Here is a 50669-nt window from a genome sequence, read left to right as displayed (position 1 = left end):
TGTTTTCCAGACACTCGCCATTATCATTGCTTTCTTAGTCTCTGCCGTCTTTCATGAGGTATATACTTTCTGCATTACCCTGTCTCTAGACACATGAACACACCCTAGTTAAAGAAATGCTAATATTTAAAGTAATATTCTACTTAATGATATGGTGTTTAAAAATTTTCTTTTTGATAGCTATGCATCGCAGTCCCTTGCCGTCTCTTCAAGTTATGGGCTTTTATAGGGATTATGTTTCAGGTAAGAAAATTCTTTCGCAGTCGATTTCTTACATAGAATCAGCAATAGTATGTCACGTTAGTCCCATTTTCTGACTAATCATTGTGGTGTTTGAGTAGGTGCCTTTGGTCTTTATCACAAACTATCTACAAGAAAGGTTCGGCTCAACGGTATGCTCTCACAACCCGAGAAGATAGAACAACTTACTCTTTGTTTTATAGCCTAGCCATTTAAATCACAATGTTGAAACTTGAATCGAGTTTATCTGTTTTGGAATGGGATCATAATTAGGTGGGGAACATGATCTTCTGGTTCATCTTCTGCATATTCGGACAACCGATGTGTGTGCTTCTTTATTACCACGATCTGATGAACCGCAAAGGATCAATGTCATGAAACAACTGTTGGAAATTGACTTTCTCCAAACATATGTGGTTGTGATGCTAAAACAAGAATAGTGTTTTAACCATTGAAGAAGAAAAAAAAAAGTTAAAAAATTAGAGTTGTTGTATCTGCAAAATTTTGGTAGAGACGAACCGTTTTTGAGTTTTGAATCTCGTTGTCAAGTCTCTCTTTTGATCTTGCTATGCTCTTGTCTTTAAACCACAATCAAGCAAAGTAGATTGAGATATTGAATTTTGTTTTGGTGTAAAGAAAATTTCAATCAAAAACTGTTGTAATAATTGGTGCAAAAAAAATTAATAAATGGTTTTTTTTTTCTTGCCTTTTGGAAATAAAATAGTAGTTTTGTTAGGTTTTTACTGTTGGACCAAATCTAGTACGGTAAAAACTTTTTGGTAATAAGAAAATGACAAATGTGATTAATGTGCATCGGGATTGTATAAAATCTTATAAAGTCAATTGGTGGTCCCGTTAGTGAATGGGCCATTTCGTTTTTTTTATCTTTTTTGCGTATTTATTTATTTATAAATCGTATGTATCTCAAAGGAGACAAGACTCTAAATTACAAGTTGTAGTCGAGGCCAGAACATCATCATTGACAATATCAGTAAATTCATTACATATGCAGTGGAATAGTATTGTAGAGACATTACACATGTGCAACAACAAAAACACACAATAACAACTCAACCTTTTTCAGTAATTTAGTTATAATAATGTAGACTAAAAGTGACTAACCATAAGAAAAAATTGGTGACTAGTGATTACTGTTCATGTTTTGTTTTCTGAAATAGATGAAAGAACCTCATGCTCTGTGTTTATTCAAGAGATATGAGACGTAAATCTAATCATTAATCATTAGATGAAAGAACCTCATGCTCACAATTGTAATCCATACTTTGTCAACAGTTTTAAATATATGATTACATTTTTTTAGTATACATGATTAACATAAACATGTTAATGAATTACTTTTGAAGCGTCTGGTCATATCATATGTATTAACGAACAAATTAATTAATTTCTGATCGATGTTGGGTAACTCCCGTTCGATCGAATTATGTTCAGAAGCTTTCTTCTACCTTTTCAAACAGTATTACACTAGTGGTACCTTTAAATAAAATTTAATTTAAAAAAAAAAACGTGACAATACATAAAATCTTGGGATATGAAAGACAAATTAGATGTACTCATGTCTCATGTTAGGTGGAGCAACGAAATAATCAACTTTCTCATGTACTGTATATATCTACATATATACATTTTTAGAGACATTATTGAAATAAATTCTAAGTTTATACCTATTTACAAGCATGTTATTTGTATTAATTATTAATTTGTTTTTCATTTAGTTAATTAATATTAAGTTTCTATTTTTAAAAACAAGGTTTCTCATCCTAAATAAATTTCCAAAAAAATCAGAACCTCTCTATTTAACATTAAATATTAAGTATATAGTTAATTTAATTAATATTAAGTTTCTAATTTTACAAAATAGTATTTTCTCCATACACAAATTTCCTAAACAATCGGCCTAATCAATAAACAAATTGATTTTCGATCTTGGAGGAGGAACCGTGGCCGAGATTTTTGATCTCAACGCCTTGATCTCAACATATTTAAAACTAATTTTTACTTTCACGGTTTCGTATGATGAATTTTTGCGGAGTAAAAATCTTTGAACATGTTGCCTGACCCACCTAACATGGCAGATTTGGACTATAAAACCTACACTAAAACTATTAGTTTATCTCATATATACTATACATTTGTAATTATAGTTTTGAAAATTAACTTAGAAATTATTTAGTATATGAACTACAAAATATTACACATACTATAACACATTCTTAATATTCCAAAAAGAAATAAAATTAAATACACATAAAAATATACACTAACATACTATATAGGCATATACTTTTGTTTAATTCTAGAGAACAAAACAAATCTAGAATTTTATATTATATCTAATAACAAATTTAATGTAATTAAGTTATAAACTTTATAAGAATAAGAAGAAGAAAAAAATTATACACAAAATTCTAAATTAATTAGACAAAAGTTAATTAATTGAGATTTTGAAAACTAAATAAATTAAAAATTATTATTTAAAATACAATAATTTATAATTTAGTTCCACCGTGTACTGCGAGTGAAATCCCAGTATATATATTTTTAATAGAAACTGATCATGGCCAATTCTTATTAATTAGCTTTCCATATATAGATAACCTTGTCTAAAGGTCAAAAGTAATACAAACAATTTGAACAAGAAATTATAGTAAAACTCATGATAGTCGTCGAGTTATAAAAAGAAACAGAGTTATACTGGTTAGTCCTTTCCTTTAAAGATGGACAAAAAGATGATTAAGAAAGGAATCACGTGAAGATCACGTGGGGAGATTGGTCAAACGTAGAGGACGAAGAGAAAAATTCAGTTGGAAGAAATTAAAAGCTCCTCTCCACCGACTCGGGGAGACAGCTGCCTCTGACTCAGCGCCTCATTTTTGACTTGGGACTTCATTAATATTCTGAACCACTCTTCTTCTTTTTTTAACCCAAAAGTAGTACTGTTTAGGTATTTATAGTGGACTATTTTTTTGACATAACAAGTGGAGTAATATTTACATATAAAATAACTACTGACGTTAAGCAAATAAAATAAGATAATGATAGTTAGTATTAATATTAGCCGTTAAATATGTATTTCATATAAAATTTCTAATAAATTCTAGTATCTAACATGTTTACCACCTTAATTTTTCAAATCCAAGAAAGATATGAAAATTTTAAATCAACTGAAGTATGGCTTTTTAAAAAAAAAATATAGATAAGAATTGAAAATAATTTCAGATATACATAATTATAAATTAAGTTTACAATAAAATATATCTCTAAGTATAATATTATATATCTTACAAAAATACTAAGTTTCCAGGAAAAAAAAACATCACTTTTTATTAATTGCATTTCTCTTATTAATCATTCTAAATAATTTCCAAAATATAAAGAAACTTTATTCAAAACAATTTATTGTTCACATATATGATTTGGTCTTCTTCTTAAAAAGATTAGTCAAAAACAATTACTAGGTAATATAACTAATTTTCGCAAAATAGTGCGATAGTATTTTCGTAAAATATTTTACAAATAACAACTAATTTCTTTACAACTCCATCCATTTACAATAATCTTACTCCCAAAAGAAACTGTTAGGTATTTGTAAGTTACAAGTCCACACTTCGACTATATATACACTCTTGGACAAAAAAAACTCCTAAACATATTTATTTGTATGTTACATAGTAACAAAGAATACAACAACATAGTATGTAACTCAAAATACAAAAAGATTCTTTCCTTCTCGTAAAAGAAAGAAACAAAAACAAAAAACACAAAAGGCATTCGTCAGCTTTATTACAAAACACCATCACTTCTTCTTCTTTCTTTGTCTGAGTCCCAAGAATGGAAGACTTCAGATCCAGATCGTACGGTGACGGAAGAACATCAGACCTTCAAGTACAATACTCAGGCCACGGCCGGAGATCTGACGGACCAGATTCATTCAGTGGTAACGGTGGGATGCAAGATCTTAGGTCTTACAGCACTTCCTACACAGAGTACCCGACCAGGATACCCGAAGATCCAACGACGAATCCGAAGAAAGGAAGATCGTCATCATCTTCATCGTCTTCTTGGGGTGGTTTTGTGGATCCAGATTTACAGAGGAAGAAGAGAGTTGTGAGTTACAGAGCTTATACTGTTGAAGGTAAGCTTAAAGGCTCTTTCAGAAAAAGCTTCAAATGGATCAAAGATAAATGCAACAAATTACTTAATTAAGTTCAAGCCAATGTGCATGCTTAATGAGATTATTTAAACTTTCCGGTTTTTGTTTATTTATTTATTTATATATTTGATGATTTCGATCCACTGTCAATCTTTTTATCATTTTTTTGTGTGTTTTAGTTTGTGATGATAGTAGTAATTGTGTAACAACAATAATTAATAGATTCATATCGAGGATAAGTTTGTGATTCTTATTCGATTTTTGACGTATTCTAAATTATTTGTTTGGTGATGGCAAGTTAATTTCAATGTTTTCCCCATAATTCAGAATGGTGTTCACTCATTTCTTTTTTTCTTTTTTTTTTTTTTTTTTTTTTGTGTTACAAAAAAGNTAAATATTAAAATACAACTCCAAGATTGGTTGCCCAAACAGGAAGAAACGAGTTTACAAGGGTAGATTCTGAAGGTAGAAATCGTGAAGATCAAACTAAGCAATCGGCTCTGACATTATCGTCTCGTGGAATCCTGGTGAGGGTGAAGGAGGTATAGGAACTTCGAAGCAGTGAGAAATCCTCCAGCAGATTAGAAAAAGCCGGCCAGTCTTCCGGCGTCTGCACCATCGCCGTTAGCTCTACGCTATCCGTCTCAAAAGCCTGACAATCGACTCCAGCCACCAGTAAAGACTCCATAGCCCAGATCAGCGCTTGTAATTCTGCATGTAGAGGTGATATACTCCGACGGTGACTCCGTGCTCCCAACAGGATCGTTGTAAGCTCTCCATTGCAGCACCACCAGCCCAAACCCTGGTAGGGATCTGTACCTTTCCAAGAACCATCAAATTGGCATCGGGGAGAGGAACCCCTGTCCTCCGAAAAAGACGGAGGATCCAGATAATTCACTGAGTAAGACTTGGCCTCCTCCCACAATAATTTATCCGTAGCCGCTTGATTCAAAATCTCAAGAGATTCTACCTCAATACCCTGGAAAACCTTTTTATTCCTATCTTTCCAAACTGACCAAATAATCCAAGGTAGTTGAATGCCGATATCCGAGACCCCGGATTGCGAAGACGCCCGCCAAAAAATAAAGTCTAAATTCGCATAAATCGATGTGTATGGAAAACCCCCTGGTCCATCCGTATAGGCGACAACTCCCAAATACATCGAGACCTAGGGCACTCAAAGAGCGCATGGTTTATAGTTTCCACTGCAGAATCGCATCTCTTACACACGGTGTCACAACGAACACCCCGATGTGCAAGACGCTCCAACACAGGTAGAGTACCCGAACCAATCTGTCAAAAAAAGTGTTGGATCTTGGACGGTACATCAAGTTTCCACGATTGGGCCCGCAAAGCCGTACACGTCGGCCCATACTCTACATCCATAATTAATTCCCGAGCTAACCGGTAACCTGATTTGACCGAATATTTCCCAGATTTAATATAATGCCATATTAATCTATCCGGTTGATGAGTTCTACTAACCGGCATACTCTGGATTAGTTGTATATCCCCCGGATGAAAAAACTCCTCCAAAGTAGGTAGATGCCAATTCTTAGTCTCCGGGTTAATTAAATGATTAACCATTAAACGCGGAAGCCACAACCTCCCTCGACCATTCGCTGGTCTAGGGCGAATATCCGGTATCCATGGATCACGCCAAACCGAAATGGAATTGCCAGAGCCTACCGCCCATCGCGCCCCCTGCTCCACCAATCCCTTGATGGAATAAATACTTCTCCAAGCAAAGGACGGATTATATGGTTTTTTTGCCATAAGAGGATGTTTGTTCCTGAAATATCGACTTTTCATCACCTTAGCCATTAAAGACGTTGGGTATTGAATTAGACGCCAAAACTGTTTGGCCAACATAGCCTCATTAAATTGTTCCAGAGCTCGGAAGCCAAGTCCCCCTTCAGCTTTATCTTTACATAGTTTGTCCCACGCAACCCAATGCATACCACGAGCTTTGTCATTGGACTTCCACCAGAAAGTGGAAATTGCACTTGTTAATTTAGATGTTAGTTCCTGAGGTAGCTTATAACACGACATAACATGGGTAGGTAATGCCAAAGCCACTGATTTAATCATAATTTCCTTGCCACCCTTCGACAAACACTTTGCAGACCAGCCATTAACACGATCATCTAGCCGATCCTTAACGTAGCTAAACACCTTAGTTTTCGATCCTTGAAGATTCTCAGGAATACCCAAGTAAGAACCCATGCCACCCTCCTTAGAAATCCCAATAACTAACTTTAACTGGGATCGAATATCCGGAGTAACCTTTTTGCCAAACATAATAGATGATTTAGCCAGATTGACCTCTTGACCTGAAGCTCTGCCATAGGTACCGATTATATCCATAACCGTCCTACATTCCTGGGCAGTTGCTTTGCAAAAGAACAGGCTATCATCCGCAAACAGCAAATGCGAGACAGTAGGACTACCACGGGCGATGGTAATACCCGTCAATTTTTTCTCCCTTTCAGCCTTCTTAATATTAGCTATCAAGACCTCTGTGCAAAGAATAAATAAATATGGAGATAGAGGGTCCCCTTGTCGTAACCCCCTCTGAGGTCTAATAAAACCTCTGGGCTGACCATTCAGAAGAACTTGGTACGACACTGACGATACACACCACATAATCCACGAAATCCATCTCCTATCGAATCCTAACTTGACCAAAACCGCCTCCAGAAAATCCCACTCTACCCGATCATATGCCTTACTCATATCCGTTTTAAATGCCAAAAATTCCGAATTACACCTACTATTAGTATTTAATCCGTGAAACATCTCTTGAGCCACCAGGATGTTATCAGTAATTAACCGTCCAGAAACAAAAGCTGATTGAGTTTCTGAAACCAAACGAGGCAATAGACGTTTCAGACGGAAACACAACACTTTTGAAATAATCTTATAGCTCACATTACATAAGCTTATAGGTCTAAACTTCGCCATCCGCTAAGGCCGATCCACTTTAGGAATAAGACAAATATTGGTCTCATTTAGAAGCGGATCAAAACTGCCAGTGCGAAAGAACTCTTTAATTAGAGCCACTAAATCCCCTTTGAGAGAAGACCAAAATCTTTGGAAAAACAAAGCTGTCATCCCATCAGGACCTGGAGTTTTCTCCGGATGCATAGCAAACAGAGCTTGTCTGACTTCCCTTTCCGAGATATCCCTGATAAGATCTCTGTTCATACCTGCCGTAACAATCGGATCAATTGCTTGTAGCATCTCAGAAATACCTCCACCGTCGGATTTCTTGAACAGATCCTCAAAATATGTTGTAGCTATATGTTCCATACCCGACGCTGATTCATCCCAAACGTTATTGGCACCAAATAAACCAATTATCCTATTCCGAACCCGCCTTTGTTTAGTGGATGCGTGAAAATATGAAGTGTTTTTATCCCCAACCCTTAGCCAAAATTTTATGCTCTTTTGTTGCCAATAAATCTCCTCATCCAGGTATGCTTCTTTCAATTTCCTCTCAATTCCCCGAATATCTTCCAGCGAAACCGAGTCATCCATCTTCGCATCATGCAGAGCAGTCTTCAAAGAAGAAATAATTGATGGGCCAGTACTGACATTATTTTTCCTCCACCAGGAAATCGAATTCCTACAATTCCTTATTTTATCAACAAAACCCGGAATCCTAAAATTTCGTGCCCGATTCCAACCAGACTCAACCGCTCCAGCCAAGCCCTCCTTACCCAACCATTGCTTATCAAACCGAAATTGTCTCTGTCTCCTCCGGACCGCCGTCAAAAAAGTTGCTAAAATTGGACTATGATCAGAACCAATCATCTCCAAATACTCTACTTTCGAATTGGGATAGAGGGCGTGCCAGTCTTCATTACCTAAAGCCCGGTCAAGTCGGCAACGAATCACTTGATTATTACACCGATTCCCACGCCAGGATAATTGATCCCCATAACATGGAAATTCAAGCATCCCAATATCCTTAATCATTGAGATAAAAGGTTTGAAGGAATTAGCTGACCGCAGGGCACCACCCTGTTTCTCATGGTTACCAATTAATTCATTAAAGTCTCCAATAATAAACCAAGGATCAATACGAAAAGATCCAATGTCCGTTAATTTATCCCACACTTTTCCGCGATGTTGGGGAACCGGGTCACCATAAACAAAAGAAAAATATACCAATTGATGATCAAGAACAGCTTTTGTATCAATTACAGATTCACTCATTAAATATGCATTGGGTTGCGTGGGACAAACTATGTAAAGATAAAGCTGAAGGGGGACTTGGCTTCCGAGCTCTGGAACAATTTAATGAGGCTATGTTGGCCAAACAGTTTTGGCGTCTAATTCAATACCCAACGTCTTTAATGGCTAAGGTGATGAAAAGTCGATATTTCAGGAACAAACATCCTCTTATGGCAAAAAAACCATATAATCCGTCCTTTGCTTGGAGAAGTATTTATTCCATCAAGGGATTGGTGGAGCAGGGGGCGCGATGGGCGGTAGGCTCTGGCAATTCCATTTCGGTTTGGCGTGATCCATGGATACCGGATATTCGCCCTAGACCGGCGAATGGTCGAGGGAGGTTGTGGCTTCCGAGTTTAATGGTTAATCATTTAATTAACCCGGAGACTAAGAATTGGCATCTACCTACTTTGGAGGAGTTTTTTGATCCGGGGGATATACAACTAATCCAGAGTATGCCGGTTAGTAGAACTCATCAACCGAATAGATTAATATGGCATTATACTAAATCTGGGAAATATTCGGTCAAATCAGGTTACCGGTTAGCTCGGGAATTAATTATGGATGTAGAGTATGGGCCGACGTGTACGGCTTTGCGGGCCCAATCGTGGAAACTTGATGTACCGTCCAAGATCCAACACTTTTTTTGGCAGATTGGTTCGGGTACTCTACCTGTGTTGGAGCGTCTTGCACATCGGGGTGTTCGTTGTGACACCGTGTGTAAGAGATGCGATTCTGCAGTGGAAACTATAAACCATGCGCTCTTTGAGTGCCCTAGGTCTCGATGTATTTGGGAGTTGTCGCCTATACGGATGGACCAGGGGGGTTTTCCATACACATCGATTTATGCGAATTTAGACTTTATTTTTTGGCGGGCGTCTTCGCAATCCGGGGTCTCGGATATCGGCATTCAACTACCTTGGATTATTTGGTCAGTTTGGAAAGATAGGAATAAAAAGGTTTTCCAGGGTATTGAGGTAGAATCTCTTGAGATTTTGAATCAAGCGGCTACGGATAAATTATTGTGGGAGGAGGCCAAGTCTTACTCAGTGAATTATCTGGATCCTCCGTCTTTTTCGGAGGACAGGGGTTCCTCTCCCCGATGCCAATTTGATGGTTCTTGGAAAGGTACAGATCCCTACCAGGGTTTGGGCTGGTGGTGCTGCAATGGAGAGCTTACAACGATCCTGTTGGGAGCACGGAGTCACCGTCGGAGTATATCACCTCTACATGCAGAATTACAAGCGCTGATCTGGGCTATGGAGTCTTTACTGGTGGCTGGAGTCGATTGTCAGGCTTTTGAGACGGATAGCGTAGAGCTAACGGCGATGGTGCAGACGCCGGAAGACTGGCCGGCTTTTTCTAATCTGCTGGAGGATTTCTCACTGCTTCGAAGTTCCTATACCTCCTTCACCCTCACCAGGATTCCACGAGACGCTAATGTCAGAGCCGATTGCCTAGCTCGATCTTCACGATCTCTACCTTCAGAATCTACCTTTGTAAACTCGTTTCCTCCTGTTTGGGCAACCAATCTTGAAGTTCTATTTTAATATTTATAGTTTGGTTGGAAAAAAAAATATATATATATATATATATAAGAATATCCTTTATATGGAGGGAATTGCACTTATGGAAATTCAAAAAAGAACTGATCTTACTAAACTAAACAAGAAAAAATATATCATACTAAAAGGTTTTTCCATATTATACAGTATACAACCAAAATCTAACAAAAGAATATGTTCAAATTCAACAATTAGTTAAAATTGGTTGTATTTATACTAAAAAATTATAACTAAACAATACATTTAAAATGAAATTAATCGATATTATAATAGTTATTTTCTATTAAATATATATTTTGTTAAAATGAAAAGTGATTTCAATCCAATTTTTGCTAAGAAATTAAACTAAACTAAATAGTACTCAAAACTAAACTAAACTAAACAAAAATATCATACCAAAATGTTACTTCATATAGGTGTCTAATCCAAAAGCATATGTATTTGATAGCGTCCATCTAGATTTTCCTTTGTTATCTGATTTATTTCGATCATTTGGTTCTAGTTTTCACTTCTTGGCGTCTGAACGAGGTCTAAGCCTCAGAGATAAGTGACCATTCAGTTTTAGATCCTTGGTAAGGATAGATCAAACAACTAACGAGAAAGATAACAAACCATCTTGATGTACTTGAGTTGATTAAGAGGATCACATTTCTCTCAATTTCTTGAAGAAATGAAACACAAGTTGCATTGTGTAAACTTAGTTGATTTTTTTTGGAGTATGTAGAAATCTGTTCAAGAATCCAACTCATAGGTTCATTAAGAAAGATGATGCAAGACTATCACTGCTTTTACCAAGTAGTAGACTCTTATGGCTGGCAGCTAACTTTTCAACCTAGGAAGGTTTTTTCTTTTAGGAAAAGAAGATAGTTGTAAAGAGAGTTTCTGACCTGAGGGACAGCACAGTCAACGTGATGGATCCAATAGCCGCAGCAGAAGAGAAGCATTCCCAGTCTCTTGAGTCATTCTTTTTAAACCAGTGGTTGAGTTATAGATATGAGACAAGGAAGAATGTATTGATAAGAATCCCGGTGAAAAGGCATTAGATAGAAAGGCACATTCAAAATGAGAACATGAACCGGTTCCACGCCACTTTCCGCAGATATATTCATTAGTATCTTCTTCCCTGCACCGAAGCCAATTGAGTGCAGAACATTGTTTCTTACTATTCTTGGACTTCTTGAGATCCTGCAAAGAGAGAAGAATGGTAGCTATCTGAAATCCAGCCAACTCTTTGGCAACATAAACTATATTAAGAGCTTACATGCATGTATTCTGACTGATCAACTTTCGACGGTTCACCAACAAATGAAGTATCACTACATTGAGATCAAAATGTTTTTGAATGTCAACCAAATAACAGCCACTCATTTTGATGTGAAACTGCACTCATTTACCAGTAGACAGACATCAATGAAAAATTCGAAGGACTGCTGATTATCGATGTGCATACCTCATTGTTGGACCTACCAGTCTGGAACATCTGCTTGAAACTCTTTTCCAATTCGAATTCCTATTACAAGTGATATTGTAACTCTCCATTCCCGTTCCATTGTAATTCTCCCATTAAATCTTGGCTATGATGACTTGTTTTTCAAACAGGATGGGCAAAGGTAATCATCTATTTCTCCCATTAAATCTCCATTCCCGTACCTGAGTTCATATATTTTTGATCTCCTAAATGTCTGAAAGCAAAATATGGAAAAGAGAGTCCATGATTACCAAAACGAATCTCGTTTGATTAGTAATTTAGTCCAACACATTGTTTTCTACCAGGTTGATCTCCTAATTCTTATTCTAAGCTCACTCATCGCCAATGTCATTTAGAAAAACAAGTTAGGATCTAAAAATTTTTAGCAAACGGAAAATACAGCCTAGAAAACAACCATTGAGGTAAAAGGATTGCTTCGAAGAACGGTAAAGTGTTTGTGAACGAAATACATAAATGACATAACCAGGAAAGGAATTTGTAACTGAACCAAATTTTATAATTGAAATTGTGACTCCTGTATCTGTATGTTAGAAGATAAGTAGGGAACTTACGATTAGTTTCTCTAAGATTGTCACAGTTAATAACTTACTATTGGGTCCCATTCATCACTTTTGGAAGTCAAAAAATGAAAATCTTTAAAAAAGAGTTTTACATATTTATTACTGAGTCTGCAACTAGTTTTAAAAGAAATCATATAATCTAACTACAATCAAGAGGGGTATTCTCAAGGAAAAATATACTACTGCATATGATGAAATCACAGATAAAACAGAAAAGCCAAAACGAAAAGCTTACGGGATATCTGCGATTTGGTTTTGATTCCATTCTAGTAAGCTGCTTTCCCTTTTGTATTTATAGCTATCATCAACTCTAGCTTCCTCCTTTTATGCTCCAACAACCTCACTGATTCTATTTTCTCCAGCTGCTCTCGTTGAGCTTCGAAGTTATCGAATTGTGTTTGCATATTAAAAGGCGGGAAACGAAGTGGGAGAGTTAGATATGATGCTGCATAATGTGATCTGTTATCATCCTCCAGATATCAGACACCATTTGCAACAACAATTTCTTCAAGTAGCATGGATGCATGCTTTTCTGAGTTCACAAATCTCTTTCCCTCAATCCCCACAACTAGTGCATGATGGGTACTCTCATTTGGAAGCATTCCCCTTTGAACCATCAAACCAGTCAACTCACATGCTTTCTCAATATCCATGGATGAGCGTATTATACAAAACCACATCTGGCTTTAACCCCGCATCAAGCAACTTATTAAACAAAACAATAGTTTTTTCCATTCTCTGCGCTCTGCAATAGCCATGAAGTAATGCACTGCATGTTACAACATCAGGTTGCGCTCTAAGATCAGCCATGTAGAACCACAAAAGAAACGCTTCCTGAACATCCCCCCTCTTTGAGAACCCATCAATCACATCAGTGAATGCAAATGCACTAGGAACGAAGCCCCGTCGGATAAGCTCACTGATAATTTCATTTGCTTCATCTACATATCCTCTAATTACCATGCTATGTATCACAATATTGTAGGTTGCAACATCTGGAGAGCTACCAGCAGATCTCATTCCACCAATAAGCTCAAAAACTTTATTCAGCTGATGTGTCTTCCCATAACCATACATCAGATTGTTACACGTTACAACATCCGGTTTCAAACCCTCAAGTGTCACATTCCGAAACACAGACTCTGCATCAACTATGCTTCTGAATTTGCTGTAAGCACCAATAAGTAGTGTATATGTTTTCAAGGATGGCCGGTTCCCATTTTTCAACAGCGCCCCGAAATATTGAAAAGCTTTATCTGTTCTGCCTAGATTACAATACCCATCAATCATATTTGTATAACAAACACAATCAGGAAGAAGTCTCAACTCGAAAATCATGGGATAAAAGAGGTTACATTTGTTTGAAGTTAGTCAACAATAATTTTAATTGCATAATAATTATAAATTAGTACCAATATAATAAGGTAAATATATTTGTGAAACTATTTTTTCTTATAAACAATAATGATTTTACTTTAAATACGTTTTTCTGTTTGCAATATATATCAAAACCCAAAAAAAATATTACTAATAGAACGTGTGTAGTTTGATAAGAACCATTTTATTTTCATTATAATATACAATCATTTTAAAAATAAATAATAAAAGGGGGGAAAATGCTGGAATAATATCAATCATATATATTTTTAACATAGATTTGTCATTAAATCAATAAAAGATGAATAATAGTGTATTGTATTTGGTTTAATTTTTCATGAAATGGAGTTTGCATGGAAAAAAAAGTTGCGTTGGCGTATCAATCGAATCGAAAAACAAAAAGAACAAGATGTGAGATAAAAAAGAGTCAAAAACATTTAAGAAGTAATCTAGTCTTTTTTTGGAAAAATAAAATGGATTTTATGCTTTTAATTTGGATTGGTTAAATCCTCATGAAACTCTTCACTAATTTCTCTTAATGTTTTGGAAGAAGACGAGATAAGCTAATGGTGGTTGATAACTAACGAGACAAACTCTCACTAATTCACAACGCATGATGGGTGTACCGTGTTAAACCAGCACGTTGTCTCGAGAAGTTATATCCATAATGGCACAAAACCATCGAATACAAAAGTCAATTATTCAAGATCACTGTTTATTCCATAGGTTTAGTTCGTAGTAATCGACTTTTCATCTTACACCAATTATTCAAGATCTCAAAATAACATATATTGGTTTTGGTTTAGGTTTAAACCCGGTTCACTTTACAGTAGCACCGTTTGGCGTTTGGCTCTCTACTCTTGCATAATTCTTTAAGAGCAAATCTAAGTTTTTCCAGGACGAACCAGTCCCTTTGAGCAAAGCTGTTTTTGCCATTTTTGAGTATTCTTTCACATTCTTTCTTGCGGTTTTTCCCATTTCTCCTTCTATTAGTTCTTTTACCTGTGAAATTGATAAAAATCAAAATTAAATTCTAACATATAATTTTTTTAAAATTAAAATGAAAATGTGGTTGGTTATTATTAATTTTTAGTCTTTCAACAATTTTTTAGATTGGAATAAAATAAAAATAAAGTAAAAAAACTTTATTGTTTGTATCTCAATACCTTTCTACTTAGTTCCTCTCTTGTCACAAATCCTTGCACACTACGGTCCTGAGTTTCAACTCTTACTCCAACCTTTATCTCCTCTACAACCATCTTCGCATTGAGTGGTTGCTCTGCCATCATCGGCCAAACCAGCAAGGGGACCCCAACGCATATGCTCTCTTGCGCCGAGTTCCAACCACAATGGCTCAAGAATCCTTTCACACTATCATGTGACAATATCTCCCATTGGTCCACCCAATCTCTCACTATCATCCCACTCTCTCTTAACCTATCGTTAAATCCTTGTCCAATAATCTCTTCCACGTCTTGTCTTGTGACCCACAGAAAGTTGACCTGAAATGAATCAAAATACGACATGTGAATTTATACAACACCATACCTTGCAATAATGCCAAACTAGCTTGTATAGTTTCGCATTCAAGACCATCGATTTAGTCATTTAGGTCGACCAAAAACCTAACGGTAGAATCAAAACACCTCACCAGTACCTTTTTTTGTAGTCACACTATAAATTAAAGTCATGAAAGAAACTAGGCTGACGAGTAGCGACAAACAAATTAAGCCTAGATTATTACTCAGAGTCAGAGCCAGTCATGATGATAGTGGAAATGGCTCCCCATAGAATTTTGTTTTTTTTCAGAAGAAATAATCAATGTAGGATTTTTTTTTTCTTTTTCTTTTCTGACAGAGAAAACTAAATTTTCGACTAAAAAAACTTACATAGAACAAAGTTTTGGACCAAAAACTCCAATTTTTTTACGTTTTTTTTTTGTTTTTTTTTTACGTTTTCATAATCCTCTTCTTTTCTCCGTTATTACTATTGAACCCTAAACTTGTAAGAAATAAATAAACATTGACTAAACATAGAACACACTTTTTTAGAGTTAATATCCCTAATTATATATCATGGCCGACGGTAATCATGCCTAACTAAAGTATAACACCTGACTTAATTGTATGAAAACCTCCTTGAACGGTTAATCAAAAGCTTCTATATAGATGAACGGTTCGAGGCAGAATATTAATGTACCTTGGAATCTTCCAAGCCTAAAGCAAGTTCCTTGAGCTGCTTGTTCGATATCTTTGCCTGCGTTCCAAACGCCACGTACAACACCGGACGTCCTTCCTCTCGCTTCCGATCCAACCATTGGATCCAAGCCGGTTTAGCACTCCCCGGTTTAGGAGGATCTTTCAAACACAATGGCCCAACACACCATGAGTTTGGTGTATCAGAGTTGTTGTTGTTGTAATCGACAAATGCTGCCTCCAGCTCGTAGAAACTATTGACTAAAGACCCATGGCTTGTGGTGCTCGAGATCACTTGGTCCATGAATAGTTCGTAAGCTGGACCTGATTGGTTCGGATCGGTGAAGACGTGGTCGAAATCACACTTCTTAACCTGGATCCATGGGAAGTCCGGTACAGTGACTTGTTCGGTATCAGATTTTATTTCCGGTTCCGTAAAGAGTTTGTGATGTAAAGTAGAGTTGAGGACGGCAGAGGCGTAATAGTTAATGCCGTAAAAAAACAATCTAGGAATCTTGAACTTAGCCGCAGATTCTGATGTCCACCAGAGGAATCCATCGGAGACTATGAACGAAACTTGTGGAAGATTCTTGAGTGTTTCTTCGAATAGAGGTTGGAGAAGCTTCGTGGCGCGCGTGAACGGCACGAAGAGTGACATGGAAGGGAGCTTGTCGGTGCTCTCGACGCCGGGAGGGATTCCGGTGATGTTTTCCGGGAAAGGGAGAGAGATTACTTTGATCTCCGATGTGTCGGAGAGGAAGTCTGAGACGAATGGTTGGTTCTTGGGAGTGGTAAAGACGGTGACGGTGACGGAGGTGGTTTGTTCTTTGCCGCAGTGACTGAGGAGGAGACGACCGAACTGGAGGAGAGGGATGGTGTGGCCTTTTGACATGTAAGGGAAGAGAACCACGTGATGATGTGTTGAAACTGCCATGTTTGTGTCGTACTACTATATATCTTGCAAGCCTCTCTATATATAGAAAATGATATGGGTACCATCTTAAGTATTACTACTATATTTTGTGCATAAAATAACTTTATCTCTATGTCACAAGACTCATTTCCTCACCATTTTCGCATGCAAGAATCCGAGCTCGCCATTATTAAAGTTTTGCAACCAATAATTCTGACCATTTATGCAAACACTTTCTAAAAGTGATATTCGTCAAAATTAAAAATGATATTACCAGTGTGTAATAAATTAGTGGTGAAAATAATCGGTAATTCTGTAATGGAAGTTGGACTGTACCCTTTTAATTTACATCGAGATTGCAAGGAGTGTTGAATGTTGTTTCCTCGAGATTACATCAAGATTGACAGGTTACCAACAAGAGAGAGATTAGCTCGTTGGGGGATGCAAATTGACCCAACTTACTGTCTCTGTGGATCTGCTCTGGAATCAAGGGACCACCTTTTTCTCCGCTGTGAAGTAAGTGAGCTCCTCTGGAGGAAAGTCACCTTTCGCCTGGGATATAGTGCATTCACCTTCCATACGTGTAGGGATGTTAAGAATGAGTTTTAACCCGATGGGTACCCGGGACCCATGAAAAATAAGAAACCCAAAGATCTGATTATTATGTTAAAATTTTATGGGTTTTAAATGGTTCGGGTACCCATTTTAGAGAGTCCTATTCGGGTTTATCTTATTGGGTTATGGGTACCCACAAGACTTTAAAAAAAAAATTAATTAGATTCGTTAATGTTAAAAAAAAAGTTTGAGGCACTGCTCTTCACACGCGCGTCTTTCTCTCTTTCGCCACGCGCTTCTCTTCTTCCTCTTTCACGGGTTCTCTCTCTCTCTTTTGCCGCAGCGAGATCTCTCTCTCTTTCTTCTCTCTTGTTCTTTCTATGAAGCATCCACCTGTCTCCGCGATTTGATGGACAAGAAGAAACTGCCACACCGAAACCTATTCAATTTACTCTGATCATCCCACCAACTTACTCACTCACTCCTCTCATCTAGATAACAAACAAAGTTTTAAGCTTTTACTCTTCTCTTTCGTTTCCTCTTCTGTTACTCTGTCTCTACTCTCTCTCTCTCTCTCTTCTTTTTGGGGTAATCGGATGGCGCGAAATCAGCGATGGGTGGTTCTGCTTATTGTTGTGGTCTCGTTGTGTCTTGTTTCAGCACTTGAAGCTAGTGACGGAGATTCTGATCCTCTTTACAAGTAATAAAGTCTTCTTCTTTTTTTTTTTTTCTCTTAGATCGATTTTGTTTCCAATTCAGAACCCTCTTCTCTCTGCTTTCATATCGTTGGAGATGTAAAGACTAAAGATGCAATCTTTTTATATCTTAATTAGCTTTCTGTTATCGCTAACCGGACGAAGCTATTTACATTCATTGATTGCTGCATTGATACGGTCTTTCAGTATTCACGATCAATCTGTCAAAATCATGGTTACTGCACCTATTCTCGCGGTTGCAACAACTCATATTCTCTACCTCAATTTCTACAACCTCGACGAAGGTATGATCTTTTCTTAGGGATTATGAAACTAAACGTTGGTTTCTTCAAATGCATCTTACTCTATAATGTTAACAGGGCTTCACAGGCATATATATATGATGATGATAATCATATTTGGTACCAAAAAGCTAAAGACACAAAAATTCATAATGCAAAATGCAAAATACATCATATAAGACAAAAAAAAATCGGGTACCCACGGGTTTACCCACAAAACTAAAAACCCGTTCGGGTTTACCCACAAGACCTAATACCCATTCGGGTTTTATGAGATTGGGCTTTTTCTGGGTGGGCTTTTTTCGGGTTCGGGCCGGGCTGAGTTTTTTTACCCACCACAACATCCCTACATATGTGGGTCGCTTCCTCCGGTTGGCTCGACTTCAACGACAACACCACACCTAAATGTCTTCGACGCCTCGCCGCTCAAGACACCCTCTATTGCCTTTGGATGGAGCGCAACAACAGACACCATAATAACATCTCTACAGACGCTCATGTTCTCTTTAAGGGGATCGACCGCCAAATCAGAGATGCGATTCTGGCCAAGAAGCACCGAAAACAGTTCAGGAATCTACTTCAAATATGGCTCCGACATGCTTAACCTCTTTACTCAACATAAAGAGTAGTTTAGAGTTCTCCTTGTGTTTATTTTTTTGGCAAGCTGTGCTCTCTGTTTAAATTGTCTGTATTAAGTTACAGAACTATCTTTCTAATGAAAATTCACATGATTTTCAAAAAAAAAAAAAAAAAAATGTTGTTTCCTTTGTTTTTTTTTTTTGGAATCCTTAATTTGTATATATTATTAACTAAAACAAAGCTTAGAATATTGGCCATGCATGCGTACGCTATTTTTAATACAATTAATTAGAAGAAGAAAAGAAAAGATGAGGATCACAAAGATTTTGGACAAACTGTCACCAATGAGGCGGGAAAGAGCGAAGACAACACGACGGAGAGAGCCATCATATCGCGAAACTATAGTGGAAGGAAGAAGTGCCATAGAGAGTGACGATGTAAAAAACGGCGGCAGTGGCACTCGATCGCAAGCTGGAGGATGTTCTTGCTTTCTCAGGAACCGTACGGAAGATCAATTCGTCGCTTGAGCTCATGTCGATGGGTTCAAAGATTATAGTTTCTAATTTAGTTTGGGTTATGGGCTGAGTCCTATAAATGCTATACTATAACTAAAATTATAGGTCTTCTTATTTAATGTTTTTTTTTTGTCTATTTAAGTTTTTATTTTTTTACGTTTGTGAAACTTTTTATAAAGAGAAACTATCTTTTAAGTATGTTCTCATTTTTATTCTTTTGATCAAAACTCGATGAACGACCTATCAAATGTATATTGTGTCTTTTTTAGTTTTTGATTTGAAAATGTTTGATTTTCTCCATATGTAGAATGTAGCAATATACTTGTGTATCATTCGAGTGGCGAAACTGTAATAAACATCCGTTCGACATTTTACACTATTAGTCAGGATCGGTCCACCCATAAACGTAATGTTTGGTTGCGTAAAACAAAAACAAAAAACAAAAATTCTGTTAATAAAATAATAATTAAATAAAAATGCATCAAATCCATTAATAAAAATAAAAATAAAATAAAAAATGGTTTAATATCATAAAGAAGTTCGAACTTAAAAGGCAATAGAAGCAACTTTTCATGTGCCTCAGTGCCTTAACCAGTACACAACAAACGTTTTCACCAAAAGTGATGTCCCAAAAAAATTTCTATGCATGAACCACTACACTTCAAATGTCACGACAGTTTATAATGTACATTTCGATGCTTAAAAACCTAGCTTCACCAGGTTTAAGTCGGGGTTAAGCCTTGCTATTAGCTTAACACAATTGCGAAAAAAAAAGAATAATAATGTGTACAAATATTTTGCCACCAGATCATTAATGCAAAGAAAGTTCCTCACATGCATCTTTACCTAGATGACACAAATGAACCGTAAAATATTTCAATCAACATTTGATTTATACACAAACACCATTATTGGGCTTTATAGTTCAACTCTAGGCCTAGTTACTATTCTTCATCACAACTATCACCATCTCAAGAAAACTCTATATTTCTCTTGAGTAAAAATATTATGATTATAGCTCAGCTTCTGTTACATTCTAGAGTAGACAACAAGAAGATGTCAATAATTCCGATCAACGATCGTCGTCGGAGATTATCCTCCGGCGACTTTGGGAACTCATGAACACCTTTCTTGATTTCCCCATCACCTTCTCTCTTTCTTTCTCACCACTTTCCTTCATCACTTTCTCGATCTTCATCTACCGTTGAGACGCAGCTCAACTGGACGGAGACTCCAACAGCTCACGTTTTAGCTTCCTGGAGTGAGTCAAGACGACAAGTTCATGAGTAGATTCAAGCTTCCTAACAACGCCTTGACGGATCAGGTCACGGCGTGGATGGAAGATGGGTATCTCATCGTGTTCGTCACGAAAGATGGTTCTTCTTCGCCATCACAGCTGCCGGAGATTGAGGAGAATCGTAACGTGAGAGTCGTGGAGATCACCGGCGATGATGATTAATAAAGTTTTAAGTTTATAAACTCTATGTACTTAATGATTAATTAAGTTTTAGCCGTAAAGATTCTATGTACTTAATGATCAATTTGCGAAAAATTATCTTTTCTACGATTATTACTTACTTGCGTCTAGATCTAAAATCTTTACTATGGGATAACCATTCAATACATATAGTATATCTTGGTATAAATATATGATTCTAAAGTAAACCATTCGCTAGAAAGCTCACTATCACATTTGATAATATAATACCTTACTCTAATGTTTCGTAGCTCCTTCACCTAACTCCTCTTTGATTTGCTATCTCCTACTAGATTTCAAATTAGACATCTACTTAATGATTCTAGACTCTAGTAGCCGTCACTTCTTAAAACATTAGCATCTAAATATCCGATCAACACTAACAAAACCAGAAGATGCTACTGAGATTTCCCAACAGGAAAATGATTTGGATTCATATATATATATATATATTGATATCCTTGAGCTATATTAGGAAAGCCAACATAATTTGTTTGAATGCAAATGTTGGTAGAATATTCTAAGCCCTTCAAATTAGTGAATGGATCATTGGTAAATGTCGATTTGTTTCCTTTCTCAAGTGCTAATATGTAGAAAATGTGGACTACGTACTACTACTTGAGTGGAATTGTCGATTAGAATGTATTATTTTCCAAAACAAATAGTATAATTCTTTTTTTTTTTTAAATAATGTTAAATTATATTCAAAAGTAAAAATACTGTTTTACAACTATTGCATCATACTATTGAGAGTTTGAAGTTTAATATGGATAAAATTAAGTATCAAATCGAGTGCCTAGCCATTGTAGGAGGCTAGAGTCGTAGCGCATATCTCCCTTGAGTCCAATGGCCAGAGATTTAGAGTAGTCGAAGCGCCCATGTCTATAAGTTTTGGGCAATTCTCTCTGTTTGAGAACTGGTAGTTCCATACACTCTCAACGATGATAACACGTACCAATATCTTTTAAGCCGTGCTATATAATTCTAACATTTCAGGTGATTTTAAAACCCTTACACACACTATATAGAATCCAGGCTTTCCTTTTTTAGTTGTTATCTCTAGCTAAAAGAAAAATTTTTAGTTAGGCAAAGATTTGGATTAAATTTAAATCTGATGTCTCTTCCTTTTAGGCGTAGTGAGTTTTTTAATATCAAAGGGCTCTTTAGATATTGGAGGGCTTGTAGCTCCAGCATTTACTTCACAAATCTTATTTATGTATAGAAAAAGGTATAATCTATGTTTTATAAGAAGACACACATCGTTACACAAGGGAAGTCTGTGCCTTACCCGATACCTTGTGCATAACAAATTTCTCTGAACAACGACTTACTTGATGTTTTGATTTATCAAGGTTCAAGTATCAGTGAGTGGAACAGCTTCAAGAAAGCTTACTTGAGAAACTGTTCGGGAGAACTTTGTGGATCATCTGATAAGTTTCAGCAAGCGACGCCCAGTAATATGGAATGCAGCAAATGAAAACAATCATTCCACCAACGTGTCTAAAGGGGCTATCGGATGTTTTGAAGTGCAGGGAATGTGAGGTTTATAAATGATCCGTTGTATGATTTGAGGAATGGCTCATTCCCAACAGCTAAAGACCTGAAACACACATCCACCAGAGATAAGCTTCACTGAGACATATGCATACAATTTCTCTAAACCTGTTTTGCATTTTTTTTGACAATGTTCTTATAAGAGTAACATTTTGTGGTATAACACATCCGCAAGAGATAAGTTTCACCACTTTGTAAAAGATTGCAGCTGCCAATGTTAATCTTAGAGAAGCTAATAATGAATATTTCTTTCATAAATTATCAACTTACTATTAGCTTCTCTAAGATTGTCACAGTTAATAACTTACTATGAAGTCCTTATCATCACTTTTGGAAGTCAAAAAATGAAAATCTTTAAAAAAGAGTTTTACATATTCATTACTGAGTTTGCAACTAGTTTCAAAAGAAATTATCAAATCTGACTACAATCAGGAGGGGTATTCTCAAGGAAAAATATACTGCAAATGATGAAATCACAGATATAACAGAAAAGCCTAAAAGAAAAGCTTACGGGATATCTGCGATTTGGTTTTGATTCCATTCTAGTAAGCTGCTTTCCCTTTTCGTATCTATTGCTATCATCAACTCTAGCTTCCTCCTTTTCTGCTTCAACAACCTCACTGATTCTATTTTCTCCAGCTGCTCTCGATGAGCTGCCAATGTATCAAATTGTGTTTGCATTTTAATAGGCGGGAAACGAAGTGGAAGAGTTAGATATGAAGCTGCAGAATGTGATCTCTTATCATCCTCCAGATATCAGACACCATTTGCAACAACAATTTCTTCAAGTAGCATGGATGCATGCTTTTCTGAGTTCACAAATCTCTTTCCCTCAAGCCCCACAACTAGTGCATGATGGGTACTCTCATTTGGAAGCATTCCCCTTTGAACCATCAAACCAATCAACTCACATGCTTTCTCAATATCTCCTACACTGCAATATCCATGGATGAGCGTATTATACAAAACCACATCTGGCTTTAGCCCCGCATCAAGCAACTTATTAAACAAAACAATAGCTTTTTCCATTCTCTGCGCTCTGCAATAGCCATGAAGTAATGCACTGCATGTTACAACATCAGGTTGCACTCTAAGATCAGCCATGTAGAACCACAAAAGAAACGCTTCCTGAACATCCCCCCTCTTTGAGAACCCATCAATCACATCAGTGAATGCAAATGCACTAGGAACGAAGCCCCGTCGGATAAGCTCACTGATAATTTCATTTGCTTCATCTACATATCCTCTAATTACCATGCTATGTATCACAATATTGTAGGTTGCAACATCTGGAGAAATACCAGCAGATCTCATTCCATCAATAAGCTCAAAAACTTTATTCAGCTGATATGTCTTCCCATAACCATACATCAGACTGTTATACGTTACAACATCAGGTTTCAAACCCTCAAGTTTCACATTCCGAAACACAGACTCTGCATCAACTATGCTTCCAAATTTGCTGCAAGCACCAATAAGTAGTGTATATGTTTTTAAGGATGGCCGGATCCCACTTTTCAACAGCGCCCCAAAATATTGAAAAGCTTTATCTGTTCTGCCTAGATTACAATACCCATCAATCATATTTGTATAACAGACACAATCAGGAAGAAGTCCCAACTCGAAAATCTCCTGAAATATGGTAGATGCTCTTAGCATGTCTCCCTTGGTACATATATTTGACAGAAAGCTACTGTACACAAAAATGTTTGGTCTAAGACGAAAATAGTGAATGAGCTTGATGGCTTCCTCTGGTTTTCCTACCTTACAGAACCCATCAATAACAGAACTGACGGATACAGAATCCTGAGAGATACCAAAGTGTTTGAGTTTAAACAATACTGCAGTTGCTTCTTTTAGAAACCCTGCCTTACATAAGTTATTAACGAAAACTGTAAATGCCACAATATCGGGTCTGATGCCATAGTGTTTCATCCCCATAAGTAATTCCCAACCTTTATCAAAATAGCCATCAGAGCAATATCTGCTTATGAATAGGCTAATCACAGCAGCATTTAGACGCCTCCCTCGACTAAGCATGTGCTCAACAAATTCCCTAGCTAACTCCAAGCCATGAACTCGTAGAATTCCCTCAAGCAACGAAATACAAACCCCTCGTGAAGTAAAGATACCAAACTGGTCCATTTTGTAAGTTAGTTTCAGGGCCATGTCTATTTGTCTCTCTCTAACGCAACAATCAATCAGTATGCAAAACACAGTCTCCAGAACCCGACGATCAATACGAGTTTCAAATAGATCATTCATAAGTAAACACAAGGACCTCTCTTCTCCACTACATTTCTTCACCAGACACAGAAGCATATCCACAGCTCTGTAATTCATATTTCCAGATACCAAAATATGAACCATTCGGCTGATAGACCTGCTCGAGTGCTCAACGCCAATCCACAACTCTGACCACCTAAAGAAGTATAAAGCAATAGACGCATCCAAAGTCTCCTCAAACAGATCATCCAAAATTCTAACGACACTATACTGATCAAGCTCAGTACTAAACCCAGTCTCATGTTTCTGTATCCAACTGTGTTTCATAAGCACATTTCTAATAGTTTCAACACAGTCGTCACTAGGGACATCAACGTTCCTCAGAATTGTATCAAAATAAAAATGCTTACTTGAACTAATTCTTGCATCGGAGATACCTGAATCACTCTGAAACCTTGGCGGGTTATTATCAGCCAATGAGGTAAGAGAAAAGCTCCTAGACCAGAAATATCGAAAGGGCTTAGCTCTCGTAAACCAATGAGAGTTCAGGTTAAGTATTGAGCTTGAAACCCACATAAACAGGGATATTGGTCGCAAGTAAAATCTGAACAAGAAACAAAAGCAAAAAGTGTTAATTTTGTGGGGGACAAAAATACTAAAGAGGTGTGCAAAGTTCGAATAGAAAGAAACTAACTGCGAAAACTTACAATAGGGCTTGTCTTAATTTTGATTCGGACAAATTTATAACGGCGACGAGGAGGAATGGGCGTAGGCGAGTCAGAGAGGTTGGGAGAGACGAAACGAAACGAGAGCGAGTATGATATAAAATTCCGGGTTTTTCTCTTCCAGAAATCAAACCGGTTTTCTAATCAAATAACCAAAACCGGTTTTCTAATCTAAACCCCATCATTCACAACAGAAGTGTGTGATGTGGCGATTTGTGATTCCGGTTTTCTTTCTTCCAGGAATCGAACCGGTGGAAACCAATTACAAATAAGGCCTTGGTTTTGAGAGTAGTTTTTGGATTCAGTTTTTTTGATTTATCTATTTTGTAACCATTCATGATTTTGGGAAAACAAATTTTCAAATGAACAATAGACAATCTAGGTCTTGAATGTTTACAAGTTTTTAAGTGGGTTTTGAATTCCAGTTTTTGGTTTTTAGATTCTAGATTTCGGTTTATGGATTTTAGATTTTGTGTTAATACTTTTACATGAGAATTTTAGATTTTAGACTAAATTCATGGAAAAGCTACTTGGGAATAGGTGTTGTGGATATTCTGCCAAGATAGCTTTTTATCCAAAGCTGGCTGCATTATCAACGGCAAAAATTGTCTCCACTGGTGTTGTTGGACTTACCTCCTATCTAGCGGTCATGCACTTCAAAATCTTCATCCTCATAGGAGAACGGAAATCATTCTCCGCCTATGCAGATCTACTCAAAGCCAAATTAGAAGCCTCGGTGGATGCCAAAAATGATGAGATCTCTTCTCTTAAAAAAAAAGAAAAAGATGTTGAAATCATTATGCTCATCACTTCGGTGGCTGACATAATTTTCTGAATTTAACTAAAATTAATTAAAATAAATAATTATAAGGTTTAAGTTTAAAACAAATTTCTTAAGAACAATAATGTTTACAAGTTTTTAAGTGGGTTTTGAATTCTAGTTTTTGGTTTTTTTATTCTAGATTTCGGCTTATAGATTTTAAATTTTGTGTTAATAATTAAAAAAAAATCAAGTCGAGATTAAAAATGAAAAGCTAGTAAAATAAAGATTTTGGTTTTTTCTTTGAAAATTCTCAAAAACCAACAAAATCTGAATTCCTTAAATTTTAGGAAAACTAATTTTTGTATAATCTTGATTAGCTTTAAAGTGCATCTTTGAAAAATCTAAAACCAAAAGCAGCTTTAAAATCCACAGCCATTCAAGGTTCTAATTTCTAAATGTCTCATATGCTAATGATAATGGACATAGGCTGTACAAGAAACAAATTGTCGATAGAATGATTTTCGTTTAATGTGGATTGATCAATTAGGTTGAACATAAAAATCAATGAAATTGAAATCAGATTTGACAATGAGTGAAATCATTTTTTACTATTTTAATAATATCAATAAAAAATAGATAAAAATAAACTGATTTAATTAAGATTGTATTAAACAAAAATTGTTGTATGATATCTCGCGGGTTATATACTAAATGGCTAGAATTAACAAAATAATACATTAACAAAATTAGTATTAAAATAGTATATTAAAAAAAAAGTTTTTGAACTAGTGTCTCAACAATTAGTCTAGGTAAGATTTGAACTACTGGCTTTGCATGTTGCATCATTCTTTGCCAAATAGAACTCTAAGATGAAAAGGTTGGAAGATGACCATTCTGATTTGAGAAAGAGTGTGGATGAGTTGAGAAAGAAGGTGAGTGGTCTAGAAGAAGATAAACATAAATCTTGGTTCGGTGGAAATAGATGCAGCTAGGTGATCTGTTTGTCCCAATTTGTGAGTCTTAATTCTTTTCTTTTATTCTTACATGATCAATTTAAATAACACTAGAATTTATCATCTATAAAATTTTGTCACATTCTTTTCTCCAACTTACAGACAATATTGGATTTCAATGTACAATAACAATGTGCTCACACACAGTTATTATCATTACAACTTACGGAACTTTTGGACCCATATGTATTACACAATATTGGATTTCTTAACATTTTTCATTAATTATTTGTCAGCATCTGAAAAAACATAAGCAAAAATCGTGTAAACAAAAACAAAAATCATGTAATCATTGTGTGAGCTAATACAATTTGGAAACTAGTCTACTCGTCAATCATATTATAATCCGTATGGTTTACATATATATATATATATATATGTAAGTAGCGTTTAACATATTTACTGTGACTTCACACAAATGGGCTTTTATAAAAGGGCCTTAAAGCTTTCCTCAAAAACCCATCTAGACAGGAGAAATACCCCCGACATATATATATCTCGGCGACGGCAAACTCTTTCTCTCTCTCTATCTTTCCTTCGACAATGGACTCTCTGGTCGCGAGTTACGCTTCGTCGGACGAAGACGAAGAACCTCAACCCCGTAGAGGAGATTTCACCTCGAATTCTTCAGTACCTCCTCCTTCTTCTTCTTCTTCTCTATTTTCAGTTATTCCTCAACCTAAAGAAGTCAGATCTTCCGAAGATGGTGATTTCGGTTCATCTTCATCTCGCGTAAAATCATCTCCGTTCCTCTCCTCTCTCCCACCTCCTAAATCCTCAATTTTACGGCAACAATATCCGGCTCCGTCGTCAATCACGAAACGCGTCGTTCAGATCAGGCTTCCGGTAAACCCTAGACCGAGCAATCTCGATGACGAAGACGATGAAGAAGAAGAAGAGAAAGCGAGGAAGAAGCGTAAGCAGATGGAATCTGCATCCTTATCTCACGATTCATCAGTGAGATCGTTCTTATCCGCCATGCCTGCACCTAAGAGCTCGCAAACACTCGGCGCTCTTCCTTCATTGGGATCAGGATCAGGTCGAAGATCGAATCTCGAAACGGAAACACCTGCAATTGCAATCGCTCAAACGGCGGAATCAGGTAGCATTGATCAAAACCAGAGTTATGAATCGGTAAGCCATAGTGATAGCGAAGCGGAACAAATCGCTGGAGTAGATAACTATTATGCTGGTGGTGGTTATGGTGGGTACGAAACGAATCCTAGTGCTAGTGTGGGATATGATGGTAGTAGCTATGGAGGTAATACTTGGAACGGTGGTGGGTATGAGGCGACAACGGGATTGCCCGAGGCGGTTGTAGCTATGGATAGTGGTGCTAGGAGAGGAAGGAGAGGGAGGAATCAGATGCCAGAGATGGTTGAGGTTAAGCAAGATGAGCTTATGAAGAATAGGCCAAGAGTTGATCAGGTTAAATCTACTGGAATCGCTTTTGGACCCGCGTATCAGGTTTGTTTACCTTTCTTACTCTTGCTTTGGATTTGTTTTTGGCTGCAAGAACTTAGTAGTTGTCTCTAGGGTCTGTAGTTTCCTCTGGTTCTTTAAATCTGAAGCCTTTTCTCATAGGAGCATATTGAGTGATAGATAAGCCTGAAATTGAATAGGTAAAAGTAAAGAGTAGGATTTGTTAATTTTAGCTTCTGCTTGTGGCTGCCATTGTTAAATTTGTTCTGTCTTGCTTCAAAATTTCTATGGAACAGCTTGTAAGTTGTCTCTAGGGTCTCTTATAACTCTTGTTGTGTGAATTTAAACCCTTTGCTTCTAGGAGAATCCCATTAGAGAGAGCATATTAGGTAATCAAATAATTTTATGAAATCCTCAATATTTGACCCCCAGGAGAAAATAGAATATGATTTGCAGATTGACTCTTGTTTGGGGCTGCCATTGTCTGTGGTTATTAGTAATTGAGCTACTAGCAAATTTATTGTATGTCTCTCACAGAGAAGACTTAAATTCTTCGTATGTCCTTCTAAATGTTGTCTTTGTTGACATTTGTCTTGCAGCCAGCGACATCTTCATCTAAAGGGAAAGTGTCAAAGCTTCACAAGAGGAAGCATCAAATCACTGCATTGTTCATGGACATGAAGCACAAAGAGACTGAGTTGACTGAGAGACGTTCTAGAGGATTGCTCACAAAAGCCGAGACACAAGCTAAATACGGATGGTGATTTTGCCACTATTGTTTCTCCCATTTTGTGATATTGGCTGCTACAGATTTTCTGTAACTCACAGTGTGTAATTTTCCTTTCTTTTACTATCTTCTAAGATCCACGGTTTGAATGTAATACTCATTTTCCTTAATCTCAGCAGAATGCTTCGACTCACAAGCCAATTTTGTTGCATTCAAGATTAGTTCCAGATTAAACAAGAACCTGTTTCCAAAATACAAGCGTTCTATTCACTACCCCTGTGTTGGGAGCTAACAAAAAAGATCTGAACCTAATTAATCTTTTATAAGAAACTTGACATCCTCAAATTTTGCCAGTGGTACAAAACTCAGTGGCGCTTCACAAAAAAATTCTGATTTTACCTTTCTAGTTTCTACGGTGTCTAATCCAAAAGCATATCCATTTGATTGCGTCCATCAAGATTTTCCTTTGTTACGTGATTTATTTCGACCCTTCGATCCTATCTTTCGCTTTTTGGCATCTGAACGAGGTCTAAGCTGCAGAGGGAAGTGACCATTCAGTATTAGATCCTTGATGAGAACATAAGACTATAACAAGGATTATTAGATCAAATAAGCAATGAGAAAGATAACAAACCATCTTGATGTACTTGAGTTGTTTAAGGACCTCACTCGTCTCCAGTTCCTGAAGAAATGAAACAAAAGATGCAGTGTAAACTTCGATGATGTTTTAGAGTATGTAGAAATCTGTTCAAGAATCCAAATGACAAGTCGAGAAAGATGAAGCAAGACTGTTCGAGAATTTCTCACTGCTTTTAACAAGTACTAGACTCTTATGGCTGCTAACTGTCAAACTCAGAAGGATTTTTCTTTGAGGAAAAGAAAATAGTTGTAAAGAGAGTTTCTGACCTGAGAGACGGCACAGTCAGCACGTGATGGATCCCAGAAGACGCAGCAGAAGCATTCCCAGTCTTTGGTTTGTACCTCTGAACGAGGGGCCCTGCGTATATCCAGTCAAATTAAGCATATTAAGTAATTCATTTTACACCAGTGGTTGAATTATAGATATGAGACAAGGAAGAAGGTATTGATGAGAATCCCCGATGAGAAGGCAATAAATAGCAAGGTCCATTCAAGACGAGAGCATAAGCCAAAAACTGGAACATACAAAATTGTTTTACCTACCTACGCCACTTTCCGCAAATATTTCCATTACTATTTTCCTCCCTGCACTGAAGCCAATTTACTGCAGAACATTGTTTCTTACTATTCTTGGCCTTCTTGAGATCCTGCAAAGAAAGAAGAATGGCAGCTATCTGAAATCCAGCCAACTCTATGACAACTTAATGGTATGCTTATTTGCTGTACTGAGAGCTTACATGCATGTATTCTGACTCATCAATCTCCAAGGGTTCACCAACAAAAGAAGTATCACTGCATTGAGATCAAAACGTATTTGAATGTCAGTCAAATAAAAGCCCCTCATTTTGGTGAAAAGAACAACACTCATTTACCAGTAGACAGACATCTTTGTTACTACAATAGGACTTAAAAATTCAAAGGACTGTTGATTATCGAAGTACATACCTCATTGTTGGACCTGACCAGTCTGGAACATCTGCTTGAAACTCTTTTCCTATTCGAATTCCTATTACAAATGGTACTGTAACTCTCCATTTCCGTTCCCGTGAAATTCTTCCCTTAATCTTGGTCTTTGATCGCTTATTTTTCAAACAGGATGGACAAAGCCAGTCATCTATCTTTGCAACTTCTTTCCTTCGAACACCACAGCAGCGTGTATGATATGCTTCTTCACATTCATCACAAATTAGCATTTTTTCAACAGTTCCTGGCTCATCACAATGTTTACACTGCCTGAAAGGACTGCTGCTACTGTCTGTATCTGTCTCAGACACCCCAGCATCAGAGGAATAGCAATCATCTTCCCCAGTTTGACTGGAACTTGAATCAAGTTCAGAACTGGATTTCAATGAAGAACAGTTGACATTTGTTCCATCAGAAGCACATCTCACTTTGGTAACTTGGCTATCGTCTACAAGTTCTAGAGAACTGGCAATAGAAAGTTGATTACCATTTTTATTGGTTTCGCTTGGGTTAGGTCTAGCAAAAGGTCCTCTGAATTTGAACTTTTTCCGGGTATAAACTAGAAAGCCATTAACCCGGACACCAATAGATTTCTCTCTCCGCTTCCTCCGGCTATACATAAGCAAGACATCAGATGTATCTCCATTTCTCTTGGTTTTCCTAATATGACTTTCAGTCAAAATACCATTAGATTTCACTAACTGCGTGCTCTGGCTGTAAACAGGTTGATGACCACTTTGCTTGATTTCTCCAGGGTTAAGTCCAGTAAACGCACTATCAGCTTTAGCAATCTGTCCCCTTTGGCTCCACGCAGAAGAGTCAGCTTGATCACAGCTTATCTTGGTTCCTCCAGTGACATGTGAGCTAAAACTACAACTATTAAATTTCACTCTACCTTTTTTTCTGCTATACACAAGACAATTATCTGATCGATTGCCTCTTCTCCTGGTTTCTCCACAGCTATGCTCAGAGACAAAAGCATCATCACGCCCATCACCCCTTATCGTAGTTTCTCCAGTAGAAGTACAACTGGATTTCCCTTTCCTTTTTTTCCGGCTATAGACAAGACAGTTATTGAAGCGATCTTTCCTTTTTGTGCTCTCTTCAGGGTTATGTAAAGAGACAAGGATAGAGTCATCAAGAGAACCATCCTGTTTCCTGTTTTTCCCTAGGTTAGGTTCCGCAGATCCCCCAGGTTTTAAGCTCCTCTTCCTTCGACGATACACAAGAGAAGTCAGGGCCTTTTCCGATACCTTGTGCCTAACAGATGTCTCTGGACAACTAACTTGATGTTTTGGATGTTTTGATTCATCAAGATTCATTGCATCAGTGACTGGAACAGCTTTAAGAAAGCTTACTTGAGACTGTCCGGGAACTTTGTGGATCATCTGATAAGTTTCAGCAAGCGACGCCCAATCATATGCAGCAAATGGGTCTTGATACTCGGATACGTTCAGTAGACTAGTTTCAACAGAAGAGCTGAACGAACTTTCCACCAACATGTTTTCGTGATAAACCCAAAAAGTAGCTGAAAGCACATTACTTTATCTAACTACCAATGAATCTGTTGGTCAACTTCTTCATGTAGTCCCTCTGGAATGGTAGAGTTCATATGCCTCTGATCTCCTAAACGTCGTAAACAAAACATGGAACAGAGTCAATATGAGAAGAAAACCAAATCCAATGATTACCATAACGAAGAAACGGCAAGTTCTCATTCCAGTGACTTATCAGGCACCCAAAAGGGATGCTCTCCTAATTCTCATTTTAATAGTTTTGGGGTACTACATTCTAAGCCTACGCATATTTTTCTCATCATCTCTAATCTCACTAAGTTGGTCCTTCTAGTGACAAATTCCATTCAGAAAAACCTAATAATCCTCACTAAGTTCGTAGTACAGGATGTTCTTGGATCCTATTTAAATCCAAATCCAGCACCCAAGTTTAGAAAACCACAAAGATTCAGATCTAACGTGACTCAAATCTGGAAACCCGCGTACCCTTCAAACTAGATTCAAGCTAGACATATCTATAATCCAGGTTGCATAAAACCATTTTGAAGCAAGTAAAATTTCTCTTCCTAAGCTAAAATCCAATTCTCAATATCAACAATCTCTGAAACAAATTTCAATCTCAACAATCTCTGAAACATATCCTGAGAAATTCACAACAAAAACAGACTCAAATCTGGAAACCCGTGTACCCTTCAACCTAGATTCAAGCTAGACATATCTACAGCATCTTAAATCCAGGTTGCATAAAAACCATTGTCAAGCAAGTAAAATTTCTCTTCCTAAGCTAAAATCCAATTCCCAATCTCAACAATCTCTGAAACAAATTTCAATCTTTCAGTCATACGTATCCTGAGAAATACACAACAAAACAGACTCTCGTTCTTATGAAAACCCTAGAACACAATCAAACCATCGGAGCCTAAACACCAAAAATCCAATTCCACTAAATCCACAAACGTTTCACATACCTCACAAATCATAGCCATCAAATCCAGAAGAGAACAACAAACAATACAATGAGCAGCAGAGATACACATACACTCACACAAGTATCGTACAATAAGAAGAACACAATGAACAAATTCGCAATTTACCAGATGACTACGAAGAGAGCAACACCCTCACCTTCGTTGGGCTTTACTTGTGGCGTTTCTTCTGAGCTTTAGCCTCACTCCCAACACTAACCCAAGTTTCGCTCTTTCTCTCTCTCTCTCTCTCTCTCTCTCTTTCTCTCTCTCTGACTCGCTGCTAAAACAACTTTTTTTTTGGTTTTCTTGTGGAAATATTCTGTTGAAATATATATATAAACTTCAAAAATCTAGTTTTATAATTAAAATGGTCAGATTTTTTTTCTTGTGTAAAAAGGGTCTGTTATATTTTTAGTTTCTTGCATTCTTATCCCTGAATCTGATTTTTAAAACCCAAAATTTAAAGCAATAACAATGAAGAAACACAAACATTTATACATATACATAGGTGTTGAACAGTACAACAAAGTTACATGTGTCCTTGGACTTGTTACTTCCAAATATGATCAGTACATATGATTGTCCAAGAAGCTCAAAATTGTTCTGCTAGGGAATGAACATACACTAGTGAGTCCTCTTGGACCTAAAACAAGAAGACTTGCCTAAGTGTTTCCTGGATTTTTTATGTTCTTAAGTCTCGATGGCATGATCTTTCAGGTCCGAGCAAAGCTTCTACGGTATTGCTTCGGAGCTAGTTCTCCTCCTCCTGTTTCTTTGTCTTCTAAGCTCATATCGTTGTTCAATCTCGTCAAGGGCCAAACCTCAGACAATGACAAATATGTGACATTTTAGAAGTTGCAGAAAGATTGCGCCTACTAACGGGAGTAACAGCAATGGTCAGACATAAGATGAGAGCAGTACATATTCATGCTTCCATTGGAAATATTGACAGTTACCTACTGTTGCTTTGTTCTTTACCTCTGATTTCGAGGTAACATCATATTGAATAGTATACATGCCCTTTTAGTTTGAGTGTGAAGCAGTCTCATTTGCAGAATCTTGAAGTTGCTTAATCTAGTCATGTTTTCGTTGATTGTTCTAGCCCCGGAATGTTCCGTTCCCTTCAGAGAATGCCTTATAATAGTGAGGTTGTTGAGAGAAGAAACCTTGTTAAGATATCTTAGAACCCACCTTCCCACTCCTCGATGTCAGATGTTGTTGCACCGTTTAACTGACCTGACAATGGAACTTAAGGAAATGATTACCGACAATAGAGCTTATGAAGAACTGATACTGAATGAGGATGGTATAGCCTAACTCGTTTTAACTTTGGATGCTGGATACCTATAACAATTGGAAACAAGTGCGTTTCTCAGGGATACCTTCTTTAGTTCAAAATCCAACTTTTATGAAGCAATGTCCCTCATGGTTCTGCAAACATCTGATGTACTTACTGCTACATAATGCCAGCCGTTAAAAAAATTTAGACCCACTAATCAGATATTTTATTATAAACTAAATAAGAGATTACGTAATAGGAAGCAGATGTTAGACCTCAACAGCATCACTTGGGAGTCTGAAAATCGAACTTCTTCATCTTCTCTTCTGGTGCTTCTCCATCTGGGTCTCTCTTACTACTTCTGAACATAATTTCAAGTTTGTATCTGATACTTAGACCTAAGTCTTTGACTTTACATATCTGCTCATGTAGAGACAGTCCTTTCTTAATACCTCCTAATACAATCATAAGATATAACAGTTAGACACTTAGACCAACAGTGTTGCAAAAAGTTTGAACTGGAATCATTATCTAATGAGAAGGTGGTCTTGTGCGTATGAAACAACTTATCATTATCAGTCTTGCGAAATGTAAATGGAAGACAAATCATATGGTTCTTCATATCATTGGAAAACTACTACCAACTTTGTTAATAAAGAAACAACACTGTCATGCAGTTTTATGCGTAAACTACTACCCTATGCAAAATATCAAAAGTAGTTTCTTCTACTCTGTCCTTCAAGTAGATCAATTATTTCTTCCTCTTCTTTTTTTTAAAAGCAAATTACAATATTTTCTCCCCTAAACAGATAAAGGGATTAAAATCAAAAAGGTACTCACATAGTGTAGTCCGCAGCTCTCCACTGTCTTGGCCTGGATACAATTTCTTCATTGTTGTTTGGTTTCAACTGCGGGGACCCTATTTCCAAATGCATGAGCTCCATTTTGGAGTTCTAATCACGGCCTACGGAATCCTATAGAAAGCTTTTACACCATCAGAAGAGCAGCTCAAACTGCCATCTTCATCGCCAGCATTTCCCAGGCCACCAATGTTATTTCCTCCTTCTTTCGCTTCAGGATCATAGGTACCCTTCTCAGAGTAATCCGAAAGCTAATCCACATCGTCATTGAGTAGCATTTCAGAACCAGTTCAGAAACTAGCTTCACCTTTGAAAATAGAAAAGAAGAGAGTAAAAAGTCTCAGAAGTAGAAGAGTGAACAGATTTCTGATATATAAAAGAAGAAACATCTCTTAACTCATTTGAAGGCACCTGCGTCTTTGATGTTTCTGTCTAATCATTTACCATTCTAAAAACCTCGTCACGGTGTTCCGGAAACTGTGTGGCAATTCCAATTATTGCGACTCGATCTTCAAAGCTCATAGGAAGGTCTGAACTACAAATGTTAACATCGTGATGTAAAAAGAGAAATAACTGTGAATTATCAAAAAGAAACAGAAAACATTTTTCAACTTCTTTTTATAAACTCCAGCAATACCTAAAATTAATGGCAACACGGTCTAGACAGTAGACGGTGCTCTCGAACAGCACTTTCTTCAGGGTTATAGGTCTGTGGCTTCCATGGGTGCCTAAAGCTGATACCTTCACTTTCAACTATATTAACACCATCCATCAATAGTAATACATTGGGAAGCAACTAATCCCATCATCTAAGAAATTTCTTTCATCAACATACAACACTCCTCTATCGGCTTCAGCCAAAAGACCAGGTTGGATAAGAGTTGTGCCCCTTTTCACAGTCTCTTCAACATCAACAGACCCGATACGTATGTCCTCTGTGACTCCTAGAGGAATCTGTCTAATACGAATGACAGAAAAACCTAAGTAACACAAAAACTATCTCAGAAAGGTTCTAATAGATCATAAAACTAAATGTACCTGAATGAAAGGAGATTTGAAAATCTCAGTCTTAAATGTACCTGAATGAGAGTTTTAAGTATCCTTTGGACTGCAATAGTTATCATGACTCATTCGATAACATAGAAGTTAAGCATCCATCTATTGATCTATAGTAGCCAGAAGCATATCAAAAGTCCTCATTTTTTAAAAGTACTGATACTCAACAAGTCAATCCAATTCAATTCATGATGAATATATATAGCAAACACACAGACATTTCCATTCACACTGTTCAAAGATCATATAAAACTGTTGTTGTTGAATAGTGTATTTTTATGAAATCCTCGCTTTTCTAATCCGAATCGGTAAGAAACTCAAAATTGATACAGAACTGAGATAGCTTACTTGCGCGGATTATGCTTGGTCGGTTCTGTCACTGACGGCGGCGACCGACGAAGCTGCTCTCAATCAACGGTCAGATTTGGGTTCGTCATCGCGTCGGGTCGCGTCCAACTGTAACTTTTCGTTGCACTCTTTTAAGTCTTAACGCTTTTACACTTTAATCCCTGTATTTAACAACCTTTATATATCAAACCTGAACCTATCTCCATGTTCAGTTCACAATAAAAAATAAAATTAAAAAAATGTTACACTTTGATGCTAAAATGGGTAAACCCATCCTATTTGGTATTTAAGATCCATCTCATATTAATTAGTAAACCCAATTATACACAATTTAAATCTGAAATCTATTTAACTTCGTTCATTTAAACATATCATGATCCGTTCACTCTCTTATTTAGTGGGAGTTATTGGTTTGAGAATTAAATATACTTTAAATGTTATGTAAAAGATATTGTTATTAGATCAAAATTTTGTTAAACTCTATTAAAGTCTAGTGTTATTAGTTTGTGATTTGTAAAAAGTAAATCTTAACAAATTTGAGTTATTGGATTCAGACTTTTATAAAGGCATTAAAATTTTTGTGTTATTCAATTAAAACAAAAAAAATCATAATTATTAAATTCAATTATTTTGTTATTGGTTCATGATTTTATACAATTTCTTTACAAAATAAAGTCATGAAAAATATCACAAAAATATAGAAATTGTTTGGAACATTTTACAAGATTTTAGAAAACTAATCAACAAAACTATAGAATACTCTCTAGCAATCATTAAAATCTTTCACTTTTGATGATTTTGTTAAAATCTTCAAAATTCTTTCAATAACACCCTGTTAAGTTATATACTAGATTACTAGAGTTCTTAAATAGATTATTAATTGTTAAATTATCTATAAAACTAGTTTTAGTGTTGTTTTAAAATATCTTTGTATTCTGTTATGATGACTCGTTTACACTCATTTATGTTATAGATTTAATTATGTATTATGTTATGATGACTCGTTTACTGTCATTTATGATGACTTTTTTATGGACAATTAATAATCTATTTAAAATCACAATACTTTGTTTTGTTTTGTGTTTAAAATTGTATAATTGTATTTTGATTGTAATTTTATGATTTAACCAGACTTTAAGTAAAGAGAAAAAAAATCAAAATTTTTATCAAGTTAATGTATTATATAATAATGTAAATACAAGATCAAATAAAAGTGGAAGGAGATCATATATTTATGTTTGAATTAGGTATAGAGGTATATGGAAATTAGATAAAATTTGAAAATATTTTTTTCCAAGGAATTCCCATGTAATTATGTATAACTAAAATGATAGATTGTCAATTGTACTTCAAAAATATTAATATAGATGACTTTATAGCTGAAAGTATGAAGTTGCTTTGGTTTTTCATTTAAAAAAAAAATCTATGCCTATTAATATCATGAGAAAATTGAATTGCAAGATTGTTTTGGTGAATGAAATAAAAAGGAGAAAAAAAATTGATACCAACGAAAATGAAGTCTTGAGTTTATTCACAATTATATTGAAAACAACTCATGTTCATTGCAAGTACAAATTTCTTATTGATGGACAAAGAAAATGTATATATATTTATTATCATAATATAGTAGCCTATTCAATGTATTAGATGCATACTCATAATTTTACACATTATGATATACAATTATGTTAGCTACCAATCTCTAGTACAACACTAAAAAATTCTAGCATTATTCATTGATTAAATGTATTTGTATCACTCACCAAGAATAAATACTTCCTTATCTGATGTTTTATAAAATATGATCAACATGATCTCTCATGTATGCGACAACCACTATTGTTATTTATTTAAAAATACAGATAAGAAAAAATGTGGACTTGTCACATAAGTAAAAAGTAATTATTTTTAATATATAAATAATAATTTAACCCTCGTTTTTAAAAATAAATTTCATATGCTAATAAAAATAGTTATATTTTAGATAAGGCATGGTCGATGCGGATCTAGTTAGTTTTCTGATTCAATAAGAAAAATAGTGTTGAGATTTTTTTCTTTTTTTTAATGACAAATAGTGTTGAATTTGTTGGTCAAGCACTAAAAACATATTCAGATCTATTTTGGAACAATAACAGTATTCCTACTAGGCAATAAAATTGTGTAAAAAAAAAAATTGGTCAATTAATTATTAGAGAAAAAAATCTGATTATAGGGTATTTCAATCAAGTGGTAATTAATGTTCTATGATAGATGGCAATATTAACATGTACCCTTTTATTTAATCAACATAATATTAATAACTAATACCTATTTTTAGGTAAAGCAAGAAAAGTTCAATTATAAAAATACATACTAGCATTTAGCTTCTTCTTCTTCAATCATCATCTTCGCGCCTGGAATCTCACGCAACTGACAAAAATTAAAATCTCCCTTAAATCTTCAAAATGGAGGTTTTGTGATTTAAGTTGTGTGTGATTCAACTGGGAATCGATAGATTAGCGAAAAAGGATATAATTAAGCAATATGGCTCCGTCGGAGATCGAGCCAGCTTTACATGAACCGTCTGGATCATTGGTTTTGAGTAGAGCAGACGAGTCAGATCTTCGTTTCGCTAATCTCAGGGGAGTTCGGTGGCGTGTGAATCTCGGAGTTCTTCCGTCTTTTGATTCTTCAATCGATGAGTTTCGCAGAGCAGCAGCTAATTCTCGACGAAGGTATATTATAGTGATTCATCTGTTCATAAAGCCCTAAAGATTGATTGTTAATGATTCATGGTTCTCAAACGAGTGCAATGTTGTTGTTTCATGTAGATATGCTCTTCTCCGGAGAACACTTTTGATCAATCCACATGTACTCAAGGATAAACATAGTTCCCTTAATTTTATCACTGACGACCCCTTGTCACAAAATCCAAGTAAGCTTAGTTCCTTTTGCTCATGGCATATACATTGTCATTGGACTGGTCTGATATATGTTGTTCTTAATCATTGTTCAAGTATGCAGTCCAATAACCAAAAAGTGGTATTATTAGGTTTGCATGTGTGTGTATAACCCTATTGGCTTAGTTTAAGGCAGTAGTTTTGTATCTAATATGTTCAACGTTACTTCCTTAACGATGGTTTTGTGTAATCATGTTTAGATTATTTTCTACGTAGATAGCACATGGGGACAATTCTTTCGTATCTCGGAGTTGGCAAAAACACTTGATCAAGACTTATCAAGGTTATATCAAGAACATTATTGGTGTTATTTTCAAACGCCTGTTTGCCAAGGAATGCTGAGACGCATTCTATTGTTGTGGTGCCTGAAGCATCCCGAGTATGGGTATAGGCAAGGTATGTTTGGCTGTAAGCTGCTGTTTCTCTATTTTTGTCGTGCTTTTCGTTGCTTGCTTGGTAGACTACAAAAGTGAAGGCAAAAACAAAGAAGAAACTAGAAACTATAGCAATCTACCAATTAAAACTGGGATTTGTTGAAATATGCTAATTCTCTTATTATATAACAAATACTTCCTTCTAAGAGGTTTATAGCTTATGTATGTATCATCTACTTGGTTGCATATCTTTGCAGGAATGCATGAGCTTTTGGCACCTCTCCTTTATGTACTTCATGTTGATATCATGCGTCTTTCTGAAGTGCGTAAAGACTATGAAGATAATTTTACCGATAGATTTGATAGTTTATCTTCCGAGGAAAGAGATATCACATACACTTTTGATTTTAATAAGTTCATGGATTCCATGGACGATGAAATTGGATCCCAGGGGTATTCAAAGAAAATTAAAAGTCTCGATGAACTTGATCCTGAAGTCCAGTCCATTGTGATGTTGAGTGACTCTTATGGGGCCGAAAGTGAACTTGGCATTGTCTTGTCTGAAAAATTTATGGAACATGATGCTTACTGTATGTTTGATGCTCTCATGAGTGGGACTGATGGTTGTGTCGCCATGGCTAGCTTTTTTAGTTACCCTCCAGCCAGCGGATCTCACACCGGGTTAACTCCAGTTCTTGAAGCTTGTACTGCATTTTATCGTCTTCTAGCTCTTGTTGATTCATCTCTGCACACCCATCTAGTTGAACTTGGAGTTGAACCTCAGTACTTTGGTCTTCGTTGGTTGAGAGTTTTGTTTGGAAGAGAATTTTTGCTTGAGGATCTCTTGTTAGTGTGGGACGAGATATTTTCAGCAGGGAGTAGTGCAGAAACGGACACAACTGATGAGGATAGTAGAAACCACAGCTTTGGGATCGTTGATTGTCCTCGGGGTACCTTAATCTTGGGAATGGCTGTTTCAATGATATTATATTTAAGATCAACCTTGCTTTCTTCTGAAAATGCAACATGTTGTCTACAGAGACTATTAAATTTTCCAGAGATTACTGACCTGAATAAGATAATACAGAAGGCTAAGCTGTTACAAGTTTTGGTTTTGGATACTGATGTACGATCAGCTCTGTCAATAAATTGTGACTTCGACCAGAGAAGTTATGTACATGCAAGAACTAAAAGTTTTCCATCCGGCTCCACTTCACCTAGTTCTCCTTTGATTTTCGCACCTGAAAGCTATTCGGAGAAGAAATGGAGAGTTCTACACAAAGCCAAAGAAGAAGAAAGGCAAAACGTTTTGGAGAAACAGAGTCCTCCTACACAAAAGAAAAGGATGTGGTTGAAAGTGACAAAAATTTTCCGAGCGGTGACTAATCTATCACTTCATAAGGCAGGTAATGGGGAAAAGGAAGCAAACTCATCTTCTCCAGNGCGATCAGCTCTGTCAAGAAATGGTGTCTTCGACCAGAGCAGTTATGTACCTTCAAGAACTAAAAGTTGTCCATCCGGCTCCACTTCACCTAGTTCTCCTTTGATTCAAGCACCTGAAAGCTATTGGGAGAAGAAATGGAGAGTTCTACACAAAGGCAAAGAAGAAGAAATGCAAAACGTTTTGGAGAAACAGAGTCCTCCTACACAGAAGAAAAGGATGTGGCTAAAAGTGACAAACCTTTTCCGAGCAGTGACTGATCTATCACATCATAAGGCAGAGAATGGGGAAAAGGAAGCAAACTTATCTTCTCCAGTGACACGAAGTTTGCTTGAAGATTTGTCTCAACAACTCCTTCCCGAACTAAAGGAAGCTAATAGTATTGATTGTCTTGTGACTATGAACAAGGAAGATAACTCTCCTCAAGAAACTGAAGAAGACATTATGGATTTTCATTCTGCTAATGAAGAGAGTATTATAAGTGGAAACTCACCCAGTGAGGAGAATGCATCCATTTCTTCAGACCCTATCAGTCCTGTCCTAGGTTCGAGCTACCTTGAAAACGGTTCAGATTTAAATTACTGCGGAAATGATTTACATTGTAGTACTGGTTCAAATCTGTTTCTTGATGATGAAAACTATGAAGATCCTCAAACAAGTGGAAACTCACCTGTTTCCATATCTCCATGTCCGAATAATGAGTATCCAGTAACTCATTCTGATGAAGACGATCCCACAGATAGAAATGTGGGTGTTACTAAGGAGCACAGGCTTTTACATGGAATAGTCCAGTGGTTTCAAAAGTTTAAACGCTCTTTGTCCAGTGAGGAGACGATTGATATAAATGCTTCTGATGCCACAAAAACCAACAATGTTGAAATAGAAAAGAACCAAATCAGTTGCTACTCTGAGTTACACCCCCAAGCTTCATCTTCTGGCCAAAATAGAGACTCAGATCAGAATCTGTTGAAGACTCTGAAGAACCTTGGCCAGTCCATGCTCAAACACATTCAGGTAATTTCTCAGTTCTATATCATCGTGTGTTCCAATGGTTACCAGCATATTCAAAAAGATAAGTACGTACAAAGACAGTAAAATAGGGTATTTTGCGTATGGTTTTGAAAGTGCCAATAACAAGTCTGGTCGTTTCTTGACTCCAATAGTCGAGGATTATTGTAACAAAGATATTTAGCCAATCCATGACAACTCTTTTCAACCTTACAAGCATAAATGTTCTGATGATTTTACCCTCTTTTATATTCAGGTAATCGAGTTGGTTTTTCAACAACAACCTGGTATGGTTCAGGCAGGAATGGTAGGGAACTTAGCTAAACCCAATTTGATCGGAAAGGGACAAGTTACAGCTACAACAGCTCATGGAGCTTCGGAAAATCAGTAACCTGTTGTCAGAGATGTGAGGTCTGAGTTCTCTAGCTCAGTTCTTTTAGCCAGCTCTGTACGTATGTATATACATTTTGAAAATGTACAGTATATTGATTTAAAGAGTAAATAACAAAGATGAGGGTATCTCGATCTTTTTCATCCAAGTATGGTTAGTTCCAAATGGCTAGAGGAGTGTTTTAAGTTTCACCGACCCTGATGTTGGTGCTAAGACGAGTAATCAATTTCTTCATATGTATTTTAATGGACTGATATGATATCCTGAGTTTTTATACATAATAAACAAATCTTCTTTTCTGAAACTTGATGAAGAATAAAAAAAGTGGTTTTGCATCATATGAAAAGATTATTAGTTCAGGCCGCGGAGATTGAAAACTTATCTCCTTACACGGATAAAGCGCAGGCTCATCAGTGTGAGCTATATAAAAGCAATCAGAAGGGATTATATATATGTACGTGGGCGAATATAGTAATATGTAAGCGAGATAAGATTGTCTGACGAAAGACCAGCGACTACATGTCCTGCAAATGTATGAGCAGGAACATGAAATATCTAGATAACAATAAAAGACTCGTAATACTTGATCAAATTAAAAAAACATAACATGTAAACTCATTTTAATTTGTTTCTAGTTGAAAAAAAAAATATAATAATAATAATCTTGTGAATAAACTTATGGTAAATAAACTAACTGAACTCTATATTTTGACTATATATCTTTTCAATTACATTATCATTTAGTAGAAATGAAGATAAGTCAATGTTTTATTGCATCAAATTAAATTCTGTCAACGCAGATTAGATAGTTTACCAAAAAGAGAACATGCTCCAACGGGTATAAAATGGAGGCATATAGACCTAGTAATCAACCAACACCTCTGTAGCAAATCAGAATCTCTCAAGGCGCTCTTTATCTTGGTAATGAATCTCTCTAACCACTCTTTACCTCATGTTTGTATCTTGTTAGCATGTAATCAGAATCTCTCTTTACCTCATGTTTGTATCTTGTTAACATGTAATCAGAATCTCTCTAGCCACTTTTTATCTTGTTAAACTTATTTGCAAATCAGAATTAGGTAATCCAAATTAGCAAATCAGAATCTCTCTCTGGTTTTAATCTTGATGTTAGTTCTAGATTGAGCCATGATGTAAAAAATTTCAATACATATTTGGATGTGTACTTTGTATAGATTTGGTTACCGTTTAAAGCTTTGTTTTTACAATTCCTGTGTCCCATGGGATCACGGAATGACACATCATTTCACAAGATAATTTTAACCAATCAAATTACGATTTGCGTAATTTTTTGTATTTATTTTCCCGCGGTTTCTAACGGTATTACCAGTCAAAACCTTTATTTTTATTTTTATAATATGATATGTATATTGTTTTGGAAAGAACTTATTATTTTATTATTTTGTTGTCTTTATTTATCTATGCGTATAGTAAAGAGTTATGACGTCCGGAGCCGCATGGGAACCTGTACACCACCGAGTATTTGTGGACTTGTGCGTCGTGCAAAAGATATCGGGGAATCCACCTAGAATGCAGCAAATATTGGAAGTTTTTCAAGAAACGACGGGAACCAGGTTCACCGTAGACGAGCTTATCAATCATTGGGATACAATGGTCAAGCAGTGGAAGATATGGTGTAAACTTGTTCAAAGCAGAGATATGAAATGGGATTCCCTGACAAACACGTTTGGTGCCAGTGATCAAGAATGGGCCAACTATTTACAGGTACAAACAAAGTTTATTTTTGTGTGTTTCTATTCACAACTAAATGTAATAAAACTTGATTGGATTTGTCACAGGTGAATCCTGAGGCTGAGCAGTATCGGTGTAATCCCCCATTGTTCCTCAAGAAACTAGATGTTATCTTTGAAGGTACTAACTTAGATGGTGAAGGTAACAGCAACAGGAGCCAAGGATGCGAGCATCTTGATAAAGTAAATGATGCCGGAGTAGAAGCTATCCTAACCGCTTCTAATATCTTGGATCGTCGTCGTCATCGTCGCACTAAGTGGACATCATCCGCACATGCGATTTTTGTCAACTTGTGTTACCAAGAGTATTTAAAAGGAAGAAGACCAGTAAAATATGCCGGAGTTTATCCAAAGGAAACTTGGAACATGATGCAGGAGACGATCAATCGGAGCGCTAAAGGAGTAGGCTACACAGTTGTCCAGATCAAGAGGCATTGGGACGTTACCAGAAGAACTTGGAAGCAATGGTGTCAAACTATTGACTCTCCCATCATGAAGTGGGATGCCAATACACGTACGTTTGGTGCAACGCACGAGGACTGGAATACCTACTTGAAGGTAAAATAAAACGTTACTTTAGATTTTTTTATTTATTTATATATATATCAATTGGTAACTAAATTTGCATGCAGCTTGGGAATATCAATATATATTGGTTATTTTTTCTTCTTTTCTTGTCGACTTATAGGGAACTAAAAATGATATAGCTAAAGCGTTCAGACGGAAGAATATTCCTCACGCTGATAAACTGGCAACCATCTTCAAAGGAGATGTTGAACCGAAGAAAGTCAAATCAGCTCGGAGAGTGATCGATCATCAGTCAGAATCATCACAGATACATCAAGAACCAGTTCCATCATCAACAGTAGTCATCTACACAAACGAGCCAGTCATCACAGGACGTGAAGATAGAGCTGAGGGTGATGATGAAAATGATGAGCCTACTGAACTGCTGTCTAGGTCAGACTCAGAGGATGAAGATGTTGAATCTGTGAATCCGGGAAGTCAGAGTTTTAATACCGAGCCGATGGAGGAGAAGAGTCCGGTGACTGCATCGGTCAAGAAGAAGGAGTATACCATGGAAGAGTGCATGGAGTGTTTGGATGCAATGGAAGAGGTTGAGAAAGGCAGTGATCTGTACATGTCGGCGTTAAATTTGTTTCTGACGGAAGAGTACAGACAGATCTTCTTGCTGTTGGGCAATCCAAGTTTGAGAATGTCTTGGCTGCTTCGACGTTAAATTGGTGGCTAAGATCCTCCTATTTTCCCAAATTAACTTCTGATTATGCATATGCTTATCTACCTTTATTTATCTTTTTCTTTTTCAGAAAACTTGTTTATTTCATGTTTTGTCGTTTTCGTTTCAAGTTTGTTTCATTCATGTAATGCAAAGCAAATCAGTTTTCTTTCTGAACAGAATCGAGAATTCTCTGTCTCATTCATGAGCTCATGGCCAACAATTATATACAGTCTTCTAGCTTGGAGGATACATACATAATCAATCAATATTAACTACAGAAGATACATAAATATACGCAGAGAAATATGCAGAAGCATATAAGGAAAATGGAGATGATTGACGAGAGATTGACGGAGACTTGATGACAATGAAGCATACGTACGGTGGGCTACCGTGGAGTCCAGTGGGCTTAATATCGCAATACTTTCTTTCTTTTCTTAACTATTTTATGCAAAACTCTCTATTATATATGTTTATGTGTGTAAAATTACTTAATATATTGGAGAGTAACCTAGATAGAACTCAACAGTGTGCGGTTTATTAACTTATGACTTTAAGAGAGATCAATGGCTATAGTACATCTTGTTCTAAGAGCATGACCAAAGCTCTGTTCAACCACCATATTAACGTCACGTCACCATGCTCGTGGCAGCATATTAAAACTGGGTTAGTAATTTTGTGTTATTTCTAAATAAACCCTTCATCTTTTAAAATGTCTCAGTCACGGACCTAAATTTAATATATATCAATTTGTATTTTTTTAATCCAATTTCAACTCGTAGAAACCCCCCCCCTACCCCCCCAAATATAGAGCTCGTGAATCACTTCGCAAAATCGATTCCGTTACATATAAATTTCTGATTAGATTATTTGTTTGGAAACTGAGTCTCCTTCTCAATCAATGAACTGCTATTTCGACTATCTATGTCGATATTAAGATTTTGTATGATCAGCAGCAGCAGCTCCAGGAACACGATGAAGATAGTCGTCGTGAAGATCTTGTGGCGACCATTACAAATGTGGGTAACTGTAATTTTTGATGCTTGTCTTGCAAGTCTTTTACAGAACTGCTATCGTTTTCAACTGATTCATGTTGAGAGACTGATTTTAACTTTGCCAAATGTAAACAGTGAATAATCAGAGAGTGATTGTTGAAACCCATAAGCACACAAAGCCGTTGTTAACTTTTCAAACCAACACCGAGGTGCTTGCTTCAGCCCATATAGAGACTTGCGCAATCTACAAACTTTCTTCTCATCATTTGTAAAATAACCAGGTGGTGGCTTCATGTAAACTTCTTCATTTAGATCCCCATGGAGAAATGCATTATGCACATCCATTTGATGCACAGACCAATTGTTTCCTGCAGCAACTTCTAAGAACATACGCACAGTCTGCATTCTTGCAACAGGAGCAAACGTGTCGAAGCAATGAAGGGACAAACCTGTAAAGCACGGACAAATGGCAGTAGAGAGCATGAAGGGAGGAACAATTCAAAAGCTTTTAGCAGAGGAAGAAACAAGCGTTGTTCACAAAGCACTGCGACCATTTTTGATAGAGACGCATGCTCATCAGACGAATCATCAGTAACACTACTATCTTCAGCTTTTGAATCTTCTGTAGCTTCTGTTCTATGTGAACAAAATGTTTTACCAGCAGAGGTGTTTAAACTATTGGCTGAAGTCAACAAATCCACAGATGTATGTGCAGTAAGTCGTCTCCGTTTGGTATTCCTCCTATTGTAATGAAACTGGACACCTCTAACATCCGTTGGCAAGGAATTTGTAGATACAACGGCTGCTGCTATATTTTCTGCTATTTTAGTAGTTATATCGTTCACCTTGATAGACGATGTTTCCCTGAAACGAATGATCTCTATTAGAGCCAAGACAAGAAAAATATGCATCTTTATATCCCAGAAAACATATTAAATATTTGAAACCCTCAATGTATAGATTTCAAATGCAAGAAGATAGTAAATGGCTAGAATAGAAGATGAATTCTGATACGCCCAACCCAATTGAAATTCTGTAATTAAATTTCGTCACACCTGGCTGCAGTAATTTCCAACCAAACTGTTATGCATGATAAAGGAGCAACATCCGGAAAGCATGATGCTATGAGGGCCAATATAGACCATGATAACTCCTTAGCTTTCGATAAAAGGTATCCCCCAGGATTCTTTAGCTTCTCAGAGTAAGCCAAAACACGAAAGAGTTCACCAGAGACATAAGCTCCATCCTCTGTCGAGGAACATGTAAAACCTCTGCCTATGTCATCTGAGTACGATATGGTAGCTTTCTTTTTTGAGTTGGCATATCTCAAAACCGTCAGTATGTGAGCTTTTAAGCGTTGATCACCAAACTCCTTTGATGCCTGACAGATTAAAATATGACATATAATCGTAATATAAAGCTTGTAACACAAAACATTACGTTACTGTTTGTGTTTTCTGAAACCAGTGAAGAGCCATACCACATTGAGCACCGTATCAAATGGGTATCCTCCAAGCTGCGCTTCAGATAAAAATCCAACCTGATGTTTACAGACATCAGATTATATAGCTCAAGGGTAAGAAACGAAAAGGTAAAAAGAATTATCATGAAGCATACCCAATCATTGTCCCTTGCTAGTATGGCAAGATACTTGGTGCTCAGAGGAATCTTATGCATCTGACAAAAAAGGGTAACTAAACTCCAATGCAAGCTAGCAGATGTCTGCTGAGACCGCAGTTCAGACCCATCACCATCACCTGTTAACAGCCAGTAACCACTTGTTTTTCTATCTGCTCCAACCGCTGGAAGACTAGCTTGTTCCAGGTGATGAAGAACAAGCATTAGCGGAAGACCCGGTTGAGTGCCAGAAATACTGTTTGGATTATATTTTTGCTTCGACACGCTTGAGATATCAGGATAAGCATATTCATTAGCAAGGGCCCTAGCTAGGGACCCCATTAGATCCAAACTGTAAAGCAAATCAGTGTATATTTATTTCATGTTTTGTCGTTTTCGTTTCAAGTTTGTTTCATTCATGTAATGCAAAGCAAATCAGTTTTCTTTCTGAACAGAATCGAGAATTCTCTGTCTCATTCATGAGCTCATGGCCAACAATTATATACAGTCTTCTAGCTTGGAGGATACATACATAATCAATCAATATTAACTACAGAAGATACATAAATATACGCAGAGAAATATGCAGAAGCATATAAGGAAGATGGAGATGATTGACGAGAGATTGACGGAGACTTGATGACAATGAAGCATACGTACGGTGGGCTACCGTGGAGTCCAGTGGGCTTAATATCGCAATACTTTCTTTCTTTTCTTAACTATTTTATGCAAAACTCTCTATTATATATGTTTATGTGTGTAAAATTACTTAATATATTGGAGAGTAACCTAGATAGAACTCAACAGTGTGCGGTTTATTATATTAACTTATGACTTTAAGAGAGATCAATGGCTATAGTACATCTTGTTCTAAGAGCATGACCAAAGCTCTGTTCAACCACCATATTAACGTCACGTCACCATGCTCGTGGCAGCATATTAAAACTGGGTTAGTAATTTTGTGTTATTTCTAAATAAACCCTTCATCTTTTAAAATGTCTCAGTCACGGACCTAAATTTAATATATATCAATTTGTATTTTTTTAATCCAATTTCAACTCGTAGAAACCCCCCCCCTACCCCCCCAAATATAGAGCTCGTGAATCACTTCGCAAAATCGATTCCGTTACATATAAATTTCTGATTAGATTATTTGTTTGGAAACTGAGTCTCCTTCTCAATCAATGAACTGCTATTTCGACTATCTATGTCGATATTAAGATTTTGTATGATCAGCAGCAGCAGCTCCAGGAACACGATGAAGATAGTCGTCGTGAAGATCTTGTGGCGACCATTACAAATGTGGGTAACTGTAATTTTTGATGCTTGTCTTGCAAGTCTTTTACAGAACTGCTATCGTTTTCAACTGATTCATGTTGAGAGACTGATTTTAACTTTGCCAAATGTAAACAGTGAATAATCAGAGAGTGATTGTTGAAACCCATAAGCACACAAAGCCGTTGTTAACTTTTCAAACCAACACCGAGGTGCTTGCTTCAGCCCATATAGAGACTTGCGCAATCTACAAACTTTCTTCTCATCATTTGTAAAATAACCAGGTGGTGGCTTCATGTAAACTTCTTCATTTAGATCCCCATGGAGAAATGCATTATGCACATCCATTTGATGCACAGACCAATTGTTTCCTGCAGCAACTTCTAAGAACATACGCACAGTCTGCATTCTTGCAACAGGAGCAAACGTGTCCTTATAATCTAAACCTTCGATTTGTTTGGATATTGCGATATTAAGCCCACCGGACTCCACGGTAGCCCACCGTACGTATGCTTCATTGTCATCAAGTCTCCGTCAATCTCTCGTCAATCATCTCCATCTTCCTTATACGCTTCTGCATATTTCTCTGCGTATATTTATGTATCTTCTGTAGTTAATATTGATTGATTATGTACGTATCCTCCAAGCTAGAAGACTGTATATAATTGTTGGCCATGAGCTCATGAAT

The 50669-nt window shown here is 36.6% G+C and overlaps 9 protein-coding genes and 1 long non-coding RNA gene across 22 annotated transcripts in view; 5 read left to right on the top strand and 5 right to left on the bottom strand.

Moving 5' to 3' along the window:
* LOC104767141 (diacylglycerol O-acyltransferase 1-like) overlaps window positions 1-941 on the top strand; it is a 5045-nt gene extending 4104 nt beyond the window's left edge. The window contains exons 13-16 of the mRNA XM_010491178.1: window positions 11-58; window positions 181-243; window positions 342-392; window positions 514-941. Of these exons, the coding sequence (XP_010489480.1) occupies window positions 11-58; window positions 181-243; window positions 342-392; window positions 514-618 (267 nt within the window). The 3' untranslated portion in view covers window positions 619-941. The remainder of the gene's footprint in view (window positions 1-10; window positions 59-180; window positions 244-341; window positions 393-513) is intronic.
* On the top strand, window positions 3914-4672 carry LOC104767140. Its single transcript, XM_010491177.2, has one exon. The coding sequence runs from the start codon at window positions 4093-4095 to the stop codon at window positions 4465-4467; it is 375 nt and encodes a 124-aa protein (XP_010489479.1). The 5' UTR covers window positions 3914-4092; the 3' UTR covers window positions 4468-4672.
* On the bottom strand, window positions 14321-16976 carry LOC104767138 (UDP-glycosyltransferase 90A1-like). Its single transcript, XM_010491173.2, has 3 exons — window positions 15844-16976; window positions 14811-15146; window positions 14321-14646 (listed from the first exon to the last, which is right to left on the bottom strand). Exons 1-3 carry the CDS (start codon window positions 16771-16773, stop codon window positions 14464-14466), a joined length of 1449 nt encoding a protein of 482 aa, XP_010489475.1. The 5' UTR covers window positions 16774-16976; the 3' UTR covers window positions 14321-14463.
* LOC104767139 (pentatricopeptide repeat-containing protein At2g19280-like) lies at window positions 22069-25446 on the bottom strand. Its single transcript, XM_019241038.1, has 3 exons — window positions 25363-25446; window positions 22941-25259; window positions 22069-22475 (listed from the first exon to the last, which is right to left on the bottom strand). The coding sequence occupies exon 2, from the start codon at window positions 25229-25231 to the stop codon at window positions 23186-23188; it is 2046 nt and encodes a 681-aa protein (XP_019096583.1). The 5' UTR covers window positions 25232-25259; window positions 25363-25446; the 3' UTR covers window positions 22069-22475; window positions 22941-23185.
* Window positions 27673-29494, top strand: LOC104767135. Its single transcript, XM_010491170.2, has 2 exons — window positions 27673-28623; window positions 29178-29494. The coding sequence occupies exons 1-2, from the start codon at window positions 27700-27702 to the stop codon at window positions 29340-29342; spliced, it is 1089 nt and encodes a 362-aa protein (XP_010489472.1). The 5' UTR covers window positions 27673-27699; the 3' UTR covers window positions 29343-29494.
* Window positions 29478-33679, bottom strand: LOC104767137. 2 transcript variants are annotated; one of them, XM_010491171.2, is made up of 7 exons: window positions 33516-33679; window positions 30890-32533; window positions 30682-30736; window positions 30488-30591; window positions 30212-30302; window positions 29940-29987; window positions 29478-29839 (listed from the first exon to the last, which is right to left on the bottom strand). In XM_010491171.2, the coding sequence occupies exons 2-7, from the start codon at window positions 32407-32409 to the stop codon at window positions 29759-29761; spliced, it is 1899 nt and encodes a 632-aa protein (XP_010489473.1). In that variant the 5' UTR covers window positions 32410-32533; window positions 33516-33679; the 3' UTR covers window positions 29478-29758. The 2 variants fall into 2 exon arrangements, with proteins under 2 accessions (XP_010489473.1, XP_010489474.1); XM_010491172.2 differs by having other exon boundaries at window positions 33547-33679.
* On the bottom strand, window positions 33865-37077 carry LOC104767134. Of its 12 annotated transcripts, none has more exons than XR_002036691.1 (8): window positions 36933-37077; window positions 36608-36694; window positions 36166-36508; window positions 35940-36063; window positions 35509-35835; window positions 34944-35123; window positions 34734-34845; window positions 33865-34625 (listed from the first exon to the last, which is right to left on the bottom strand). It is a non-coding gene; the product is annotated as an uncharacterized LOC104767134 (long non-coding RNA). The 12 variants fall into 12 exon arrangements; XR_002036694.1 differs by lacking the exon at window positions 36608-36694 and adding an exon at window positions 36567-36607 and having other exon boundaries at window positions 36166-36486; XR_002036696.1 differs by lacking the exon at window positions 36608-36694 and adding an exon at window positions 36567-36607 and having other exon boundaries at window positions 36166-36482.
* Window positions 39456-43085, top strand: LOC104768187. The gene is made up of 6 exons (XM_010492113.1): window positions 39456-39646; window positions 39743-39846; window positions 40088-40267; window positions 40503-41396; window positions 41697-42700; window positions 42951-43085. The coding sequence occupies exons 1-6, from the start codon at window positions 39456-39458 to the stop codon at window positions 43083-43085; spliced, it is 2508 nt and encodes an 835-aa protein (XP_010490415.1).
* Window positions 44544-46094, top strand: LOC104768186 (L10-interacting MYB domain-containing protein-like). Its single transcript, XM_010492111.1, has 3 exons — window positions 44544-44828; window positions 44903-45417; window positions 45548-46094. The coding sequence occupies exons 1-3, from the start codon at window positions 44544-44546 to the stop codon at window positions 46092-46094; spliced, it is 1347 nt and encodes a 448-aa protein (XP_010490413.1).
* On the bottom strand, window positions 47398-49048 carry LOC104768185 (protein DDB_G0268328-like). The gene is made up of 5 exons (XM_010492110.1): window positions 48707-49048; window positions 48570-48629; window positions 48145-48470; window positions 47539-47953; window positions 47398-47457 (listed from the first exon to the last, which is right to left on the bottom strand). Exons 1-5 carry the CDS (start codon window positions 49046-49048, stop codon window positions 47398-47400), a joined length of 1203 nt encoding a protein of 400 aa, XP_010490412.1.

This window comes from Camelina sativa, chromosome 19 (genome assembly GCF_000633955.1).
Source record: "Camelina sativa cultivar DH55 chromosome 19, Cs, whole genome shotgun sequence".
Classification (NCBI taxonomy): Eukaryota; Viridiplantae; Streptophyta; class Magnoliopsida; order Brassicales; family Brassicaceae; genus Camelina; species Camelina sativa.
The sequence above is the reverse complement of the archived record's forward strand: the minus strand, read 5'-3'. Positions and strand labels throughout refer to the sequence as shown.

Coding starts and splice junctions, on each gene's coding strand:
- LOC104767140 (XM_010491177.2), top strand. CDS start 4,093: ATGGAAGACTTCAGATCCAGATCGTACGGTGACGGAAGAACATCAGAC.
- LOC104767138 (XM_010491173.2), bottom strand. CDS start 16,773: ATGGCAGTTTCAACACATCATCACGTGGTTCTCTTCCCTTACATGTCA. Junction 15,147..15,843: donor TAGGCTTGGAAGATTCCAAG/GTACATTAATAT, acceptor GATTCATTTCAG/GTCAACTTTCTGTGGGTCAC. Junction 14,647..14,810: donor GAGAGGAACTAAGTAGAAAG/GTATTGAGATAC, acceptor TCAATTTCACAG/GTAAAAGAACTAATAGAAGG.
- LOC104767139 (XM_019241038.1), bottom strand. CDS start 25,231: ATGTGGGTTTCAAGCTCAATACTTAACCTGAACTCTCATTGGTTTACG.
- LOC104767135 (XM_010491170.2), top strand. CDS start 27,700: ATGGACTCTCTGGTCGCGAGTTACGCTTCGTCGGACGAAGACGAAGAA. Junction 28,624..29,177: donor CTTTTGGACCCGCGTATCAG/GTTTGTTTACCT, acceptor TTTGTCTTGCAG/CCAGCGACATCTTCATCTAA.
- LOC104767137 (XM_010491171.2), bottom strand. CDS start 32,409: ATGTTGGTGGAAAGTTCGTTCAGCTCTTCTGTTGAAACTAGTCTACTG. Junction 30,737..30,889: donor TGGTCAGGTCCAACAATGAG/GTATGTACTTCG, acceptor ATCTCAATGCAG/TGATACTTCTTTTGTTGGTG. Junction 29,988..30,211: donor CTGACTGTGCCGTCTCTCAG/GTCAGAAACTCT, acceptor TCATTTCTTCAG/GAACTGGAGACGAGTGAGGT.
- LOC104768187 (XM_010492113.1), top strand. CDS start 39,456: ATGGCTCCGTCGGAGATCGAGCCAGCTTTACATGAACCGTCTGGATCA. Junction 39,847..40,087: donor CCCCTTGTCACAAAATCCAA/GTAAGCTTAGTT, acceptor TTTTCTACGTAG/ATAGCACATGGGGACAATTC. Junction 42,701..42,950: donor CCATGCTCAAACACATTCAG/GTAATTTCTCAG, acceptor TTTTATATTCAG/GTAATCGAGTTGGTTTTTCA.
- LOC104768186 (XM_010492111.1), top strand. CDS start 44,544: ATGACGTCCGGAGCCGCATGGGAACCTGTACACCACCGAGTATTTGTG. Junction 44,829..44,902: donor AATGGGCCAACTATTTACAG/GTACAAACAAAG, acceptor GATTTGTCACAG/GTGAATCCTGAGGCTGAGCA. Junction 45,418..45,547: donor AATACCTACTTGAAGGTAAA/ATAAAACGTTAC, acceptor CTTATAGGGAAC/TAAAAATGATATAGCTAAAG.
- LOC104768185 (XM_010492110.1), bottom strand. CDS start 49,048: ATGGGGTCCCTAGCTAGGGCCCTTGCTAATGAATATGCTTATCCTGAT. Junction 48,630..48,706: donor TAGCAAGGGACAATGATTGG/GTATGCTTCATG, acceptor TGTAAACATCAG/GTTGGATTTTTATCTGAAGC. Junction 47,458..47,538: donor CATTTGTCCGTGCTTTACAG/GTTTGTCCCTTC, acceptor AAGTTGCTGCAG/GAAACAATTGGTCTGTGCAT.